General features: G+C 36.9%; 5 protein-coding genes and 1 pseudogene across 6 annotated transcripts; 3 read left to right on the top strand and 3 right to left on the bottom strand.

Annotated features, from left to right (window-relative positions):
* Positions 1-19,662: 19,662 nt before the first annotated feature.
* On the bottom strand, positions 19,663-21,746 carry LOC18015250 (annotated as a pseudogene).
* Positions 21,747-27,537: 5,791 nt separating this feature from the next.
* Positions 27,538-29,119, bottom strand: LOC112085316. The gene is made up of 4 exons (XM_024154522.1): positions 28,876-29,119; positions 28,463-28,668; positions 28,216-28,350; positions 27,538-27,726 (listed from the first exon to the last, which is right to left on the bottom strand). The coding sequence occupies exons 1-4, from the start codon at positions 29,117-29,119 to the stop codon at positions 27,538-27,540; spliced, it is 774 nt and encodes a 257-aa protein (XP_024010290.1).
* Positions 29,120-45,374: 16,255 nt separating this feature from the next.
* On the bottom strand, positions 45,375-46,881 carry LOC18015298 (histone-lysine N-methyltransferase 2E). Its single transcript, XM_006396968.2, has one exon. The coding sequence runs from the start codon at positions 46,582-46,584 to the stop codon at positions 45,826-45,828; it is 759 nt and encodes a 252-aa protein (XP_006397031.2). The 5' UTR covers positions 46,585-46,881; the 3' UTR covers positions 45,375-45,825.
* Positions 46,882-49,670: 2,789 nt separating this feature from the next.
* LOC18015297 (polyadenylate-binding protein-interacting protein 12) lies at positions 49,671-52,104 on the top strand. 2 transcript variants are annotated; one of them, XM_006396967.2, is made up of 9 exons: positions 49,671-50,151; positions 50,386-50,496; positions 50,588-50,632; positions 50,713-50,785; positions 50,878-50,990; positions 51,101-51,160; positions 51,237-51,353; positions 51,520-51,581; positions 51,674-52,104. In XM_006396967.2, the coding sequence occupies exons 1-9, from the start codon at positions 49,765-49,767 to the stop codon at positions 51,729-51,731; spliced, it is 1,026 nt and encodes a 341-aa protein (XP_006397030.1). In that variant the 5' UTR covers positions 49,671-49,764; the 3' UTR covers positions 51,732-52,104. The 2 variants fall into 2 exon arrangements, with proteins under 2 accessions (XP_006397030.1, XP_024010126.1); XM_024154358.1 differs by having other exon boundaries at positions 49,686-50,151; positions 50,389-50,496.
* Positions 52,105-53,107: 1,003 nt separating this feature from the next.
* On the top strand, positions 53,108-55,503 carry LOC18015285 (replication protein A 70 kDa DNA-binding subunit E). Its single transcript, XM_024154521.1, has 10 exons — positions 53,108-53,242; positions 53,371-53,638; positions 53,727-53,823; positions 53,923-54,132; positions 54,211-54,346; positions 54,510-54,622; positions 54,705-54,825; positions 54,905-55,081; positions 55,166-55,219; positions 55,309-55,503. The coding sequence occupies exons 1-10, from the start codon at positions 53,108-53,110 to the stop codon at positions 55,501-55,503; spliced, it is 1,506 nt and encodes a 501-aa protein (XP_024010289.1).
* Positions 55,504-58,690: 3,187 nt separating this feature from the next.
* On the top strand, positions 58,691-60,228 carry LOC112085315. Its single transcript, XM_024154520.1, has 2 exons — positions 58,691-59,540; positions 59,630-60,228. The coding sequence occupies exons 1-2, from the start codon at positions 58,691-58,693 to the stop codon at positions 60,226-60,228; spliced, it is 1,449 nt and encodes a 482-aa protein (XP_024010288.1).
* Positions 60,229-72,089: the final 11,861 nt, after the last annotated feature.

Genomic DNA, 72,089 nt, shown 5'->3' with positions numbered 1-72,089 from the left:
ATTGTTTTTAGACAGTGCAATAGCACTCTGCGAGTCACAAAACAACTCCACCTGCTCTTGCTTGTAACCAAAATCACCACACAAACCTCTAAGCCAAAGAGCTTCTTTAGTGGCTTCGTTTAAAGCAATGTACTCTGACTCCGTGGTTGATAATGCCACGACCTTTTGCAGACCTGATTTCCAACTAATGGCTGTGCCTCCAAGAGTGAAGACAAACCCGGTTATAGACCTCCTTCTTTCTAGATCCGAGGCATAATCAGCATCACAATAACCTTTTAACCTGAAATCATCACTCCTCCCAAACACAAGTTTAGTACTTGAGGTCCCTCTCAGATATCATAGCACCCACTTCACAGCTAGCCAGTGATCCTTTATCGGATTTGCCATGAACCTACTGATCATACCCACCGGATATGCAAGATCAGGCCTTGTCCCGATCATTGTGTACATGACACTTCCTACGGTGTTTGCATAAGGAATGTCCCTCATGTACTCAGACTGTGTCTCAAGCTCTTCTTCTGTGGTCGTCTTAAGCTTGAAATGAGCTCCGAGAGGATTCTTTACAGGCTTAGCTTGATCCATATGAAACAGCTTCAAGATCTTCTCAACATACCCTTTCTGAGACAATTCGATCCTCAACTCTGACCTGTTTCTTTTGATCTCCATACCCAAAATATTCTTGGCTGGCCCTAGATCTTTCATTTCAAAAGCATCACTCAACTGAGCCTTTAATGAACTGATCTCCTGCTTCTTTTTCGAAGCAACTAACATGTCGTCCACATAGAGCAACAAATATATGTATTCACCACCTGCAAGCTTCTTCACATACACACAACTATCGTGACCACTTCTTTTGAACTTAATCCCTTTCATAAACTGATTGAACTTTTGATTCCATTGTCTGAGGCTCTATTTCAGACCGTAGAGTGATTTCTTCAATAAGCACACCATATTCTCTTTACCCTTTTCAGAAAACCCCTCAGGTTGCCTCATGTATATGGTTTCATCAAGCTCGCCGTGCAGAAAAGCAGTTTTGACATCTAATTGCTCTAACTCCATGTCTTCGTGAGCAACGATCTCCAATAAGACTCTGATGGAGACATGCTTTACCACAGGTGCAAAGATTTCATTATAATCGATGCCCTCTCTCTGTGTAAAGCCTTTTGCCACTAGCCTGGCTTTAAACCGAGGCTCTTCAACACCGGGTATACCTTCTTTCCTTTTATACATCCATTTGCTACCAATGACTCGAGCTTTTGCAGGAAGCTCCACCACATCCCAAGTCCTGTTCTTTGCTAGGGATATCATCTCTTCATTCATAGCCTTATTCCACTTGTCCCAATACTTGTCCTTTGTAGCCTCAAAATAGTCCTTTGGTTCTGATGCCTCACCTTCATCTGTTGTCATAAACACGTATACCACCATTTGATTCTCTTTGTACCTCATGGGAACACGAATCTCCCTTCTGGCTCGGTCTCTAGCCAGTTGGTAGTCTTCAAGACTCGGAGGCATCTGAATAACCTCTCCATCTTCATTTACCTCAGGCTCACTGTCAGTATCTGTGGTTTCCTGACCAATGTCTTCTTGACTAGACGTGCCTGCAGACGTGTTCTTATCTGTATTCACCTCAAGCTCCACCCTCTTGTTGCCTTCCAAAACTTCCTTTTGTTCACGCACTGCATCTTTGTACAATACGTCCTCTTTGAATATCACATTTCTACTAATCACACACCTCTTCTCATCAATCAACCATACCTTGAACCCCTTAACTCCAGTCGGATATCCCACAAACACACCTTTCTTAGCCCGTGGATTTAACTTCCTTTCATCTACATGTATGTAGACGATACAGCCAAACCGCTTGAGATAATGATAGTGTTGCCTCGTGTTATACCAAACTTCATCTGGAATCCTGCAATCAATTGCCGTAGAAGGTGATTTATTGATCAGATGAACTGCTATTGAAGCGGCTTCAGCCCAAAAAACCTTAGGCAACCTTGACTCACTGAGCATACTTCTGACTTTGTCCATTATCGTTCTGTTCATTCTCTCTGCAACTCCATTCTGCTGTGGAGTATAAGCCACTGTCTTTTGCCAAAGAATACCATTCTCTTTACACATTGTTTCGAACTGAATGTTACAGAATTCAAGACCATTATCAGTCCTGAGTTTCTTAAGCTTCCTTTCTGTTTGATTTTCAACCATAACTCTCCATTCGTTGAACTTAAGAAACGCCTCATCCTTTGTCTTGAGAAACTGAACCCACACCTTCCGGCTGTGATCCTCAATGATGCTTAGAAAATACTGACAGCTCCCAAGTGACTTTGGTACATAGGATGAACCCCACAGATCCGAATGCACATAATCAAGTGGACTCTTAGAAGTATGTTTACCCGATTCAAACTTCAGACGATGTGCCTTTCCGAATACACAATCTTCACAGAAACTGAGCTGAGAAACCTTTTTGCCATCAAGCAAACCTCTCTTGACTAACAGATCCAAACCTTTTTGACTCATATGGCCAAGCTTACTATGCCATAAGTGAGTATCATCAGACTTGACTTCATTCGTATATGCAGAACCTCCCTGTGTTTTCCCTTTTTCACACAAGAAATATAGAGATTGATGCCTCTTTCCTTTCAGAACAACTCTACCATCTTTCTTGATCTTGAGATTTCCATTCTCTGAACTGTAAGAGCATCCTTGTTCCTCCAAAGTTCCCAGAGACATCAAATTTCTTTTCATCTCAGGTATAAACCTGACCTTGGTCAAGATGACTTGTGATCCGTCTTCATTTTCGATTCTTACAGAACCAATTCCTCTTACTTTTGACACGGTATCATTTGCCATTCTGACTTCACCAGACCTGCTCTCGTCCAAGTCTAAGAACCAATCACTTCTCCACGTCATGTGAAAGGAGCATCCTGAATCAATAACCCATCTAGACTCTAGATCATCAACAGTGATGTTCAGAAGTTCTTCAACAAACAACATATCAACTCGACTTCATCAGACTCATTTACCAGTGATGATTCACCTCGTTGTTGCTGATTCTTAACACCTTCTTTGGAGCGTTTTGGACACTGCAATTTAAAATGCCCGGTTTCCCCACAGGTCCAACAGGTTTTCTTGGTCTTCTCTTTGCCCTTTCCTTTCTTATTCTTCTGAGAAAGTTTTGTTTCTTATCATCTGACGTGGCCCACTTAGACATAGGTCTGTCCTTAACATAAAGGCTCTCTGCATCTCCCTTTGATTCTTTTGAGGTTGAGCTTGTTTCTTGCTCCTTTGACTTGATTGCAGAGATGACTTCTTTTAATGTCAAGGTAACCTTGCTGTACCTCAGAGTGTCCTTTAAACTCTCAAACATGGGAGGTAAAGACATCAACAGCATTATTGCTTGATCTTCATCCGAAATCACTACATCCGCGTTTTCTAGATCAGCAATAAGTCTCAAGAATTCATCTACATTCCTTTCTAGAGACAGACTTTGGTGCATCTTAAAACCGAATAACCTTTGTTTTAGATGAATTCGACTTGTAAGCGTCTTTGAGCTATAGAATTCATCAAGTTGATTCAACATACCGGCTGCTGATTGCTCCTTGATGACTTTCCGGAGGACAGTGTTTGTTAGACTCAACACAACAGTACTCCTCGCCTTCCTTTGCTTTTCTTCTAAAGCTTCTGCATCATCGCCTGATCGTGTGTGGTGTTGTGGGTGTCAAGTTTTACCCTAATTGAAATCACTAGCCGCAAGTGCACAGCTGATCGATTGTAGTACTTAGGGATCGAATCCACAGGGAAGGAGGATCTTTTCCTGCAAAAAGCCTTTGAAATAAGTTAAAGTAAGCAAGTCTAGAACAAAAACGGTTTAGTGGGGGTTTGGTAGTGTGTTTAAAATGTAAAAACGAAATATTAAAAGAGAATACGGGAATTAAATGGCGTAATAACTAAACTTAATGAAAATAAATAAAAATGATAAAAACGGATATTCTAATGCTTAAATGAAAATGAACTAAAAAGGAAAGACAATATTGAACTAAAGCTTGAAAGAAAATCGGTGTAAATCAATGGAGAAGAAAGCGTTGGGGTTCAGGGAAGTTTTCTCAGGTGTACGAACGATTCAAAACATTGCTAGAGAGTAAATTGATAAGATCTTAGCTTAAACTTTTCGAACTGGAGTCACGGACGTATGAATACGCCACTGTCGTGATCATAGACAACTATCTCTCTCAACCCTGACCAGTAGGTTTCCACTCTGGCCCTGGAAGAGAAGAGATGCATTATGTTTAAGACTCGTCCTAATTCACAAATGCCCATAGGTAGGTTTCCACTCCTATGTTTGTTTTGCTCTCCCAAACTAGATCTGATACCTGATGAACACTTTCGTGTCACCAAGCATTGATGTGTGACTTGATGTGTGTGTCGAGGGTTGTCAAGTTTTACCCTAATTGAAATCAATAGCCGCAAGTGCACAGCTGATCGATTGTAGTACTTAGGGATCGAATCCACAGAGAATGAGGATCTTTTCCTGCAAAAAGCCTTTGAAATAAGTTAAAGTAAGGAAGTCTAGAACAAAAACGGTCTAGAACAAAAACGGTTTAGTGGGGGTTTGGTAGTGTGTTTAAAATGTAAAAACGAAATATTAAAAGAGAATACGAGAATTAAATGGCGTAATAACTAAACTTAACGAAAATAACTAAAAATGATAAAAACGGATATTCAAATGCTTAAATGAAAATGAACTAAAAAGGAAAGACAATATTGAACTATATTAAAGAAAATCGGTGTAAATCAATGGAGAAGAAAGCGTTGGGGTTCAGGGAAGTTTTCTCAGGGGTACGAACGATTCAAAACATTGCTAGAGAGTAAATTGATAAGATCTTAGCTTAAACTTTTTGAACTGGAGTCACGGACGTATGAATACGCCATTGTCGTGATCATAGACAACTATCTCTCTCAACTCTGACCAGTAGGTTTCCACTCTGGCCCTGGAGGAGAAGAGATGCATTATGTTTAAGACTCGTCCTGATTCACAAATTGCCCATAGGTAGGTTTCCACTCCTATGTTTGTTTTGCTCTCCCAAACTAGATCTGATACCTGATGAACACTTTCGTGTCACCAAGCATTTGGATCAGATTGTAATTCATGACGCTACTCTCATGCAGTAAAAACGAATTCAGAAGAAAAAGTTCTAAGATTCGGCTCAAAAGCTCATGGAATCCTCATCGAACATATAAATCCCAATCAAAAATCCCTTAATCCCAACAATAAAACTACTCAGACATAATGAACGAAATCAAAGACATAATATTAAGAAGTAGAGTAGAAACCGAAATTGAAAAAGAAAGAACAAGGGTTCAAGAGAACAAATCTCTCTCTCCCTAAAAGCTAAAGCAAAAACAATAAGAATATGAAGTAAATAATTTGGTGGTGATTCGTTCTGATGATTTAGGGTTCCTAAGACATGTATATATAGTGCTCAAGACCTCTCTGGACGTCACTTAGGATTTCTTCAAATGTGGGCTTCAGAAATGGGCTTTTTGGGCTCGGAGGTTGATGGCCACGGTCGGGACAAGTGTGACCGCGGGGAATGAGTGGTTTGCCACGGTCGGGATGCTCCTGACCGCGGGAAATTGCTTGTTGGCCGCGGGTGGAAGTGCTTGCCGGCTGGTTTACGGGACATCTTGCTCTTCGCGTATCTTTTGATTGAACCGTTGGATTGCCAAGCTGTAAAGTGCACTGGAAAGCTGATACTTCCATCTTTAAGGTCTCCAAATTTGAGCTGGATCAGACGGTGAGAAGGCCTTCAATCAGGGGTGAACTTCTGACGGTTTGACTCTGAGCTAAAATCTGGTTTTCTATCCATTTTGTTAAGCTTTTCCCTAAGTTACCTGAAAAGAGTCTTGGAACTACAAATACTAGAAAAAAATAATAAAAGTACTTAAAAGCAATTAAAAACATAGAAAAAGTGTTTCAAAACGATCCATAAAAGTGGTCAAAATACGGTGTTATCAAGCATTTGGATCAGATTGTAGTTCATGACACTACTCTCATGCAGTAAAAACGAATTCAGAAGAAAAAGTTCTAAGATTCGGCTCAAAAGCTCATGGAATCCTCATCGAACATATAAATCCTCATCGAAAATCCCTTAATCCCAACAATAAAACTACTCAGACATAATGAACGAAATCAAAGACATAGTATTGAGAAGTAGAATAGAAACCGAAATTGAAAAAGAAAGAACAAGGGTTCAAGAGAACAAATCTCTCTCTCCCTAAAAGCTAAAGCAAAAACAATAAGAATATGAAGTAAATATTTCGGTGGTGATCGGTTCATCTCTATTTAGGGTTCTTAAGACATGTATTTATAGTGTTCAAGACCTCTCTAGACGTCACTTAGGGTTTCTCCAAATGTGGGCTTCAGAAATGGGCTTTTTCGGCTTGGAGGTTGATGGCCGTGGTCGGGAGTGCTCTGACCGCGGGGAATGAGTGATTTGCCGCGGTCGGGATGCTTCTGACCGCGGGAAATGGCCTGTTGGCCGCTGGTGGAAATGCTCGTCGGCTGGTTTACGGGACATCTTGCTCTTTGCGTATCTTTTGATTGAACCGTTGGATTGCCAAGCTGTAAAGTGCACTGGAAAGCTGATACTTCCATCTTTATGGTCTCCAAATTTGAGCTGGATCAGACGGTGAGAAGGCCTTCAATCAGGGGTGAACTTCTGACGGTTTGACTCTGAGCTGAAATCTGGTTTTCTATCCATTTTGTTAAGCTTTTCCCTAAGTTTCCTGAAAAGAGTCTTGAAACTACAAATACTAGAAAAATGTGATAAAAGTACTTAAAAGCAATTAAAAACATAGAAAAAGTATTTCAAAACGATCCATAAAAGTTGTCAAAATACGGTGTTATCAACTCCCCCAGACTTAAACCTTTGTTTGTCCTCAAACAAAGCAAAAGCCTAAACTGGTTAAGTGAAAACAAAAATAGGAAATGCACAAATCTCATAGACATGAACTCCTAAACTAGGACCAAAGATAGTGCATCAATCCACAACTTAGTCTAGAAAATTCTCACCAATGCACAAGAGATACTAGTCCATTTTTTCCGTCATGCAAAACTTAAACAATCTAAATCTTGATTCCAGTCAACTAGCTCTCTACATTCGTTAAGTTCAATAGTGAGTTCTCATTAAAGACATCATCTAGGGTAGACGGCGTTTGGCATTAAAGGGCTATTTAAGTGGTGGAGTTAAAGTGTTTTTGGGTTACCTGAAGATCTGGAGGATGCAAGATAATATGCAAAACAGCAAGAGAGATAAGGACATGTTGATGACCACAGTTTTCAATCACTTCTTCTTGCCAAATGTTGTTGCATGATCCTTCCTCCTTTGTTGTAAACAGTTGTTCCCCCAGACTTAGATTCTTTCCGGGAATCAGAAAACAATCTCCAAAACTCCATAAAATCAAACTCCAGTTGCCTTGGGACTTAAAATTTGACCTCTCTAGACTCTCTAAGGCTTTTATTTCCTTTCTTTTCTTATTTTCGGAATTTTTTTTTTTTGGAAAGGAAATGCCTTTTAAAGAGAGAGAGACACGAGGACGAGATTGTACCAAAATTTGAGATTTTTCTAAGGCAAACTGAGCTTCCTCTTGTGTTGAATCCTTCCAGGAATTTTTCCGGCAAATCGCAGGTCTCTGTCCTTGGTGACTGAAAACTGCGTCGTTCCTCTTTCTCTCCAACGTTTTTGCACTTATCTGCATATAAGACAATAGAAAACAAGAGTGCATGTGGTTTGAAAGAGGATTGGTTAAGGTGGGGAACTAGCTAAAGATGAACTAGCCATTCAGGATCAACAGAGAGTGGTAAAAGGATAAAGGAGTCCTGAATGTATGATTCGTTTCCCTGGTCTAATGTTTCAATGAGAAAATTAAGTCCAAATAAAACAGAGCTAGTGTATCCCTTCATCTAAATAGAAATCATTCAAATTCCTCTGGGGTACTTCGTTTCAAATGTGCTTAGCTACCGCCTAGTCTAGTCCTAAATCATGAATGAGCAAGTCACTAGGAACAGTCTAAAAGCACACAGTCAACTATCATTGATTCATGTTCACCATTCCCTTTTAAACACGTATTTTGTTTTGAAAACCGATTTTGAAAAACTTTAAGGAAAATGCAAAAAGTGTAGATAATGCAAGACTCATGAAAGAAAAGTGGCTAGAAAGGGATGAAATCCTCCCCCAGACTTAAATCACACTGTCCTCAGTGTGAAACAAGTCGAGATTGGATGAGAAAGATGCATAGATAATCGAATTAGTAAGGACAAAGAGAACTTACCTGGATCCGGGATGCTGGTGGAGATGAACCAGATTCATTCGAAGGAGTTTGGGAAGGTGATTAGGTGGTGATGAAGGTGGTGGAAGGTGATGAATGAGGTGGGGGTGGTTTGGGTCGGGTTTGGATGTCAACGACCCAAGTGTCGCGGTCAGGGGCTGCACGACCGCGGCAAACAAGCACTTGGCCGCGGTCATATTCACGCGACCGCGGTCGATGATAGGTTTCCCGCGGTCCGAACACTGCGACCGCGGGGGCTTATATCGCGGCCTCTTCCTACTTCTCCTTTGTTCCTGCTGGGCCGAGCAGTCAGGTACCATCCTTCTTTTTGATTTTTTCTGGTTTTTTTATTTTTTTGGCTTTTTTGTTTTATAAGAAACACCTGAAACTAAGAAAAAGAAAAAGATCAAAAGAAAAAGAAAGAAAAATTCTAAAGAAAACAATACCTAAATGGGTTGCCTCCCATTAAGCGCTTCTGTTTTAAGTCGTTTAGCTCGACTTTTGGTGTTGGACGTGACTTATTCCAATGAAGAAGACCTTGTCCTGAGACAAGTCTTTTTCGACATCTCCTTGCTTTGCTTAGCAGGTTCTTCGTCACTCCAAAGTTCTTCTTCAAACTCTTCTGCTGCAGAACGTTTTCCTGCTTTGCTGTTGTATGGAACAGCTTCTGTGAAGACATCTTTGTCGATATTAGCAAATGAAATCCTCCGGTTTGGCCAGTCCATTATAGCTCTGGAAGTCGCTAGAAAAGACCATCCGAGAATCACTGGATATGTTGCGTCTCTTGTCTCGACAATGTAGAAGTCGACAGGCACTATGCAATCTCCTATTCTTAAAGGAATTTCATGAGCTATTCCTTGAGGTGTTGCATTTGAATCATCAGCTAGACTAATCTTTGCTCTAGTCCTGCGCAGGTGTTTGATACCAAGTCTCAAAGCAATTGCCTTGGACATCATGTTAAGACAAGCTTCAGAATCACATAGCACGTTTTTAAACATTTCTCCTCTAATAGAACAAGAGATAAGAAACTGACCTACACCTTCTATTTTATGAAGTGTTCGAACAGGTTTACCTCTTCTAGCATGATTGAACAAGTCTTCTATCTCAGGGATTGATTCTTTGCTCTCACAGAAGTAGTGGCCTATCATAAAGTCCTTGCAAGCTCTGGCAAACGTGATTCCTTCAGGCAAATTTCGAACCACATCATTGAATTCATCGAGCTTTTCTTTGCTGATTTTGTTGGTGTAGTGGCTGAAGTCTTCCGGATTTTTGAGGTGAATCGCATAGACAGCTGCTTCTGGTGTTGTCATGTATCGAGCTCTCATAAAGTATCTATGGATATCCTCTTTAGACTCCTTGCAGTACCTGAAAAAGACTTGCAAACGACCAAGTTTCCAGATTTCATCAAAGCTTAAATGAGCAGGGAATGACCTGACTACGTTGTTGAACTCCATTAGTTTCTCTCTACTGATGTTGTTGGTGATCCATTGAATTTCTCCTGAGTCGTCTTCTGAGGAATATCCTGCGTTTGGATCCTCTACAAACAACCCATACTCTTCATCTTCAGAGTATTTCTCTCCATACTCATCTTCACAAGACAAAGCCAAGTTGCAAGGCCATGACTTGTCCTCTTCTTCAGATCTTTGGGTGCTTATGGAGCAAACCAGTTGTTGATGAAGTGATTTAGTCATCCCAGGAGGTGTACCAGACGTACAGATGCTTGTATGAGCTGAACGGGGCTGTTTTGGAACGTTTTTCCGATTGGCCTTGACTGCAGGTGACGTGACCGCGGGGAAGCGACCATGGGCCGCGGGCAGACCCATCACGACCGCGGGGGAGCGATTGTTGGCCGCGGTCGGAGCCAACGCGACCGCGGGGATTTGCCTCCGAGTTGCTCTGCTGCTGTTGCTTCCTCCTTTGCTTCCTGGATGGTCTCCTGGGTCTTCTGGCTTGATGTACTTCCTCTCTGGACTTGAGTCTTTAGTTTTGGTTGCTGGAATCTGATCTCCAAGTCCTTGCATGATCTCCTCAACCTTTTCTTCAACTTCATCAAGAGCATAGACTACTTTGTCCATGGTTGAGTCAAGCTCTTCGGTTTTGTTGATGACTTTGTAAACCTTCTCTGAAACTTCGACTGTAAAGTCATAAGACTCGTTCTTAGCTTCGTTTAGGGCTTTGTCCACGTCATCAAGTTTGAAATCCAGGTCCATGACTTTGTTTTTGGTGTTGCGAAGCTCATAGTTGTGCTTTGCTTGCTCTTCCTCCATGCTGTTGAACCTGTTAGCAATCATAGCTGCATCCTTGGTTGCACGTTCTTCTATTGAATTGACTTGTGAGGCTAGGTTATCGATTTTTTCATTGAAAAGTTTCGATATCCCATCAATCCTTTCGTTTAGAGCAGTTGTAGCGGTTGCTTGAGCTTCTATGAACTGTCTGATCATGCTTTCGAGCTGACTCAGTCTGTTACTGAGCTGGACGTTCTCATCTTGCTGAAGTACTTGGTGAGGTAGGCGATACATAGAGTATCTAGGGTTTGCCATCTGAGGTGCGTAGGGCCCCTTCTGGAACGTTCTGTAGTCTTCGGGTTGAGTTTTTTCGTAGAGATCGCGTAGATGCTTCTCTCTGCGTCTGGTGGCTTGAGGAGTGTTATAGAAACCTTCGTCATAGTGTATATTTCGATTTATAGGATCCATATCTTCTGAAATGGAAACAAAATAACCGAAAAATACAAAATTGCAGAAAAGGGGGTTCTAGAGTCGATTTACTAACCTTTCTCAGGGTTTTGCAGAAAAGAAAACGCGTGCCTTCCCCGGCAACGGCGCCAAAAACTTGATCGTGTGTGGTGTTGTGGGTGTCAAGTTTTACCCTAATTGAAATCAATAGCCGCAAGTGCACAGCTGATCGATTGTAGTACTTAGGGATCGAATCCACAGGGAATGAGGATCTTTTCCTGCAAAAAGCCTTTGAAATAAGTTAAAGTAAGGAAGTCTAGAACAAAAACGGTTTAGTGGGGGTTTGGTAGTGTGTTTAAAATGTAAAAACGAAATATTAAAAGAGAATACGGGAATTAAATGGCGTAATAACTAAACTTAACGAAAATAACTAAAAATGATAAAAACGGATATTCAAATGCTTAAATGAAAATGAACTAAAAAGGAAAGACAATATTGAACTAAAGCTTTAAAGAAAATCGGTGTAAATCAATGGAGAAGAAAGCGTTGGGGTTCAGGGAAGTTTTCTCAGGGGTATGAACGATTCAAAACATTGCTAGAGAGTAAATTGATAAGATCTTAGCTTAAACTTTTCGAACTGGAGTCACGGACGTATGAATATGCCACTGTCGTGATCATAGACAACTATCTCTCTCAACTCTGACCAGTAGGTTTCCACTCTGGCCCTGGAAGAGAAGAGATGCATTATGTTTAAGACTCGTCCTGATTCACAAATTGCCAATAGGTAGGTTTCCACTCCTATGTTTGTTTTGCTCTCCCAAACTAGATCTGATACCTGATGAACACTTTCGTGTCACCAAGCATCTGGATCAGATTGTAATTCATGACGCTACTCTCATGCAGTAAAAACGAATTCAGAAGAAAAAGTTCTAAGATTCGGCTCAAAAGCTCATGGAATCCTCATCGAACATATAAATCCCCATCGAAAATCCCTTAATCCCAACAATAAAACTACTCAAACATAATGAACGAAATCAAAGACATAATATTAAGAAGTAGAGTAGAAACCAAAATTGAAAAAGAAAGAACAAGGGTTCAAGAGAACAAATCTCTCTCTCCCTAAAAGCTAAAGCAAAAACAATAAGAATATGAAGTAAATATTTCGGTGGTGATTCGTTCTGATGATTTAGGGTTCCTAAGACATGTATATATAGTGCTCAAGACCTCTCTGGACGTCACTTAGGGTTTCTCCAAATGTGGACTTCAGAAATGGGCTTTTTGGGCTCGGAGGTTGATGGCCACGGTCGGGACAAGTGTGACCGCGGGGAATGAGTGGTTTGCCACGGTCGGGATGCTCCTGACCACGGGAAATTGCTTGTTGGCCGCGGGTGGAAGTGCTTGCCGGCTGGTTTACGGGACATCTTGCTCTTCGCGTATCTTTTGATTGAACCGTTGGATTGCCAAGCTGTAAAGTGCACTGGAAAGCTGATACTTCCATCTTTAAGGTCTCCAAATTTGAGCTGGATCAGACGGTGAGAAAGCCTTCAATCAGGGGTGAACTTCTGACGGTTTGACTCTGAGCTAAAATCTGGTTTTCTATCCATTTTGTTAAGCTTTTCCCTAAGTTACCTGAAAAGAGTCTTGGAACTACAAATACTAGAAAAACGTAATAAATGTACTTAAAAGCAATTAAAAACATAGAAAAAGTATTTCAAAACGATCCATAAAAGTGGTCAAAATACGGTGTTATCAAGCATCTGGATCAGATTGTAGTTCATGACGCTACTCTCATGCAGTAAAAACGAATTCAGAAGAAAAAGTTCTAAGATTCGGCTCAAAAGCTCATGGAATCCTCATCGAACATATAAATCCCCATCGAAAATCCCTTAATCCCAACAATAAAACTACTCAGACATAATGAACAAAATCAAAGACATAGTATTGAGAAGTAGAATAAAAACCAAAATTGAAAAAGAAAGAACAAGGGTTCAAGAGAACAAATCTCTCTCTCCCTAAAAGCTAAAGAAAAAACAATAAGAATATGAAGTAAATATTTCGGTGGTGATCGGTTCATCTCTATTTAGGGTTCTTAAGACATGTATTTATAGTGTTCAAGACCTCTCTAGACGTCACTTAGGGTTTCTCCAAATGTGGGCTTCAGAAATGGGCTTTTTCGGCTTGGAGGTTGATGGCCGTGGTCGGGAGTGCTCTGACCGCGGGGAATGAGTGATTTGCCGCGGTCGGGATGCTTCTGACCGCGGGAAATGGCCTGTTGGCCGCTGGTGGAAATGCTCGCCGGCTGGTTTACGGGACATCTTGCTCTTTGCGTATCTTTTGATTGAACCGTTGGATTGCCAAGCTGTAAAGTGCACTGGAAAGCTGATACTTCCATCTTTAAGGTCTCCAAATTTGAGCTGGATCAGACGGTGAGAAGGCCTTCAATAAGGGGTAAACTTCTGACGGTTTGACTCTGAGCTGAAATCTGGTTTTTTATCCATTTTGTTAAGCTTTTCCCTAAGTTTCCTGAAAAGAGTCTTGAAACTACAAATACTAGAAAAACGTGATAAAAGTACTTAAAAGAAATTAAAAACATAGAAAAAGTATTTCAAAACGATCCATAAAAATGGTCAAAATACGGTGTTATCATCGCCCTTCGAATATATCGATGAATCTCCATCTTTAGCTCCCTTCCCCTTCACTTTGGTTGGATCCATGATGTTTGGCTTGTAAAGACAGAGAAGCTCAAGGTGAGCTATCAATCTTTCTCGCCACATCAAGTAGTCACCGGATCCATCAAACTTCTCGACCTCGTATTTTGTTGACGACGTCATCGCGCCAGATCCCTGAGCTGCCGTGGAACCTGGCTCTGATACCACTTGTTGGTAAACCAGCTCCGATCAAGTTTCCGCAACCGCCGATTAACCTCCGATCACTAATCTTGTTTCTAACGAATGAACAATTGTGAATCAAACTTGCGGAAAAGAAAACGACACCAAGAATTTACGTGTTCGGCCTCCACCGTCGATTTGACGGCAGCCTACTCACGCCGGGATCACTTCCCGGAAATCCACTACACCGGAGAAGAAGATACAGAGTTTTCCCGAGAATCTCTCTCTCACAGTACAGATCGTTCTCTCTCACTCTAGAACTCTATACAAGATTGATTTTCTCTCTCTACTCGATACATATGAACAAAAACAGCTCACACATATATATCAGAAAGTTTCGTTCGTTGACCGTTAACAACCTGCAACTAACGGCTTTGACTTTCTTGAGCAGATGATGAAACAGAGTCAGCGACGTCATTTCCAAAACTCTATCTTGGAAGCCCAACACCGAAAACACCAAGGTCTTGACGACGGGACTGATGAGGCCAGCCACCATTCTTGGGAAACACCGTCCGGCCACACATCGAACCCCTCCTACTCATTGGGGTCCGATTTCAACAGCCACTAGTGATATATTCATAAATTGCATCATTTAATGTACATATTCTAGTCAAAATCATGTCTCATTTGCATGCATTTTAGGTCTTTAGGCATTGTTTTAGGACTTAGGAGATTGCATTAGGTCCAAGAGAGTTTTGCATGTTTTGGAGTGTTAAACAGGTGCTTTTGGAGCCAATTTGGAGTGGATGATGTGATTCAGATGAAGAAATGGAGTTGGAATGATCAAAAATGGTGAAAAGGAGCAATTTTGGGTTTCTCGGCAAAATGGTGTACTGAAGGTCGAAGGTTCTCGACCAAAATCCTTCCCGCGGGTAGCTTTCTCGGCCAATAACACGTACCGCGGTCAAGTCTCTCGGCCAAAATCTCCGGGTGCAGACACGTTTCCGAAATCGCCTGTCCGGGGAACCTTCCGGTCAGATTTAGCTGTCGGAGTCTTCATAAAGGTTGGAGATAATTGAGTCAAGAGTTCATAACAGTTGGAATCAAGGCATTTGGACCACAGAACTGAAAGATATGGTAATCGGAAGACGAACAGGTCTCGCATTCATTCCGGAGCAATCCGATACCCCTGAATGATCGCCTGTCCGGGGAGCCTTCCGGTCCGATTCAGACGGCGGGTGCTTCATAGAAGTTGGAGAGAATTGCATCACGGTCTCTTAGCAAGTAGAATCGTGGAATTCGGACGCGTGAGCAGAGAGATAAGCTTGTCGGAAGGAACCCCAGTCTCGCAGGTATTCCGGACCGAGCAGATCATCTTCTCTCTTAGTTTCTCTCTAGTTTTCTTTCCTTTTTAGTGTAAAAACGTTTTGGATTAAGAGAGATCTCAAGGATTTAATCAATCTAAGTCTGTTTGTCATCATCTCATCATTTCATTTCTGCTTCTAATCATGATTAACATCATCTCTTGCAAAAGATTAGATGTGTTCTTCATGATTAGTGAGTAGTCATCTTTTAAACTTCTAGGTGTGTAGATTAGGGTGCTTAGATGTTTGATTGGTGATGTTTAGGGTTTAGATTCTCATTCCATTTCCTTAGTTAGTTGCTCCTAATGCCAGATTTCCTTGGGAAAGTGAAATCTGGGTTCATAGGCATTTCATGCACCAAAAGTGTTTGATGAAATGCCTGAATGAGCTAACTTAAGGGTTTATGCCTTTTTCATCATGGGAATGATTTGTTAAATGCATGAATGACATATTAGAACTGTTTCTTAATGCTCATTGATTCATATTTCACAAATGATGATTTGGTTTGAAAGTGGATTAGTGTAGAGATTAATGCCTTCATGAGAGGATTAGTCTAGATTAGAGTTCTAAGTTGAAATGTTTGAGATCATGTGATTGCTTGTTATGTCTTTCTGTATAAGATTCAGTCTTCTTGGTTGAGAGATTGTTTGGTCACTTATTAGGCTTGATGCATTATGCTTGCTGATTGCTTGATTATATCTAATGGTTGTTAGACTTGATTAAGTGATTTGCAAAGGGATTATTGTCATGGGAATGAATTAATCTGATTAAGAAGCCTAGACTAAAGAGTAGCAAGTGTTGCATTATGTTCTTAGCATCATGATTCAATATCTAAAGCACCCTAATCAATGATCACATCTAGAGGTTTAGCTTTTATCATTTGCTTAATCACCATCATCTTGTTTTGTTTGCTTGCTTAGTTCATTAATCATAGCTTGTTTGTTTCTTGTTTTATGCTTTCTTGTTGCTGGTTTCACAAAACTCATCTTTGATTACTTGACTTAAGAACCTATCACATAAACTAGTGCCTAACTACCACACATATGGATTGACACCCCTTATACTACTTTGACAAGGGGATTGATAACCCATCTAAGGCTTTAAAAACCTTAGTTATCAACGACCGAATATTATGTCTGTGCATCCGATATTGAAAGTTAGGTCGAGTTCACTATATCCCGCAATGTGGAGAAGCTATCTATGACCTTTCGTGGTCCACACGCTTATCGTTTCCCAGATGGCTTCTATCGTATTTCCTCCTTTAGGGAACTATATGCATGCATGTTGGTATGATTCCCAGATGCACAGTGTCTTGGAAATCCCTGAGGAAGTTGGCATTGAGTTCTTGTTATCTTCATGATAAATCTATTGCTAAAATTCTCTCTGGTTGTTCAATTCTCGAAACCTTGAGATTGTTATGGTTTTGTAGTTTACTTGAGCCTCTTGTCTGAGTAGATCACCGAGTCTTAGAACATTGGAATTAATAGATCGCGGCTCTGGAACGTTTAGCTCTTATGAGGATCGAAGACTAATCGAGATTGTAGCGCCACACATCCATAATTTGATATTGTCAACCAAGGCACCATGTACTTTAGTGGATGTTTCCTCTTTGTCCGAAGCTAACTTTGACATTGAAATTATTGATGACCATGATTTTTCCTTGAACGCTTCTTTTATTCAAATCATGGTGCTAAAGATGTTAGCAAAATTGCAAAACGTAGAGAGGCTTACTCTTGGGCGAATTTTTCTTCAGGTATGTATATTCCCCATTTCTTGCATTCTCTAATTAAGGGCTAAAACTTTCTATGTCGCAGGCAGAGTCACTAATTTTTTTACGACGTTGAAAGCCAAATTATGCATATATAAGCACCTGTTTTAAAGCCAAGTTATGTTTAGACTTGCTAAACTATATGCATATATGCTAATTGTTCTTGTTTTTTTTTTTTGGTTCTCAGTGGAGATTCATTATTATGTTTCATTAGGCTGACATTTTCATCGTTTTGCTAGATTCTATCTCTCGCCGAGCTTTGTGAAGTTTCTTTCCCAAGGTCCAAACTTTGATTGTTGAAACTAAGCTTGTTCGATCTGTTATTCCTGGTATATCAGGGTTACTCCAAAATTCACCTGGATTAAAGAAGCTAATAGCAAACGTAACGTGCCAGTGTAACATAAAGGTATTTTTACCAGGACTAAACCTTTTTATATTTTATTTTCTCGTATATTGATAAGACTATGCAAACTTATAACTGAGTAGAAACATTCCACGAATCATGCATTTGTCGTCACACGCTTTGTTGGGCTAATCTATATATAGAATTAAACTTTTGTAAAATCACGTACAATTGTGTTAGTATGCTTTGGGATAACTTTCTATGCATGCTCTACAGGATAAATATTTGGACAGATATTTAGATTCACAAGGCTTGGATCCAGACCAATGTTGGAGATCAAAATATGAGGTGTTTCCTGTCTGTTATGACTTTCGTTGGACTTCGTATTGTATCGATAAGGATTGGCACCCTTCATTGAAATGGTGCTGAGAAACCAAAGGAAACTTGAGACGTTGGTTGTAGGGTTGCAATATATCATCCCCTCTGATGATGCAATTATGTTTGAAGAGTTGCTTCAGATGCCTCCTACACTTTCTAACAACAATAATGTCTCCATTGTGCTCAAACGCTACAATTAGTGTTTTTTATTTAGTAGTCTTAATCTTATACAACTACAATAAAACATTTGTTGAAGTTTATGGATTTAGTGATGATTTGTATTATTGTTGCTGTCGAATTACAGTATTTTGTATCACTCGGTTAAAAGATGCAAACACGAAGAACCGATCTGCAGTTTCTGGATGTGAACTGTTTGCGATCTGAGCCACTTCTTGCACTTTTAGATGATTCTTTTACTTATAGAGATTTTGAAAAGTTTCTCCAAAATGTTAAATGCGCTGTATAAACGTTTCGAAGACTCTTTTGTTGCGGTTTAATTCATAATATAAACCTCGCCGAAATTGTACAAAAGCATGAGATAGCTTCTCAAGACTCTTGTGTTGCAGTTTTTGGAATATCCAGCAAAGTCACTGAAGCGCTCTCTCCAGTCAAATCCGTTACAGGTTTGGTAATGAGGGTCATACTACAAGAAATAGCACAATCTCGCAAGATAGAAACCATGATCCCTGATCGTTAAAACCTTTAGTTTCTCTATTATCTAGCTATGAAGCTTGGTAATGCATATCTTGACGTTGAGAGATTAAGATCTTCAACACTAGGCTTCTTCATCAAGGCCTAAGATTGTGGTATCGATCTAAATATCAATAACAAACGAGACTGTCACTAAGTGAGCATATAAGAAAACTCCATGAACTTTACTCCCATCTTAAAACTTACCTTCAAAAGCAAGAGACTTGAATATGAGACTACCTTTATTGCAACAGCATTTTTACAGGATCATTCGCAAGGAATTGTGCGTTAGAACATTATATAAGACTAGAGTTAAGCTAGAAGAAAAAATTATCAATATATTCTCAAAGAGACCATCTAGTTTCTTTAACGCAAAGAAAAAGAAGATTCTTTTCTTTGAAAAAGAACGTTAAAGGAGTCTTTAAAAAAAAAACAAGGATTTGGTCCATCCGTTTAAACTATGATTGTACAACAAAACCGAACCTTTTGGATATTTTGATTCACATCAAATTGTTCAAGGTTCGAGTAGAAGCTCAAGTCAAAAAATATTCTCAGGGAATATACTTTTTTTCAATGGATACAACTCTACTTGACTGCAAAGACAAATGTTATCATGTACCCTTGTGGTTAGATTTGAATATATGGGTAAGAATCTAAACTAGTGAAAAGTTAGAAGCCAGGAAAAGATGAAAGAAAAAGATATAAGAAAGTAAAAAAAAAAACCCTAATTCACAACCCAAATTAAAATAATATAGAAGAAAAAACCATCAAACAAAGGAAAGAGAGAGCGACCTCGAGATATCTTAATGAAGAACAACCAGAGTCTAATTTTTTTGTCCTCTCCTATCTTTTTCTCACTTTTGTCTCTTCAATAAAAGAAAAAAGTTTGATTTCTTGGGTTGTTTGGCCTAATTTGGAAGCCCAAATATCTGAACAAAAAGTCTAATCCAAAATGCCAACCAGTTTTATTTATCAATGCCTTAAAAAGATTTTAAAAAAACATCCAAAAAGCAAAAAAAAAAATACTAAAACACAAAGGAAATGATATAAAAAAAAAAGTTCAAATCATCACTCAAAAGATCCACCATATTTGACAATCATAGAGACAAATCTTGTAGTGGTTTACAACTTTATTTGATCAATGATGCCTTATTAAAAAATATTCAAAAATAACCAAAAAATACCCCACAAGATCCACAACATCCAAAAAGAAAAAAAAAAAAAAGTAAAATGATAAGAAAATACAAGGAAAATGATTATTTTAAAAAAATAAAAAATAAAAGGTCCAAAATCAGCCAAAAGAACCACGACATTTTTTGGAATCACAAAGACAAATCTTGCTGCCTTTAGAAACCTTAGTCCCATCTTCTTCTTCAACCTCTTGAGACATTCCATAATCGTACCTCAATTCAGTCAACGGAGGAATATGCCTCATAGCGAAAAAGGCAATACGAATACACGGCTCACGATTCTCTTCACTCTCAATAGGCTGCCACATCACATTTGGGGAGCAGCTATGGTTCATGAACCGACTCACATTCCCATCCCTTCTTGCACTGATCAAAAATTGCGACTTGATGTTATAAACCTCAGAGACTTGTTCCCAACAATCTTCTCCCACAAGTTCTGGTTCGCAGTTCCACCTGAACGGGTTGAAAAAACGAGAAGTGTCGAACACGTACTCATCGTCCTCTTCTACTTCTTCTATGATCTTATGTATACCACCGAACCCGCAGATGAAAGTTCCAGCTCGGATCAGCTCCAATGAACGTAATCCCCAGCCACACTTCTCCGTCTTAAACACTTCGACCCGGATTTTCAAATAATTCTGAGTTATCCTTAGTTATTTGGTCAAGGTATGGTGATTCCCCACCATTTTTCATGATGCAATAGCACTTTGGATCTTTATGGATGGAACATAGTCGGTCATAGCAATCGCTGCATCTGATAGATCTATGATGCAGATCAAGCGTCCTACTCATGAAAAGCTGACTGTTTCCGTAGCTGAAATATTCGGGTCTCTCCTTGTTGTTTTCATCGATTTCATTCACTAGCGGAACTGGTGATGATGCCTCGCGTCCTTGAGAAATATCTGCAAGTATTAAACCCTTTCTTGAATTATCCGAGCCACAATTCCTCCATCGTTCTGCTGACTTCCAGTTCGCGTAGCCAAAAGGTTGACCTGGTTTTCTCACCAATTTGAATTTGTACTCTTCGAAACCGGATTTTCCTATCGCTGTCCAGTAATCAGACACAATGTGGAGCCCGTCATAAATATAAATTTTTTTATTCTTGTCGTTGGGGTCTTCTTCACCTCTGATCACTCTAACCTCATTCCCTTTATTTTTACTTGCTTCCAATGCAAGGTTTCCTCTTACAAGTTTCTGATCAATAGCCTGCCCATTCTTATCTGTTCCACCATGTCCAGTATATACCAAAGATTCAATTTCCTCTGTTTCATCACTGTAGTGTCCTGATGTTACGACACTCGTAGCTGAGGGCCTTCTGTTGCGCCGTCTTTAACCGTCAGGTAGTCGATGCCAGCGACCATCTTCATGTGAAGCCCAACTAGACACATCTCACCCCAGAAGTAGAATATATCGCCTACTTCAACTCCAGGAACCGGGCCGATTCTTTTCCTTGTATTAGTCCTAACGCCCAAGTTCCTACAATTGGTAAGTGCTGTTGTAAGCACGCTTTTTCCGCAGTTTAGTTGGCATAATCGGCGTCTAAGCGATTCAAACCGCAGCAGAACTAAATAAGCCACCTCTTGGTTTCCATTTTCTCTCTCTGCTTCCGTTATCCCCGAGTTAAAATTCGGGTTTGATATAACCACTCTGCTATTGGCAGCATAAGTTTTCTGCTTCTTCAGACTTCCCTTCACATTTTTCGAACCCTTTGGTCGGCCACGTCCTTTTTTGATAACACCGATACTAGGACCAGCATCAGAAGGCAAAAAACCTTGTTGGAGTCATTAGATGGTGTAATGGTTTGAAGTGGCATGACCATCACAGGAAGAGGTGTTGCTGTATTCTGGGTTTCATCGCTGACATTACCAGATTCTGAGAATGGTATATCCATTAGAAGAGGTGTGTTCATCAGAGGAACATGTGCTGTTGCATTCTGGGTTTCATCAGTCACACCACCAAATTCCGGAAATGGTATATCTGTTAGAAATGATGAATTCATTGGAGGGAAAGGTATTGTTGTGTTATGTGCTTCACCACTGACACCACCAGATTCTGTAAATGGTATGTCCATTAAAAATGGTGTGTCCATCAGAGGTGTTCGTGATGATGTGCCTTCAATCTGATTGTGATCATCGTCGAAACTTTTGAGCAGTTCAGCCTCAATTGGATACCACGACTTATCCATTGCAACTAAAAAAAAGTCATGTCAAAACAATGATGAAGAGTTAGTTACCATCAAACTAGCATGAAGTTGATGAGAAGAAAAATAGATATGAGAAACTAAATATATGCAATGAATAATCATAATAAAAGGCATCAAGTAGAGGAAATCTTTTCAAAACCAAACGATAAAAATGAAATGTAGACGGATTTTTAAATTCATGAAAACCTATATACAGTGATATGTAGAATATACATAACAACTTTATTCGTTTTCTATGTTGTACAAGCAATCAATTTCTATTTGCTTAAACTCTAGGGTTAAAAAAACAAACCTCTAGGGTTGCCAGATAAAGAATGCTTGTTAACCTTCTTCTACTCTATTATGACAAATGCACCAAATTGATAAAAAAAAAAACCCCCACTAGTTATAAAATTACGTCCCTATAGCCAAACATGAACTATCTAAAACCACCAACAAATCTCTTTTTTTTTCTTCTGTTAAGAATAAAAATATAGTAGTTCAAAAAGTTTGGGTTTTGTGCATGGTTTCTATGGACATCATGAAAACTCTGTAGAGAATTTCTATTAGTTTTCAATATTTTTTTTTTGCAAATTTTAAACCGAGAGACGACATATGGCGTTTGGTGAGAAGCCCTAGTATAAATAACAACAATGATCAAATGACAAAAAAATTTTTGCTGTTTAAAACATAAACTATTTATTATCGCTTCAAGAAAATGATCTTCATCATAATTTGATAACTGCTTCAAGAAAATGATTATCAAATCTAAGTATATAATTAGAAATATAAAATCACAACACAAACAACAACAAGATTTTAAGTTAGAAAAAATAAAAGAAGCCTCGTTTTATAGTTAGATTCTCTTCATCATACATTGATACCTACTTAGAGAAAGGATTATAAAAACTGAATAGCATTCCAAATATATAAAATCACAACAAAAGAATATATATATATGTATATATATATATATATATTAAATCTTAATTAACTTTGAAAACATATAGAAGATTAGAAATGTTCAATCTACTTTTTGTCAATATTTAACATTATAATGTATAACAATATGTTCAGATTTGAATTCTAATAATCAGTATTGTACTAAGGATCCATGCCTTTTTGAAAGAAAAAAAATCAAAATAAATAAAAACATAATTAAAAATAACGCTCCAAAAACAAAGATAAACTTTTAATCAAAGATTATTGGATCAAACTTTTCAAAGAAAAATAAAACTAATAAAACAGATCTGAAAACATATTATTCAATCATACTTTTAAAATTCAGATAAATAAAATTTAATCTCAATTCTAACAATAAAAGCACATGCATGAGACAATTATAAACAAAAAAAAAACAAGAATGAAAGAAAGCATACTTATTGGCAACACAGATTCATGGAATATATATATTATAAAGAAGCAACAGAAAATTGAGAATACCTTAAGAACGAGAAATGAAAATACGAATAGGAAGTGATTGGAGTAATAATATAGAACGATCTTTTAGTATTTGGTAGTGAGTTAAAAAAAAAAGACAAAGAGAAGAATTCTATTTAAAATGTATTTTATAAGCATCATGTGTTGTTCTTTACATAAAAAAATAGGCTGTTAGATCAAGTGAAACTAATTTTTACCGTCCAAATTTTAATAATAAAAAACTCTAGATTTTTTTTTATCTATTCAATGTATCTAGATAAGACAGTGATACTATCCTTTAATATTTTACCAATTTTGTATAAAATATTAATAAACAGAAATAGAAAAAAATCTTTGTCTTCCAAATCTAGATTATATTTTCTGCATATCTATAATTAATTCAACTTTTCTGAAAATTTGAATGTGTTGAAATTAAAATTTACCAAAAATATCAAATAATATGAGTTGTATATTTGTACGTATATTCTTATCTTCCAGATATTTTCTTTATAAAGATTATATAAACAATCTTTTCTATTTTTTTTTAATATGAGTTGAAAAGCATTCCTTATATGGTTGTCTCATAGTTATACCAGAATTACAATAGATTGTATTTTCATTAAAATTTAGATACAACTAAAACGAGAATGAAGCACAAAAAAAAAGGAAGTCGATAGAACAAATTACGGTTGAGTAGAGATTATCTTCTATTGAAAATTCTTCCTTTACAAGCTCACAAAGCCACTCATTTTTTTGCGTTTGTGTCACACCATTACGATTTGTGATTGTAAATGATCTTTGAGTATAAAAGAGTACTCGTTGCAGCTCTTTCTCATAGTCATGGGTTTGTTCTTAAGCATACATTCCAGTCTAATATACTATAGTCCATATAATTTTGATTCACCAAAATATTTTCATGATCTTCTTTCCTTGAGCATTTTTTACTTTAGGAAACATAATAGACAAACCCTATACATTTTTCCACCTACATGTCAGTGTCTTGGTTTTAGTGAATAGGTATTTGTTTTTTAAATCTCAGAATACAACTATATACATTGAAATCTAACAAAATAGATATAGCATAAAACGTATTATCCAACTTGTACAGCAGTTATAAGTGAAAGTTCTTCATCTGCTTTTTAGCAGACTTTGGATCTGCATATATGTAACACATAATATGAATTCTGACCCTCAGTAACAAAGTATCATTGTATTATAAATACTTAAGTCAACTAAATTAATTGATTTGATCATCTTAAATTTCAATGAAGTAAAGTAAAATGAGCAGAGATATCTACAAAGCATCAATGTATAATAAATACTTATCATATGCGAGCTAACTACATAAATTGATTTGACCATCTTGAAAATCAATGAACTAAAGCAGAATGAGCCGGGACTAAACATATTAACAAATATGTTATATGAATTAAGAAAATATCAAACAGAATTAACTCCTTTGGGTTTAGTGCCTACACTATTGTTACAAAACAAAAAAAAAAGAATCAGTGCCTATACTTGTTTTTAAGCAAAAATTATTAAATCAAATAATAAGCCCTTCTGTTTGATGAATAATTTTTGCTTCGAAGCTACTGTATAGGAGCCCGCTGATTCAATCAAATAATAAACCCTAAAAAAAATTAAAAAAAAATATGATAAAAGAAAAAATACTATGAATCTCACCATCATTTTCAACATTTGAAATTGCAGTTACAGTTACATTTCTACTAACGGGAATCAATCAACGTTTCCCCCCAACCCTATTTTATACCTACCATCTTCTCTTATGGAGAAGCTCTCTAATCACCAACGTAAACAGTCTAATTTTGCTAAAAAGTTTTCTGTTTTATTAAGTTTACTTAATTGTTAGCTCCTGTATTGGCGAGATATTGGAAGCAATATGTGGAGGCACAGATGGCTGTAAACAATGATAATGCTACAAAACAGATATTTAGCTGTTGTTTGTCGACCTGCCTTCAAGTTTCCTCTTTGGCATGAGATGCTTTCCTTTTTTCATTCGTTGATAAGAGTTAATACATGATCTTTCCATATCACTGTTTCATATGCTTAGTTACAACTGCAAGTCTTTCCATCTCCTTGAATATAATTCAAACATCCTATTCTCGTAGGCAATGTTACATTCGGTTCATCAGAAAGGTCTACCACAAAAAAGGAGCAGAGGGTCAAGAGGAGACCACAAAGGCTTTTGAGTTTATGCTTAATTATATTGATATCGCTTCTCTTCAGAAGTTTTGGCTCTATTGTGTTCTTTTTTTCCCTTTTTTTCTTTTCATTTTAGTCTTGTGTACATGTCCCATAAATAGATGGAAATATTTCGCTAATAGTTATGTGTAGTAAAAGATATGAGTTGTTCGATTTAATTCGAAATATAGTTGCTAACAATAAAAAAAAATTGCAAATTACTAGAGCTTGTCTGCGTTCTAACTTTAGTCACGTCTGTCTCTGGTAGTTCTTCGTCTTGACAGATTGTATTTGTAATACTGTTGTAATCTAGTTTATATTATCCATCTCATGATCTTCACGTTAAACAGGTATAACGGATATGCGTGTGTACTTCGACTATTTAGATGGAAGCACTTCGTGTTTCAAACTGTGGTTTTCACATGGCTTGAAAATAATGGAAAACTCTATCCAATCCTCTAGCTCTATTCAAACTTCTTGTAGTTTCTTATAACTGGCGTTGAAATGAAAATGGTGTTTCAAAAAAAAAAAAAACTGGCGTTGAAATGAGTAATGCGTTGTTGAATCATTGTTGAGTCAAACTGTCATTTTGTAGTTTCTTATACTGTTGATTCCCTTGTTCGTTTTCACATGTCATGACATTTCTTCATTGTGACAATGGAATGGTTTTTTATTTATCTCCCTATGCACAGTTATCACATATATTTATACTACAGTACAAGTCCATGATGGGATTCTCTTTGGCTGATAGTGTGTCAGTCCTAGGAGAAATGTTAAAAAGGGTATTGTTATCCTCAGCAATAGCAAGCACCTTCTTATACTTTGCATCTATAACACATAAGATAACCAGGGGTAAACTTTTGTTTTACAAATTCTGTATGGTTTCTTGAACTTCTTTCGCTATGTTTGGTTGGTGGATGATCTAATATATCCTGTGAACAGGCCAAAGGACTTGTAAATGAGTATCAACCAAAATTTAACAGTGCCAGAGCCATATATAGGGTGTGCAAGAAGTACACTGAAGACATTGATTGGAATATGCTTGCTATACCATTATGCTGAGTGGCACATAAAATCTGGTTCCATGGATGTTGCAATCAAAATATTTCAGCGAGGTCTTAAATTCGTTCCTGGTAAAAATCTAATATATCCTTTCTTTCATTATGTCTATGAATTAGTTGCTTTATATAGTGTTTCGAACCTTTTATATTTCTCTAAATGTCTACATTGTCCACTCTCTAATATCAGCTTCGGAAATGTTTAAATATGCGTATGCTGAGTTGGAGGAATCTCGTGGAGCAATTCAGGTTTTTATTCTTGCTGCTTGCTTCTCCTTATTGAGCTGTTTCTTTTGTTCCCATTCTCGTTATTATTTGTATGCTTTTGCAGTCAGCAAAGAAATTATATGAAAGTGTTTTGGGGGTTAGCACAAACTCTTGGGCACATATTCAAGCAAGAACAAGCAAAGTTCAGAACTTAGGACTGCTAAGATTGGCATAAAAAGCACATCTCCTCTTCTTTTCATAGTCACATGCTTCTCAACTGATATTTGTTTCTTGTCTCCATTTGTTTCCTACCAATAATTTTTTTCACTTCTGGATTGTTTTCTTTTTTTCACTGGAAACACTCATATGTATTTTTATATGCTTTCGCACTTCCTTCGTTTTCTCCGGAGGTACAATACTTTTTATTGATTCTCATAAGGGTGGTACCCGAATAAGAAGGCAACACATCTTTTACGTTGCCTATAGGGTAAGAAAACAAATGATCTCGTGGTAGGGTTGTGTATTATGAACTGATGTAAAGTCTCTTCAGTATCTTCATCCATAGGGTCACTGATATCACCGGTCCTAATTTCTCCGGCCATGATTTCACGGAGATGAATTTGCAGTCGTTGCTTGCTGTTTGCGGCTTTCTCTCCTCTATTTTGTTCTTTTTCTTTGTAAATCCTAGATAATAATAACATATACGGCTTCCATTTTTCATATTACCTTATATCGTAATGGTTTGTTTGTTTTTTTTTTTTTTAATAAGCATTTGAATTTCATTATAAAAATACGAATGGTTTGTAAATATTACAAAAGGGTTAGAACGAATAGGAAAATCCTTGCCAAAAAATAATAAAAAACAAGGAGAATCCTAAGAAAGAACTACGAACGAAGTTGAGGCAAAATTAAGAGAAGGTGAGCCATATTTGCATAAGGTCACCAAACGCTTTCCTTTTCCTTTTGGCTAGAATCGCGTCACGGATAAGTCTGTCAATGAACTTGAAAATTGCTTGTAGTGTGGAGGAGATGTTGTCGTTGATTCTCTTGTTGCGTTCTCTCCAGATGCCATAAATGGTAGCATGAGCCACAAGACGCTGCAAGGTCCGGGGAGCAGTGTTATCTTTTAATCCAAGCCAACAAGAGAAGGCAGTCCATGTATGAAAAGCAAAGGGTCAATAGCCTAACCTTTTGATGACAAGATCCCAAATCAGTTCGCTAACTTCACACCTAAGGAATAAATGATCTCAGTTCTCTTCAAATAAATGGCAAAGGCAACAGACTGGATTTATTTGCATTCCTCAGCTTGCTAAGCGAGCTCTTGTTGGAAGACAGTCCTGGTGAGTTACCCACATATGAAAAGCATGTCTTGAAATTGCTCCCTTGAACCACACATTTGAAGTCCATGACTAAGGAGGTGCTCAAGGTCGTAGGACTTCCCATGTGTGTTTGGCGGAGAAATATTGCAGGTCCAACCCGTTAGCATGCCAAACGTAAGAGTCAGCCGTGGTATATATAGATGGGATAGGCAATGTGGTCAGGTGGATTTGAAGCGATTGTGCAGTGGCTGATCTGGCTCCACGAACAAGCCAGCCAGACGAGTTGCAGGCTTGAGATACGGAGGCCTGAAGAGGAATAACAAGTTCTCTAGGACCTCCTGTCCCAAATAGATCAATGAGAGGACCAAGAGGGGTCCAATGGTCCCACCAGAAGCTTACAAGCTGCCAATGGCCAAAGACCCAACAATGATTTCCAGGTCCAAGAAGAATGCTTATTCTCATCTAAGCTCCAAAAAATTTTGCCTTTGATTCTGTAAGACTTGATCCATTTAACCCAAAGAGAAGAGCTATTAGAAAATAGAAACCAGATGAGTCTAAGGCATAATGTTTTGTTCCAAATCTGAAAGTTCCTCAAACCCAATCCACCTTCCTCCTTAGGCAGACACACATTGTACCAAGAGACTTTAGCAACAGATTTCTTAGATATATCGCCACTCCATAGAAACCTAGAGCACATACTTTCAATCTTCTTGAGGCACCCTTTTGGTAGAATGAAAGCAGATATCCAAAAGTTAACAGTACCATAAATGACAGAGGCTATAAGTTGTTTCCTGCCAGAAAAAGAGAGAGCCCGGGAGCTCCAAGAGACAAATCTGTTGGAAATCTTTTCGAGAAGGGGTCTATAGTCGGACAGTCTTAGCTTCCGGTGCATCAGTGGAAGACCCAAGTAGCGAATAGGCATCTAACCATAGCTAAAACCCAGACTGGAGAGTTCAGCGGTTTCGATCTGATTCATACCCCCTTTGAAGAGCTCAGTTTTGCTGTGGTTCATGGAGAGACCAGACCATTGCGAGAATGACTCCAAAGTTGCAGCAATGCTTTCTAAAGAATGTTTTCCTCCATCAAAGAACACCATGATATCATCAGCGAAAGCTAGATGAGTGACATTGGAATTGGTAGTGTTCGGGTGGAAGCCAATATCTCTAGACATGTATTTTTTGTTTAGCATCTGCGAGAAGACCTCCATAGCAAGCACAAAGAGGTTTGTTTTTTTGTCTCCAATGCATTATAATTCCTCTTTTTTTTTCTTGCGTAGGTTTGATAATTTTCCTTTTACTATTTACACCCTAAAATTTTAATTATTTCAAAGTAAAGTAGAAACCCTAGCCACCATAGAAATCAAACGAGCAATGGGTTGTTCTTCAATGGATTTCATCAAATATATGCCAGATGAGATCCTCCACAATATCCTCTCCTTTCTTCCCATCGATCTCGCCATCAGAACTTCTGTCTTGTCCAGAAGATAGAGGCATGTATGGTGCAAGACACCTTGTATAGACTTTATTAAGGCAAAGACTCTGGAGCAACTGATGGGCTTGCGGGCCTAGGATTGTTTTTAACAAGCCCGTTGGTCCTCCAATAGTTTTAAATTTATAAAACCCTAGTGTCTGCAAGTGCACAGATGTACGTTGTAGGAGTTAGGGTGTCGATCCACAGGGAGGATGTCTAATCTTCGAGAAACATCAAACTGGGAAGTAAGCAAAGTCATAAACCAATAAAAGTTTTGGGGTTTTTGGTTAAGATCATAAACTAAACCTAATCTAATATTCACAAGAAATAAAATGCAATGCAGGATGAATTGTTAAAAGAACATCTAAAGCATATCGACCCAAACTAAAGACTCTTAAACTCATAGGTGGCCATTTAGACTTCTCCGGTTTACTCTAATCGATGTATGATGACATTTCCAATCAGCTTCCAGGCGAGTTATCTTCATCTGTTTCTGTGAATCTGCATAGAACTAGAATAGACATATGTATGATAAACCAACTCTCGTCACTTAATCAACTAATCACTTAGATCGAGCAATTAACTCTCGCTCTCATGTTAAACTTAAAATCATGCATTAGACATTGAATTCGTCTGCTCACATCTTCTCTATAGGTAGCTTTCGACTCCTATAGCGACTATGTTCTTCTGAAGCTAGGTACGAATGATCTGATACAGCACTCTCGTGGCTCTGATCGATCCTAGACTCAGAGAATAGGTCATGAATCTACTCTCATGCTTACGAACAACTTAGAAGAGATGAGATCCAGAATATGGTCTATAACAATAAAAATCCTAATCGATATATGTGCTTGTCGATATCTTCAAAAAACTTGACTCTCTGGGACTAATCCACATGATGCAATGAATGATAAAAGACATAGAAGATGCAAAAGAATGAAACTGAAAAGCTAATAACATAAAAAAAAAAGGAGAAAGAACAATGGATCTGGGGAAGAATCCCCATCTCCATCGCCTAACCCTAGAAAAACAGAGTTCGGTGGCTTAAAATCTTATTACATGAGCACACACCCGTTTAGGGCTGCTAAACAATGTATTTGTAGGTCCTAAGGTCTTCCAGGTCTCATTTAGGACTTCTCTAAAGAGGAATGGCGAAGTGGGCTTTGATGTTGGGTCTTGTGGCTCTTCCTAAGATCCACTGGAGGTGAGAGTCTTCCAGGGCAGGTAAAACATGTGTTTACCGCGAGTGAGAGTCTTCTGGGACTGGTGAACTGGGTCAACTTGTTTTCCATGTATCTTTTGATTGCACCATTGGATCTTTGTGATGTAAAGTGCTATGGAAAGCTGGTTATCTCCTCTTATCTTTTTCCCAATTTGAGTTGGATCAGACGGTGGGAAGGCCTCTATTTGTTACCAAACTTCTGACGGTCTGACTCTGAGCTGAAAAAGTGGATTTCTTCCATTTTGCCATCATTTTCCTTAAGTTTCCTGAAAAGAGCCTTGAAACTACAAATACATGGAAATCAGTTCCTAAAACTAAGTAAAACCTTTGGAAAAGCATTTGAAATCAATGGTGAAAATAGGTCAAAGTCGGGTGTTATCAGCAACAAGAAGGTTTACAAAACGACATCACAGCAGCTAAACTCAGCAAAGCAGACGTGAGCTTGTGTGATCCGATGAAGCCCATAGATAAATCGACGAAGCCCACAAAAAAATTCATAATCAACCAACAACGGTCATCTTCACTCTGCGAGAAAAACAGAGGATTTGCAGAGAAAATAACGACGAGCTGCGTATCACACCAGGACGAAATAGCAATCCATAAAAGATTTGATTCCCTTGAAAATGTTGACTGATCCTAGGACTGATGTGTGTCAACTAGAAAGATCTAGATGGAGCCTAGGGTTTAGGATTGATTTGTTATAAATGTAGCTCGATGAGCAGCGTTGTAACTTAAGATTTTCAAAATCAATAAGAAAACTTCATTGTTTACAAAGGTCTTTCCTTTCTTTCATGGTATCAGAAGCCATTGCGATTCATGGAACCATGGCACATACAGTTTCACGCTCGGCGACTCTATCAGTCTCAGAACCTCCACCAGTTCCCAGAGCCACTCTCCCGACGAGTTCCACCGCCTCACTCTCAACGATTCATGGAGTCATGTCCTGTTCCACCGCGCCGTCCGCAGTTTCAACACCGTTCTCCATACCAAACTCGGCCCCAGCTCCAGTGGCGCCTTCGGACTTTTCTCCTCGAGCTTCATCGAGCTCGTTTCGAGCTCCGCCGGATGGAGAACGCGTTCAGACACAACCGAATGTTTCGTCTCCGGCACCTTCACGAAATCGACAGTTCCATCAATCGGTGACGTCACCGTCTCTGATGTTGGTCTCGTCACCACTAAATCGATCGCATTGTGTCACTCTTCGCTTGACAGCCTCTAACTACTTGCTCTGGAAGACTCAGTTCGAGCATTGGCTGTCAAGTCAGAAGCTGGTGAGCCACGTCACAGGTAGCACACCTCGTCCACATGCGTCCCTGGTGTTCCGCGTTGGTGATACGTTTACGGAGGTTCCAAATCCAGATCTGTTCACATGGCTGCAAAACGATCAACACGTCCTTGCCTGGTTGTTTGGGTTCATGTCCGAGGATGCTCTTCGTTCTGTCTATGGAATTCAAACTGCGCAGGAGTTTTGGATGGCCCTCGCCAAGAAGTACAACTGTGTCTCACCCTCTCGCCGGTTTAACCTGCAACGCCAGCTTCAAACGGTTTCAAAGCAAGGCAAATCTATGGGAGATTACCTGAATGAGATTAAAACCATTTGTTACCGGTGAAGCCTCTCGAATGGTCTGTCAAATCTGTGGAAAACAAGGTCATCTTGCAATCAAGTGCTGACATCGTTTCAACAACGCTTATCAGTCAGATGATGCTCACACTGCTTTGGCTGCAATGCGAATCACTGATGTCACTGAGATTTCAGGGCTTGAATGGTATCCAGATACAGGCGCATCAGCTCATGTCACCAGCTCCCCTCACAACCTGCAGTCTTCTCAGCCGTATCATGGCATTGATACTGTAATGATTGGCAGTGGCGAGTTCTTACCCATCACACACACTGGATCGTCTTCTCTGCCTTCAACCTCAGGTAAGATTCCTCTCAAAGATGTGCTTGTTTGTCCTTCCATCACTAAGTCTCTCTTATTTGTATCTAAAATCACAAAAGATTACCCGTGTTCTTTTGAGTTTGACTGTAATGGGGTGCTTGTTAAGGACACGAGAACAAAGAAGCTTTTTACTCTGGGAAGCAACACTGAATGACTCTATCGGTTAAAAGATCCACCTGCTCAAGCTCTCTTCTCTTCTAGGCAGCATTCAGCACCGGAAGATGTTTGGAATCGAAGACTTGGGCATCCAAATAAGTAGATTCTGCATTTTCTATCTTCTAGTAAACTTATCTCCCTAAGCAAGAGTACCAACAAGACTTGTGAAGCTTGTAAACTTGGGAAAAGCAGTAGATTACCCTTTTTAGCTTCTTCTTTTTCTGCTTCAATGCCTCTTGAAAGAGTGCACTCTGATCTTTGGGGTCCTGCACCAATTGTTTCGAGTCAAGGCTTCAAATATTATGTAATATCTGTTGATCATTGGTCTCCCATCTGTTGGCTGTATCCTCTGAACAAATCTGATTTTTATCCCACATTCTGTGTCTTTCAAAAGTTAGTAGAGAACCAATTCAACTGCAAAATCGGTACATTTCAGTGTGATGGTGGTGGGGAATTTACAAGCACTAAGTTTCTCTCCCATTTAAAGCAATCCGGTATTAAACAACACATCTCTTGTCCTCATACACCGCAGCAGAACGGGCTGGCTGAACGAAAACACAGGCACATCACAGAGTTAGGTCTCTCAATGCTATTTGCAAGCAAAACACCTCTTTGATATTGGGTTGAGGCGTTTTTTACAGCAAGCTTCTTGAGCAACCTCCTACCTACTTCAACTTTGCCTTCCAACATCAGTCCGTTTGAGAAATTGTTGGTAAGAAACCAGAATATACTTCTCTACGTGTCTTTGGCTGCTCCTGCTATCTGATGTTGCGTGATTATGGTCATCACAAGTTTGATCCTAAAAGCCTGAAATGCGTATTCCTCGGCTATAATGAGAAGTAAAAGGGCTACAGGTGCCTCTTGCCTTCTACAGGACGTGTCTACATAAGCCGGCATGTTCTATTTGATGAACATGAGTATCCCTTTGAGTCAACTTATCACCATCTTCATCCGAAACCTGCAACTCCTCTACTTTCAGCTTGGCAACAAAGTTTTTGTTATTCAAAGCATGTTCCTTCCGGTTCTCCAACTCCTACGCCAGCTGAGTGTTCAGAGTTACCACCAGTATTTGCAGATGCAGACTTCCCTTCCCTCACAGCTATTACACAGTTCACACTATCCACCTCGTGTCAGGACAGACACTCCGGTTTCCTCTCCAAGTGAGCCTTCTGTTTCAACTCCAATCTCTTGTTCGTCTCCTGCAGTTAACTCTTCTGCTTCTCCTTCAACTATTTCTTCTCATGCCTCAACCATATCATTGCCGGGTCACAAGATCATCACAAGAGCAAAACGAGGTATCTTTAAACCAAATCCGAGATATGCTCTTCTCTCTCATAAGGTATCATATCCGGAGCCTAGGTCTGTAACCGAGGCCTTGAATCATCCAGGTTGGACGACTGCAATGAATGAAGAGATGGAGAACTGCAGAATTACAATACCTGGTCTCTTGTCCCATATCAACCAGGGATGCACGTCTTAGGCAGCAAGTGGGTGTTTAGAACTAAACTCAATGCCGATGGATCACTAGACAAGCTCAAAGCTAGACTTGTAGCTCAGGCTATCGACAAAAAGAAGGTGTTGGCTACTTAGAAAAGTATAGTCCAGTGGTAAGAACCGCTACTGTCCGATCAGTTCTTTATGTGGCAACTATTATGGATTGGGAGATCAAGTAACTAGACGTTAAAAACGCCTTTCTTCATGGCGATCTTACAGAGACAGTATAAATGGGTCAATCTGCAGGTTTCAAAGATAAAGCTCAGCCTGATTATGTCTGCAAACTACACAAATCCCTCTATGGTTTAAAACAATCACCTAGAGCATGGTTTGATAAGTTTAGCTCTTACCTTCTTGAGTTTGGTTTCACCTGCAGCAAGAAGGATCCCTCACTGTTCATCTATACAAAAGGAAAGGATGTCATCTTGCTCCTCCTCTATGTTGACGACATGATCATCACAGGTAACAACTCTAATGTTCTTACCAATCTCATCCTTTCCCTTAACAAACATTTTCGAATGAAAGACATGGGTAAAATGCACTACTTCCTTGGAACTCAAGCTCATTTCCATCCAGAGGCGCTTTTCTTGTCGCAACAAAAGTATGCAGAAGACCTCCTCATTGCTGCTTCAATGAGTGATTGCGCTCTTATGCCAACACCACTTCCACTGCAACCAGACAGAGTTGCAGCTCAAAAGGATCTCTTCCCTACTCCAACATACTTTCGTTGCCTTGCCGGAAAGTTACAATATCTGACTTTAACAAGGCCGGATATTCAGTACGCGGTTAACTACGTCTGTCAGAAGATGCATTCCCCAAAAAATTCCGATTTCTCCCTTCTTAAGCGGATTCTACGCTATGTCAAAGGTACTATAACTATGGGCATCAATCTCTCAAAGGATTCAGACTGTACTCTTAAAGCTTATTCAGACAGTGACTGGGCTGGTTGTAAAGTCACTCGTCGCTCAACTGGAGGATTCTGCACTTTCTTAGGCAAAAACATTATATCTTGGCCAACTAAGAAGCAACCAACAGTGTCTAAAAGCTCGACCGAAGCAGAGTACAGAACTATGTCTGAGACGGCGTCTGAAATCACTTGGCTGAGCTCCTTGCTTCGAGAGATTGGTGTCTCTCTTCCTACTACACCAGGGCTTAACTGTGATAACTTATCCGCAGTAATGCTCTCAGCAAATCCAACTTTTCATTCACGAACAAAGCACTTTGAGCTCGACCATCATTACTCTTGGCTCACTCATGGTTAAACATATACCTGTTTGTGACCAATTGGCTGACATTTTTACCAAATCTTTGCCATGTGCTGCCTTCTGTACATTACGGAGCAAACTTGGTGTAGTTTTGCCACCAACACCAAGTTTGAGAGGGGCTAATAAGGCAAAGACTCCAGAGCAACAGGAAGGTTTACAAAACGACATCACAGCAGCTAAACTCAGCAAAGCAGACGTGGGCTCGTGTGATCCGATGAAGTCCATAGATGAATCGACGAAGCCCACAGACAAGTCCAAAATCACCCAACAACGGTCATCTTCACTCTGCGACAAAAACAGAGGATTTGCAGAGAAAAGGACGACGAGCTGCGTATCACACCAAGAAGAAATAGAAATCCATAACAGATTTGATTCCCTTGAAAATGTTGACTGATTCTAGGACTGACGTGTGTCATCTAGAAAGATCTAGAAGGAGCCTAGGGTTTAGGATTGCTTTGCTATGAATGTAGCTCGATGAGCAGCGTTGTAAACTAAGCTTTTCAAAATCAATATGAAAACTTCATTGTTTACAAATGTCTTTCCTTTCTTTCAGACTTTGCTAACGTTTTTTTAAGAGTGATGGCTCGAAAGATAAACCAAACCCTAAGCTCCTACAGGGCTCCTAAAATCATGAAAATCATGATCCTCAATCTTCATACGACCGAATATTATGTCTGTGCATCCAATATTGAAAGCTGGGTCGAGTTTGCTATGTCCTGCATGTGGAGAAGCTATCTATGACCTTTCGTTGTCCACACGCTTATCGGTTCCCAGATAGCTTCTATCGTAGTTCCTCCTTTAGGGAACTACGCATGCATGTTGATATGATTCCCAGATGCACAGTGTCTTGGAAATCCCTGAAGAATTTGACATTGTGTTCTTGTTGTCTTCATGATGAATCTATTGAAAAACTTCTCTCTGGTTGTCCAATTCTCAAAACCTTGAGATTGTTATGGTTTCGTGGTTTACTTGAGCCTCTTGATCTAAGTAGATCACCCAGTCTTAGAACATTGGAATTAATAGATCGCGGCTCAGGAACGTTTAGGTCTTATGAGGATCAAAGACTAATCGAGATTGTAGCGCCACACATCCATAATTTGATATTGTCAACCATGGCACCATGTAGTTTAGTGGATGTCTCCTCTTTGTCTGAAGCTAACTTTGACATTGACATTATTGATGACCATGATTTTTCCTTGAACGCTGCTTTTATTCAAATCATTTATGTTAGCAAAATTGCAAAACGTAGAGAGGCTTACTCTTTGGCGAATATTTCTTCAGGTACCTATGTTCACCATTTCTTGCATTCTCTAATTAAGGGCTAAAACTTTCTATGTCCCAGGCAGAGTCACTGATTTTTTTACGAACATTTAAAGCCAAACTATGCATATATAAGCACCTGTTTAAAGCCAAGTTATGTTTAGACTTGCTAAACTATATGCATATATGCAATTAGTTCTTGTTTTTTTTTGTTCTCAGTGGAGATTCATTATTATAATTCATTAAGCTGATATTTTCATCGTTTTGCTAGATTCTATCTCTCACCGAGCTTTGTGAAGTTCCTTTCCCAACGCTCAAGGTCCAAACTTTGATTGTTGAAACTAAGCTTGTTCGATCTGTTATTCCTAGTATAGCAAGGTTACTCCAAAATTCACCTGGATTAAAGAAGCTAATAGCAAACGTAATGTGCCAGTGTAACATAAAGGTATCTTTACCAGAACTAAACCTTTTTATATTTTATTTTCTCGTATATTGATAAGACCATGCAAACTTATAACTGAGTAGAAACATTCCAAGAATCATGCATTTGTCTTCACACGCTTTGTTGGGCTAATCTATATATAGAATTAAAATTTTGTAAAATAACGTACAATTGTGTTAGTATGCTTTGGGATAACTTTCTATGCATGCTCTACAGGGTAAATATTTGGACAGATATTTAGATTCACAAGGCTTGGATCCAGATCAATGTTGGAGATCAAAATTTGAGGTGTTTCCTATCTGTTATGACTTTCGATGGACGTCGTATTGTATCGATAAGGATGGTGTGTGGAAAATATTGGCTCCCTTCATGGAAATGGTGCTGGGAAAGGAAAGGACATTTGAGACGTTGGTTGTAGGGTTGCAATATATCATCCCCTCTGATGATGCAAATATGTTTGAAGAGTTGCTTCAGAAGCCTCCTACACTTTCTAACAACAATAATGTCTCTATTGTGCTCAAACGCTATAATTAGTGTTTTTTATTTAGTGTTAATCTTATACAACTACAATAAAATATTTGTTGAAATTTATGGTTTTAGTGAGATTTGTATTATTGTTTCTGTTGAATTACAGTATTTTGTATCACTCAGGTTAAAAGATACACGAAGAACCGATCTGCATTTTCGGGATGTGTGAACCGTTTGCGATCTGAGCCACTTCTTGCACTTTTAGATGATTCTTTTACTTATAGAGATTTTGAAAAGTTTCTCCAAAATGTTAAATGCGCTGTATAAACGTTTAGAAGACTCTTTTGTTGCGATTTAATTCATAATATAAACCTCACCAAAATTGTACAAAAGCATGAGATAGCTTCTCAAGACTCTTGTGTTGCAGTTTTGGAATATCCAGCAAAGTCACTGAAGCGCTCTCTCCAGTCAACTCCGTTACAAGTTTGGTAATGAGGGTCATACTACAAGAGATAGCACAATCTCGCAAGATAGAAACCATGATCCGTGATTGTTAAAACCTTTAGTTTTTCTATTATCTAGCTATGAAGCTTGGTAATGCATATCTTGACGTTGAGAGATTAAGATCTTAAACACTAGGCTTCTTCATCAAGGCCTAAGATTATTGTATCGATCTAAATATCAATAACAAATGAGACTGTCACTAAGTGAGCATATAAGAAAACTCCATGAACTTTAATCCCACCTTAAAACCTTAAAAAGCAAGAGACTTGAATATGAGACCACCTTTATTGCAACATGTTGACATTCTTCACTCTCTCTATCTCACATCGCTCTTTCTCTCTCTTTCAGGTTTCAGGTTTGCTTAACCTTTACCTCTTTCATTGTCTCTTGTTCTCACTCAGGTTTGTTTCTCCTTCTCTCTCTCCTTCTCTCTAACTCTTGCTCTGTTTCACTCTTTGTTGTTGTTTAGTTTTTCAAGTGGAAACATGAAGAAGCTTAGAGAGAAAAACATTAAGCACTACATTTTGTTATTGGATCAATCGATACTTCTCTCCTTCTCATTTACAACATACTTATACTTATAGTCATTGCACTCATTGCACTCATACCTAAGAGCAGCTCCAACAGAGTCTCAAGAGAGCATCGTCCGTGGGTCCGAGGGGTCGTTTTGCAATTTTTTAAAATTCAAAGCCCCTTTTTCTTGAAGGATCGTCTCTTGCAGACAAGCCCGATGAGCCCGTGTTTTTTTAGTATGTTTGGTGATGTGTCAAGCCATAATTCGTTGTGGTATTTTTCATACACTCTAATTTTATTTGGGTCCTCTTTCATTTTTTTCGCGAGACAACAACACTTCATTTTCTATTCTCTTCACCGACGACTGCAATCTCTGGCGAAATCGATCGGTTCACCGGTGCGTACCTCTCCGACAAATCGGTTCACTGTCTCCGCCGCGACGAGCAAGATAATCGTTTGATTGTGTTTTTTCTCTTCGGTAGAATCTTATTTGTATGAAATTAGGGTTTGTAGCAAATTGTGGAAAATATAGGGTTGTTCGGTTTCATAAAAATTGGGGGTTTAGGGTTCCAATTACAATGTTTTGGTGACTGAAGCGGCGAGCTTAAGAATCGTTTACTCCATCTGTTGAAATCGATTCTAGGGTTTAATCGATTTGGGGAAAACTTGGTGATATGTAATTTTTAAAAAATTGGGGTTTTCGATTCAATAAGTGTGTGAAGCTTAATCATTGACATTGACGACTAATCGTTTTCACAAAAATGAAATTGTTGTAAGTCTTTTTATGTCTTTTCGAATTGCGGGTTTGAGTAATCGTGTTTATGATTTGATTGGGGTTCACTAAGGAACTGTTTAATTGTTAGTTTGGTTTATATTGCAGCTTCTGTTTTTGGTACCGTGTATGTTCAAGTACCGAGTATGAACCTTAAACTGAATTAGTTTGGTTTGTATTGAACATTTATGATACATCATTCTTTGATTTGACTTTGTATTGTTTATGCGAGTTTGTTGATGTATTGTTTGTACGTGTATGTATAGTTGATGTATTGTTGATAATCTATGTTGATAAGGTTCACGTTCTCTTCTTATATGTCTACAAGATGCCCATAAGCTACAGTGATCCCTCTTCTGATGAGGAAGTAATGGAGGACTTAAGTTGCACATACGCAGATGCCAACTATGGCATCCCGGAGAGGTGCTTTTGTGGTCGACAGATCAAGCTTGAAGGCATGTCTGCTGAGGCTGTACGGACTGCTGGCCGCCAATACTACAGCTGTCATGCGTGATTAGAAGAGGTAAGACAAAATTTCGACTTTCTTGCACCGTTTGTAGTCCAAACACAAAACATGATTGATTTATGTTTTTTTATTTATGGCTAGGGGACTGGAGAGCATATTTTCAAGTTATGGGACAAAGCAGTGACCGAGCAAATCGGCATTCTGGACAGAAGGACTAAAGCCCAAAGGACCAACATGGAAAGACTTGAGAGAGGTCCGGATGCGAGCATCGGTGAAGTGAAGGAGGATCTAAGAGTGATGCAAGGGGAAGTTACGAGGTTGAAGGAGGCAATGAGTAACCAAGGTGACAGCTATATGTTATTAGGTTTTCTTTGTGTTGTTGCGTGTATTTCCTACATGTTTAAGTAGGTGTTTAGTTGCTAAGTGTTATGCGGCTATTTCCTTGTAACTTTGAACCTTTGTGTTATCTTTGTGTTATGCTAGAACATTAACTTGGTATTAGTTTGGTTGTTGTTTCGGTTATGGCATTTGGTTAGTGATTGCGTATAGCTATTTGCAATTGTTCAGTTATTGCTTGGTATGGTTATTCCCTTGTTTGGTTATGGTGATATCAGGTGAGATGCTGCGTGCGGAGAATCAGGAAGCAAGGTAATGATGCTTTCTATTCATTGTTAAGTAGTTCAATATTTATTATTTTTGCATTGAATGTCATTGTTTGCTAACATTTATGTCATATTTTTCTGAGGTTACCAATAAACCGGCTATCCATAGGTGATACTTGAAGGCGGAGATGGACTGTTTTACACATCATCGCTGGCAAGGTAAGTGAAAAGTGGATTTTGTTTATTGCATTATGGTTTGTTAGGTAAAGAGTAATGGTAGTTAACGTTAGGTTTACTGAGTGGCTAGAGAAATAGTTAAAGCCTTTCTTTTCAACGATCATTTCAGTTTGGTTGAACATTTAATGCTAAAAAAGCTTTTACAATTAACCTCGTATTATAAAACCGTAGCACCAATTCTTTAAACAATAAAAATTCTTAATACTCTTCTCCAGAATCAGCAAACTCTAAACATTCTCCGAATCCATATGGCCTCTCAGAACCCATTTGGTAATCCTCAGGGGTTTGTAAACCTCTTAACAAGCCAAGAAGAATATATTTTTCCTTTTTCCCCGAACATAGAGATAGGATCATCCCAACTCCCTATGTTTAGTACTCAGTACTCGGATGACCCACCGGTTGCAGTTGAAGATTGCAAAGTGCAGAGGCAGTGGACCCCAGTAGAAGACCTCGTGCTCATCTCTTCTTGGTTGAACACCAGCAAAGATCCAGTGGTGGCTAATGAGCAAAGAGCTGGTGCATTCTGGTCGCGCATCACGTCTTATTTCAACTCTAGTCGGAAGTTGGCTGACTATCCAGATAGAGATTCCAATCACTGCAAGCAAAGGTGGAGTAGACTCAACGACCAAGTGTGCAAGTTCGTTGGCTGCTACGAGGCTGCCGTTAAAGAGAAAAGATCCAGCCAAAACGACAATGACTTAATGAAAGCTGCACACCAGATCTTCCTCAACGATCACGGCTTTAAGTTTGGTCTTGAGCATGCTTGGAGGGAACTTCGGTATGATCAAAAGTGGACTTCAGCCACCACTGTAAGAGATGCTGAAAGGGTTAAGCATAGAAAGTGCGAAGAAGGTGCTGCTCAGACACCAAACTCAACGCCGGAAAGCTGTGGAGAGGAAACATCAGGAGGTGGAGAGAAAACTCAACGACCGCCTGGTGTGAAAGCTGCAAAAGCTGCAGCTAAGAGCAAAAGAACAGTCCAACTTGAGCGGCTGCTATAGATAATGAAAGGCCTTGTCGGACTTACAGGGTATGTGGGAGATTAAGAAAGTGGACTTGGAAAGGAAAGATAAGATCTCAAAGCAAAACTTGCTTGAGAAACTCCTTATCAAATCGGAGCCACTTTCTGCTACTGAACTTGAGTTGAAGGACAAACTCATTGCTGCCATTTTGGAATAACGTGAGTTTTAAGTCATTGCTAACCCTGAACTTTGTTTTGTTGATGTTTGTTTGTTGAACGTTAATTAAATGAAGTTCGTTTAGTGTATTAAAGGTTCGTGTACTTGCATTGCCTTTCATTTGTATTCGTTGGATAACATTGCATTTTATTTGTATTATTTGGATAACATTGTCTATTCCTTGTTTTGCAGTTCCTAAACAAACTTGAAGACTAGGCGGATAAGGAATCAAGGCTCCATGTGCTTATCTAGCCCGTGATTTGTTTGCAAGTTAGGATGGGGTCCTCTTTGTTTTGTAACTTTGTGTTGTACGCCACATGTTCTCTTACATGTATGCAGATATTGATTGTAAACCATAAGCTTTATTTCGTGTTTGTAACCACATATTTCTCTGTCTTTGTAAACCACATGACTTGATTTGCATCTTTCTATATAATGTTATATCGTTGCTCACTTATCTTTGCACTCTTCTATCGTTTCAAAATCACTCTCCTTTCTCTTTGTTTCATATCCATTTTGTTATTTGCATCAAAATCACTCTCCTTTCTCTCACGAGTTATTCATATCCATTTTGTTATTTCCTTATCAAAAATAAAAAATCTACATAAACTATCTTTGTATTTACAAAACCAAACTCAAATTCTCCATCTCCTTTCTCTTTATTTCTAGCCACACATGGCATCTTCTTCTAACAATTTTTCCACTGCTTTTCTTGATGACACTTTTGATGAAACTTTTGATGAAATATTTGATCATCATTTTGACAATGCTTTGAACACTTTCCTTGAGCATCAATCAGCACCCAAACCAAAGAAGAAGAAAAGAGCATATATTGAAAGACAACGCGAACAAAACCATATCCGTCTATGGAACGACTACTTCAGCGAATATGCTACTTACCCTCATCATTTGTTTCGCCGCCGTTTTAAAATGAACAAGACATTGTTCATGTGTATTGTTGATTGACTCTCAGAAGAAGTTCCTTTTTTCAACAAAGGAGAGATGCTGTCGGAAGGCTTAGTCTATCTGGACTACAAAAATGTACAGCCGCAATCTGTATGATGGCATACGGTAGTCCCGATGATGCAGTTGACGAATACCTCCGGCTCGGTGAAAGTACAGCAATCTCATGCTTGGAAAATTTCACCCAAGGAATAATATATGTGTTCGGGGATGAATACCTAAGAAGACCCACACAAGAAAATCTTCAACGGCTACTTCATGTTGGAGAGATACGCGGATTTCCCGGGATGATTGGCAGCATCAATTGTATGTATTGGAAGTGGAAAAATTGCCCCACTGCTTGGAAAGGGCAATATACGCGGGGTTCAGGAAAACCGACAATTATCTTAGAGGTCGTAGCATCATACAATCTTTGGTTTTGGCATGCCTTTTTTGGACCTCCAGGTACTTTAAATGATATCAATGTCCTTGATCGCTCACCTGTTTTTGATAACATATTACAAGGTAAAGCTCCAAAAATCAGGTTCTCTGTCAACGGACACAACTATCGTCTAGCATATTACGTCACAAACGGTATATATCCAAAATGGGTAACATTTTTCAAATCTATTCCTCTTCCCCAAGGTGATAAAGATTCTTTATTTGCTAAATGCCAAGAATCTGTACGAAAAGATGTCGAAAGAGCTTTCAGAGTCTTGCAAGCCCAATTTGCTATTGTCAAAAATCCAGCACTTATGTGGGATAAAGAAAAGATATGAAAAGTTATGAGAGCATGTATCATATTACACAATATGATAGTAGAAGACGAACAAGCTACCAACACTCAATACAATCTATCTGAATTCGAACAAGGTGAAGGAAACAGAACTTCACAAGTAGATATGGGTTATTCAACACATATGGCATCAAATATGGGCAATATGATCGGCATTCGAAATGAAGTTCGAGATAGCGAAATTCACCAACAATTGAAGGATGATTTAGTGGAACATATTTGGCATAAATTTGGGGAACACCACTTTAGAATAAAATTTGTATGTTTTATTAAAATTTATAAAATATGTACTTCAATAAATCATGTCTTTCCATATTACTTATGTTTTATGTAATATAGTTTAACAAATATTATTTTTGAAATTTTCAAAATTTCAAAAAAAATAATAATATTATTATTATTTTATTCATATGATACCTTAAAACGGGTATCAGGGTTGGAGGGGTTTAGATGGTGGAGTCCTTCAGAATTGAAAAAAAAATTACAAAAAAAAATTCGAAGATACCCAAAGAAGGTCTCAGGGTTGGAGCTGCTCTAAAAGCATGATTATTGCTAAATACTCTTATGTATTTTTTAGCATTATTTAAGAATTGTTTTGGGCTAAGAAATATTTGTAAGAAACCCATTATTTTTGAAGGTCCATTGCTAACTACCCTTTTGGGTTTCTTAAAAAAAAAATATTAATTAAAATAAAGATAATTATTTAATTATACATTTTTACACAAAAACAACACGAACAACACAAACTTACATTTGATTATAGACTTTGAAAACGGCGGAGAAGGCGACGGCGAAGCTGATTGCTCGTCGCCGGAGAAGGCGACGGAGATGAGAAAAGAAAAATCGCTTCGGCGATATGGTCAAGGAGAAGAAAATGTTTAGCCGACCTAAAAACCAAATTTTGCTCGACTCAACTTTGGCCCCAATAATTTTTTCTCTCACATTTTCTTTTCCACTCGTGTTTTGACACCTGTCTCACAAGAGACGTCCTTTAAGTCGCAGAATAAGAGATGTTCCTTGTATTTTATGGGCTTTTTCTATTTCTTTTAATTGTCAAAATGCCTAAGAGACCCATGTAAGGGACTGCAATAATCTTGGTCTAATGATCTCTAGACATAACAACTTCTACTACACCATACTCCTAGTTTTCTAGACTGATTTAACAAGCAAACTCTTCTTTAAACATCAACCATTCTACCTGCTCTTAACTACTAATTTATTTAACTAGACTTAGTTATTCCTTAACTGACTTGGTTTATTCTCTTGGGCTGATACAGATAAGCGTAGGCCCACTTGCACTTGTGGCCTAGTGAGATGTAAGGCCCAATCTTCTTTCTACGACAATCTGTGCTTCTTCTTTCTTTTCTTTTTCACCGATATCTGCTTTCTCTTCTATTCAATCAAGGATTTCAACTTCAACACAACACCATTTTTACAGGATCATTCGCAAGGAATTGTGTGTTAGAACATTGTATAAGTCTAGAGTTAGACTAGAAGAAAACAATATCAATATATTCTCAAAGAGACCATCTAGTTTCTTTAACGCAAATAAAAAGAAGATTATTTTCTTCGAAAAAGAACGTTAAAGGAGTCTTTAAAAAAAATCAAGGATTTGGTCGATCCGTTTAAACTGTGATTATACAACAAAACAGAGACCTTTTGGATCTTTTGATTACACATCAAATTGTTCAAGGTTCGAGTAGTAGCTCAAGTCAAAAAACATTCTCAGCTTGACTGCAAAGACAAATGTTATCATGTACCCTTGTGGTTAGAATTGAATATATGCGTAAGATTCTAAACTAGAGAAAAGTTAGAAGCCTAAGCATTGAAAGGTACCCTCATTGTGTTTATCTTTGAGCCTTGAGGACACAAGCAGAGCTCTTAAGCACCATTGGAAACTATAGACGACTTCTTCTTTCATGCTCCTGAGGAAATTGCTGTTCCTTGGAGCAATCAACTGAAATATTATCTATCAATGGATTCTTCGAATTTAGTTTCCTTGGACCTTCTCACGCTTTACCCTCCCAACGTCTTTAAATAGCCCTTGTGGATCTTTACCCTCATGAGGTTCTTGATTGCTAGTTTTAAATCGAAATGCTAATGATTTGGAAGAAAATTGAGAACAAAAGAAAAACTTGACCCATTCCAAATCAAAGCCTTTTAATAGCATTGTAAGGGCCAAAAACTGTGTGGCCATTCTTATCATCTCCTTTCTCTTTGTCTCCAACTTTAACCTTCTTCTTTAAACGATCTTCAGAATCATCTTTTCTACCCTTATGTGCACTCAAAGAACAGAGCAATCTCTTCTCTCTGTTAATCTCAATTCCTCTAGAAACCAAACTTCTTCTACTGTCTTTAGCACCAAGCTTCTCAACCACAACATCGGCTACATCGTTTTCTTTCGACATAGATAACAAAACTTCAGCACAAGCATCTTCTTGAACGTCAATCTCACTTGCATTCTCCTTCTGATCATCCCAACACGGAAACTCGCTATACTGAAACCTAAACTTCTTAGGCACATAACCACTAGACTTCCAAAGCTGACGAGAGAAAACCGACGAAAACCGTTCAAACACAGCCAAATCTCCACCTGGAACTCCTTGTACATGAACCCTTTCTTCAATGGGAATCTCTGTACATGCCCTGAAACCTCGGTTCATGTGAACAGTCTGATTTCGAGCAGAGAGATTCTCCATTTTTAATAACATAGCAGCAGAATCACTGTGTTTGATCTTGCACTTGTGACAAGCGAATAGATCATTTCCTTTAACGTAACGAGAGCACCTTGTGTGTACCCAAACACCACATTCATCACAATTCACCATCTCTTTACCATCGTCGAAATTCACACCACAGACACAATCCACGGTCCAAGATCCATCGACCCAATCCTCGAGCGGTTTCATAATCGCAAATCACAAAATCGGTTACAAGAAAAATAGAGGAAACCCAAATGCACAATTTTCCGATCAGTTCACCAATTTACCCAGAATCGCTCTAAAGTTCGAAGCTTTACAAACCCAAATTCGTATCTTCTAAACGTGGAGAAACGAAAACCACTAGGGATAACTGAAATCGCATTCTGTATTCATGACTCAAAGCTTAAGGGCTCAACAATGAAGATAGCAGTACTCGAGATTGCAAATGGAGAATCAATCTCGACATGTATCGATGAATCTCGACTCCGATTTTTTGAATGGAGCTTCTTGAAGATGAGAAAGGAGGAGGATTCTTCAAACGAAGATGATAGATTTCCACTAATTACGTTCATCGATACTTTATGGGCTTAGTGAAATTATGGGCCGGGCTTACAAGATGGATTTTGCTTTCTTCTGTTCTTTTTCTGCTTTCTTGCTCTTTTTCTACGAAATTTGTTTTCTATCTTAAATTAAGTGTAAGGAGATCTTGGGGGAAAAATGTAAAGAGTGTAAAGATTAAGGAAATCAATCATCTTATTATGTAACGTTTACCTAGAATTATAAAATCTGATACTTAAAACAAAACAAAAAAAAATTAAGTAATTTGCAATTTAAAATTCGCCACTCTCTTTTTTTCTTAATAGACTGAGTATATTAAGAAAGAAAATATTTCGGAACTTTCGAAGGAGAAAAGTACCACCATTAAATGAGATTTGGTGAAGCAAAAAAAAAAAAAGAGAGAGATTTGGTATTTCGGTGGTTGCTAGGGAAACAAAAATGTAAACTACGATTCGATTTCCGAAAAATAATACTACAAGACAAGAGTTTGGTAGCTATTGGGTGGATAGAATAATATAATTAGGCAGCACAATTTTAAAATGTACCATGGTAAAGGAATATTCTAAAAACAGAGCACAGACAGTCAGACACAACACACAAGTTCACGGGTTTTCAGCATTTTGGTATATAAATTTTGATTAGTATAAGAAACTAACGAGTTTTGATAAAATAATAATCTACTGTTTTAAAAGATCATTATGTAAATGTATGATCTCATTAAATCATAAATTAATTAACTATATCATCAACTCACATATATATATAGCTAAGATAATTTAGTATAGTTTGATATTCTATTACATGGTCTACATTTGCATGCATGAAACATGTGTACAAACACAAAACAATGGATGGTTTTGATCTCCGCATGCCAGGTGAATTTAACTCAGCATTAATAAAACAACTTTGAAGATTCATAAATCATAGGTTTATGAAGTGTTCCTAAATGATTTAACCCTTACTAAACAATTAAGACATTTCCTTTATCTAATATTTTTGTACTTTTGGAAGTAAAACTTGTTTCATGGTGTATTTTAGGGTACCTCTCTATCATTCACACCAAACTATACACCTTTTTGTACGAAATTAAACCATAATTTTGGGAAAACTAAACTTCAAATTAAGTAGGATGACATATGAAATAGCCAATTGATCGGCGATGCTATATAGAATCTCTCTTTTATTCTTATAGTTCCGAGAAAAGATTAAAGTGAGCTTTGGCGTATCTTTATAGCTGTAACGAATCACTAAAGTAGGTGGTGAAGCTGGTAACTCTGCCTTCCACCACCGTACAGATGCGTTGGTTATTTTGGTTAAGCTACAGAGTAAATTTATATTATTTACTTGCTGTTAGAAAGGTGAATAATCAAAGAGTCATGGGTTTATCAGAAGTTGGATAATTCCGAAACATGTAGTGTCATTGTCAATGGCTTCTTTTTTGTCGGCAAGTAATGTTGTGGTTTAACCCATGTTTATCCGTTTAGACAATTCTACTTTTTACGCTTTGTTTCTTTTTTTAAAAAAATTACACTTTCTTGCTCCTTGGATTTCAGAAAAGTACACAAAGGGTTTGAAAAAAAATATATTGATAATAATACAGATAGTTAACGTTGTGCGATTGTGGAATAGTAATTTCCAAATATCTGAAGATAATATATATAGAAACCAATTTCGGGGAATAGATGTACGTAGTCAACGAAAATGCAAAAAATAAAAGAAAAGAAAGTCTTTACTAATATTGAAAAAGAACAATTATACAATCGGTTAAGCATAAATGTGCGGTTAAAAGTTATCAATTAGGTTGATTAAAAGTATATAAAATTGTAACTAAAAAACAAAAGGAAAAAAAATCATTCAATCATAAAACCGTAGAACTACTGGTTGAGGGAATAAAACTACGTACAAAATACTTTGAAAATATATCAAAAAGCTATGTCACGCATATGTAAACGTTAATTAGAAAAGTTTATTAAATTTTTAATTTATAACAAAACAATGAAAATGAATTAATTTAAAAACTAGACCTTAAATAATATTTAAATTTATACCTTTTAAGGAAAACAGATACACTATTGAAAACAGTTTATATTCTCATCTATAGTAATGTGACTAATTGTTAAAGCCTATTGACTATTGAATACGAAAATATTTTATACACGAAAAACTGTATGTGCATTCATTTTTGTGCCATGTGTTATTTTACTCTTTGATCTGCTATATCATTACGTTAATCCCAACCTCCAACTATTGATTTGATTTGTTTACATGAGTGCAACCTTATAGATTACTTATATATCATATCATCTTCAAATGCAACTAAAGTCTGGTTCTTTTTATGTCATAAATTTATTATACTCTGTATTTGGTTTTAGTGACGTAAATATAATGATGACAAATAAATTAGTACATATTTTAATTATTTTTCCTATAATATAGAGTTGTAGATTCTACGATTTTGTCTGAAAATAGCAGAAAAAGAGAGAGAGGGACACTAAAAGCGTGATCTTTTTTCGATCGCTTTACCTTTTTCACCACGGTAAAAACAAAAATCAAATTTGGGATTTAATCTTCTGCTTAATCCTGTTCATTTTCCCAACGAACCTCGCTAATCTTTCTCATAGAAACAAAATTAATTACCACTAATCCTCTGGTTTATTACTCTTTTGTCCTCTTCCTTCTTCTCTCTCTTGGTGGCTCCTTCTTATAGAACCCTTTATGCTACTGTTCCCTTTTCGTTTTGTTCCTTCAATTCGTGTTACTTGATCGTGAGTTCCCCGAAAAATCCGATTTTTGTTTCTGGGTATTTTGCGATTTACCGAATCTTTGATCATGGCGGTCGTTGAGAGCGTTGGAGCTGATACGGAAGCTAGTATGATCTCGCCGTCGCCGCCGTCTTCCGTCACCAGTCAAGAATCAGGAGGCTCTTCTAACAACGATCACGGTGAAAATGGAACTCACGGTGAGATCGGATCACACCTGGCGAGATCCGACGATGGAGAGAGCTTCAAGCGTGAGATGAGAGAGCTCCACGAGCTTTTGTCAAAGCTTAATCCCATGGCTGAAGAGTTTGTTCCTCCTTCACTGAATAAGCAAGCGGCTAACGGTTTTAACGGCGTTAACGGTGGTTTCTTCCCCGTCGGTTTCTCTTTATTTCGTGAAAATGGCTTTGGTGCTGCTGGATATTTCCCCGGCAACGAGGACGGCGGTTTTCGACGGGTAAGACACGTCTCTTGTCTCTTGTGATTGTTCGTAGGTTGTTTGTTTAAACTTGGTCCATTGTGTCTTCTTTTCTTGTGTCTTCTTTGTTCTTTTCTAAGTTTAAATTTCTCACCTTTTGTCTCTTGCGATTAAATCTTAGTATGTTCTTGTTTTGGCTGCTCTGCTTCATGAAAATCTTCTGCAAAATGATTTGATTTGAGTTTTTTTTTTGTTTTCTGTTATTTGAAACAGAAGAAGTCGTTCGGACCACAAGGGAAAAGGAAGATGAATCCGCGGACAAGTATGGCTCAGCGTGAAGAGATCATTCGAAGAACTGTCTATGTGTCTGATATTGACCAACAGGTTTCAAAAAGCTTCCACCTTTTTTTTCTTCAATGGTTCTTCTCGGTTTTACTATATTCTTACCTATACACTATCATATTTTTTGGGTCAGGTCACTGAGGAGCAGCTTGCTGGTTTGTTTATCGGCTTTGGACAGGTTTATATAAGTAACTTCTTCAAGGTTCATCTTTGTTCGGTGGTGTTTTTTTTCTGTGTGTTGACTGTTTTGTTATTTAGGTTGTTGACTGTCGCATCTGCGGTGACCCCAACTCAGTACTTCGGTTTGCTTTCATCGAGTTCACCGATGAAGGTATTATCATTAGTTTCATTATGTAGTCTGTGTTTGGAAAATGCCTGTAAATGGTTGATTAAATGGTTTTTGGACAATTTGGGAACTTGTAGTGGGTGCAAAAGCTGCGTTGAATTTGTCCGGGACGATGCTGGGATTTTATCCTGTGAAAGTTATGCCGTCTAAAACAGCTATTGCGCCGGTTAACCCGACATTTTTGCCAAGGGTGAGAATTTTTCTTGGATTTTCATCACATTTTGTGAAAGTAAAGTTATGACTCTCTAGACTTCAAGAGTCAAGACGTTGACTTCTTGTCCTTTTTTGTTGGTTTGCTAGACTGAAGATGAGCGTGAGATGTGTGCGAGAACTATCTACTGCACTAATATCGACAAGAAGGTGAGGTTTCCTTTGCTCAAGCTATTCTGAAACTCAAAAAGTAAACTAACTTTGATTAGTTTTCACCATTCAACAGGTCACTCAATCAGAGATAAAGCTCTTTTTCGAGGCTGTGTGTGGAGAAGTGTACCGTCTCAGGCTGCTCGGAGATTATCATCATCCAACTAGAATCGGTTTCGTTGAGTTTGTCATGGTAAGTATTGATTTCATTGATGAGTCTACTTGATACAATTCAAGAATATCTTGCTGAGACTGTATTTTGGACCTGATCTTTATTAAAACTTGTTAAAAAAGCACATCTATTTAACGGTTGTATTAAAGAATTGAGATTCAAAGTATTGATCTTTACTCTTCCGCAGGCTGAAAGCGCAATAGCTGCTCTCAACTGCAGTGGCGTTCTTCTTGGTTCTTTACCGATAAGGTCCAAGAACAAACCAACTCTTAACACACTCTTTCTAACTCTTGTTATTCAATCTTAACATTATTGTATTTTTGATGGGTTTGGATTTGCAGGGTGAGTCCCTCAAAGACACCTGTTCGTTCCCGTGCTCTCCCGCGACAAATGCATTGACAGTAGAGTTGCTACAAGTTTATATATATATAAATCTCTGCTCTTCACAGACATGTAAAGATGTTTGTCTGAAAACTCTTGGTCTTTTGTTTCCTCGTATGTAATGCTTGGAGGCTTGATGAAGCTTCTGTTGCCTTTTGCTTTTGGAATCTTTTGGGTAAATCTCTTAGGGAGTTCTTTTTTCGGTTTTTTTTTTCTTTTAGAGAAAAAGGTTACTACAGAGCAGAAGAGAAAAACTGTGAGAGAGGCTTTTGAAGATTCTCTGTTTAATGGGCGTTTTTTTGGTTATTTATATTCCTACCTCTGGAGTTAGTACAAACTTGTTTTGGTTCGTAAATGTTTTTACCTTTTATATTTACGCCCCTCTATCAAATCTTGCTTGTTTATGTCTGATTGGATCGTGTCTAGTATTAGTCTGTGTTCCTACTTTTTACCTTTTAGTAGAACAAGTCAAATCCTGTTATCATATTATAAACTATAATTATTTTGACAATTTTTAATTTAACAACAATATTAGTAAAGTAACTAGATAATTTTTTTAATGGAAAACTAGATAATATTTTAGTAGTACAGATGCTTTTGTTTTCTTTTATTCAACGAGCAAAGGTTAGTCAAATGTTGAATTGGTCAATCTCCAATATATTAAAGTGGAAGCACTATTGGATATTTGGCAGCTCTAGGATTAAAGTTGGTATTTAACTACATTATTAATTCGTTTAATTTTAATTCTTCTACTATCTCTATAGCCAAACAGACCGTTATTTCTTAAATCACATTTAACTGCAATAAATTTTTCAAACACGTTTTCTTCATATATTTTAAAATATTTTCGAATATTCAACATTAAATTCTTTCGTTCCTATAATTTCTAAAGATTAATATATTCCTAGAGGAAATTCCTAAACAACTAATAGCAATATTTTAAAATTCAAACGGATTAAGTAAGTTTCTATATTTTGGCATATTCTACATTGAATTCTTTGGTTCCTATATTTTCGAAACGTAATATTTTCCTAGATACATGTTTTCAAACTTTATTTATAATAATTAAAACTTTCAACAGATTAAGTAAGTATCTATATATTTACGCATTTCTAAATTTTAAAATCTCAACCTAAAGCTTCTGCAATTTCAAAACAACTAATATACATCCATATTGGTTACTCAAATTGCGGAAGATATATATTTATTCCTAAACGAAAATAACCGCGATCCTTGGATTATATTAACAAGAAGAAAATTCTAAATTTGAAATATTTAACCTAGCTCTACCATGTTCTCTCAATACCGTATATATATAGGTATACGTTTCTCCAATAGTTCATCCTCCCTCACCTTTCAATAAATTTCTGAATATCAAATTTATTTTTGCTATTATGTCTTCTTTCACCGATCTCTATTCCGTGAAGCCCTTCAAAACTCAATGGAGAGTTTACGTGAAGATATTGAAGGTCTGGAAACAATATTTGAATGGTATAAAGACGTTGGAAATGGTTGTTGTTGATGAGAAGGTATACTATCTATGTTACTTTTGAGGTTTTGTACTAATCTATATATTTCACGACTGTTTTCATTTATTTTCATTTTTATTCAAACCTATGTATCTTTAAAGTATGCATATTCTTTTATATATACACAGAATCAAACCATGCATGTAACTTTGAAGAAGGAGTTCATCAAGAAAAATGAAAATCTGTTAGAGGAAGGTGCCTCTAGAATTATCACAAATTTTCAAGTGGCTCATAACGGTGGTAAGTTCAGGACCAGCCCTCACGTTTACAAAATCCTTTTCGCATCAACTACATCTGTCAAACCGGCAGAAGAAATGGATCCAAGAATCTTAGGTTTCAAGTTTGTCAAGTTTAGTGATATTCACGAAGGCAAAATGAATCCAGATTTCTTGATAGGCAAGTTTGTTTAATTACTAAATTATTTATTTGATATATAGTTTGTTTGCGTAATTATAAAGTACTAATATAATTTCTTTTATTTTAGATGCTATTGGACAAATTGTGAGTATTGGGGATGTGGAGATCTTGAATGTTGGAAAGAGACAGACAAAGAGGCTTTCTATGGAGATCCGTGATACAGAGTTAGCATTTACCTTACTAATCTAACACTAATGCTCTATATATTGGAGATTTGTGCATATTATCCTTTTCCTCAATTTCCTTTATCGTTTTCAATGTAGAAATGTTCGACTTAATTGTGTTCTTTGGGGACAATTCGCTGAAAATCTTGAAAGTGTGGCTCAACATGCTAATGATGCTGTGATTGTTGCTGTTTTGCGGTTTGGAAAGTTAAAACTTTATCAAGGTGTTTGGAGTGTTGGCAATTGCTACAACTGTTCAATGGTTATTACTGATCCAGTCTTCCCAGAGAGTTTGGCTTTTAAAGAGAGGTAAAACTAATTATATTCATAATTTTATTTATTTATCAAGTTTTATATTCTAAATATTATGTAATCTAATTTACACAGATTGCCAAAAGATGGTTTAACCCTGACCTATACTCATCCAAATCAGTTGACTATTGTCAATTCTGTATCAGTAAGGGACGATTTCTTCTTGCATAGTCCTCGAAGGACTATTAGCGAAATTATTGCTGCTTCTGAGGTAATTATATATTATGTCAGTTCAATTTTTATAACATATATTTGATTCTAATATCATTATTAATTTTCAAGGTTGTCAAATGTGTTACAATATGGCCACAATTATGTCTATTGACACTGAGTTTGGTTGGTATTACATGTCATGCGGAGCCTGTTCTAAAAAGGTTCTCCCTCATGATATGGATTACTTAAAAGAACTGTATCCTGGGAAAACATTTAAGAAACAATTGTGGCAGTGCAAAAAATGCAATGAGGATGTTGAGAATGTTTATCCATCGTAAGTCTGTTATTGTATTTGTGTTATAGTAAAGTTTTAACCTTTTATTAATTTTAACTTATACTATTTCAAATTATGATAGGTTTATGTTGACTTTCCGTGTCATGGATAATACTAGAGAAACTAAATTCCTTTTATTTGACCAAGAGGCAAAAGAAGTTGTAAACCAAACTGCTGCTCAGTTAACTCAGTCTGTTAATGAGGTTCATATTTATACTGCATTTGTCCATGACAGTATTTTATTTGATCTATTTAAAATTTATTAAATTCCTATTTGTTTAGATTCAGGATCCTGATATCTTGCCCTTAACTTTGAGCAATATTTGTGGTAAAACGTTTCTATTCAAGATTGCAATTGCAAGCTCAAATGTGGTTTTCAATAGTGACACATACAAGGTCATCAGTATAATTACACAAAGTGATGTGGTTAAGGAGTTTTCTGAAATCTCTACTCCTCAGGTACAGTTATAACATTTTGATTACACTTATTCTGTATAAACTAATTCTTTATTGCTTACCATACATTACTTTCACATTTCATAGAGCACTCCAAGTATCAAGATAGAGGAAAAAGCTCACAATGCTCTTGATGAAAAGGTATATTTATTTATTCTGATTTATTACATTCATGTTTACTATTATAAACAAATTGCTTTCATTCTTACAGATTATTTAATATGTTATAGGTTCCTTTAATGATTATGGATGATGATGATGCTGAAATTACACCTACTTCTAAACGCAAAAGCAATGAAAAGTTGGAAGTGATTAAGGATACTGATGAGTATTCAGCTGCAAAGAAGAAGTGTAAGGATGAGAAAACTGTTCAGACTAATCAAAGTACTCTACCGCTTAAGACCGTGAAAACAGAGAAGCCATGATTTAAGAACCGAAATCAGTTATTGGAACTACTTTGTGATGCGTTTATCCGTCTGTAGTATTGTTTCATTTATCGTTATTTTTTATTGAACTTTGCTTCTTCATTTAAATTTTGTAATCGGATGGTTATTTTTTAAGAATATTTTGATTTCGTTCATTACTGTTAGTATTTTGTTAATGTATGAAGTCTTTTAATAATTTTATAATTTTTCTTTGAACATTGTATGATCATCATTCAAATGATATCATCACTTATATATTAAATACTATACAAACATCATTAGCTTATAATCAAATTCTAATGTAGTCTATATTATTTATTTCTAAATGGAAATTTGATTTATTTGTAACAAATTATATATACTTATACGAATATATACATCCAAAAATACCAATAACTACTAACCGAAAACAAAGTCATCAATTATCACGTATATGGATAATATATTAAAACTTATGTCTTTTAACAGTATTACTTACTTTACTTAACTATATTTATCCTTTTAAGTTTGGCAATTTGTAACTAAATTGATTCTTTCTCTAAATTTATTATCTATATTTATGGATTTAGATATATGAATTTTAAATGTAGAATATTTGCTCTCCTAATCATAAGGGATCACATTTAATTTGAATGTTATAACAAATAACTATTAATTCATATAAATTGATTCTTTCTCTATATTTATTATCTATAATTGTGGATTTAGATATATGAATTTAAATGTAGAATATTTGTTTTCCTATTCATAAGGGATCACCTTTAATTTGAATTTTATAACAAACAACTACTATTTTATATAAATAAACTTTTCCGCTTCATCGCGTTCTTCGTGTTAACATTTACATCTATTTGAATGTATGTTCACCTTCTTATGCAATGCATAGTTCAAAGAAAAATCGGCATGTAAACGAAAATTATGAGAACCAAACTACTAAAAAACAGAAGATCGCATCTACCAGTCAATCACAATCAGCAAAACCTATTTCTGGTGCTTTTGATATGATTTTTAGAGATTTAAGCAATTAAAATGATTTTGTGAGGAGTTCAAGTCGGATTACATCAGACATATCTACTTCATGTGAGTTTTTATTTATTTTTTGCTTTAATCTTAATTTTGTATACTTCACATTCTTTTAATAGTGTGTTGTTTTATTTATTTAATTACATAAATGAAATTCTTACAGATTTCAGCAATCCTGGTTGTTTAGGAATACAGTCAAACACACCTCAAAATCAACAGTGTATGTGAACTATGTTATATTTTATAAATCGTTTTATGAATTATCTTATATATTTTATGTGTGTTCTTCACTTTTCCTTCATGTAGCATTACCAAGTTCAGAAAAAGAAAACAGGCCACCTGTAAAGAGACCTTTGCAATGCTCACCATCTTCTGAAGAAACGGGTTACCTATATATCAACTACCATTTTTAATTCTTGCTTTTACATATATTAAACAAATTTGTTAATATATTTAATAATAACATATATATTTGTTTTCAGGCCTTAGGTTTGGTCGAATTTTATCTGAAACTCAATTGTCACGGCCTAAATTTGCAAAACGTAATACAACAATTCCTGATCTAAACCTAGCAAGCAATGATATTCATGGTACTGGTATCCAATCATCAAGTGATACTAATAGACAAGAAACCACTACCTCTAATATTACATATGCGACACCCCCATCGGTTGTTAGCAAAGCTCGAAGAATTCCTAATTCACGGAGGCTAGATTCTGGTATTCCTAAATCTGTACCTTTACAGCCAAGTAAGAATAATTTCATTAACTAATAGTATAATGAATTTATAAATTTAATCTATTTAAATTATTAACTCATTGTTTGTTTTTGAATTGTATTATCAGATAGGATCCTTACATCAATTGTTAGTAACATATCTGAATTGGCAACCTCGAATCAAACGTATGTGACGCCACCATCTGTTGGTAGTAAGTCTCGATCAAATCCTTCTTCACAACCGCTTCATTCTGATCTTCCTAAACCAGTACATATCGGTCCCAGTAAGTTTTCTGATCTGTATTAATATCTAAATTATGTATATTAATTAAAATTTAACATTTGTTTTAATTTAAAATGTATTGTTATGTGTTTTCACCAGAAAATACAAACAGGAATGCAACAAGCTCACACACTGTTGAAGGAATAGAGAAGTCATGTATCCTTATCCTATTCAAATTATAAGTTTTTTAACTTAGTTTTAAATTATCTTATCGTTGAATTCATATTAGTGTTACCTTAACTCTCAATCTAAGTCATTATGTGGTGGAACTCTTCTGTTGATAAAATCATTGATACACAAAGAAAAAATCAACTATCTAAATCTTTGTTCGAGACACAGCGAAAGGCTAGACATAACAGGACACGTTTAATGAAAGGGATTAAGTTTAACGAAAGGCCTAATGGAACTGATACTATAGCAGATGATTATGATCATGAACGTAAACCTGTTATATTGGGAAATGGTTATATCTCTAACATTACACTTCTATATATCCTTTTTCAGTTAGATTCTTATCAGGACTAAATTTTTAATTATGTCGAATGTTGTATTACCTCAGGATATTATGATGATGGAGATCCGATGTATGAATGCATACACTGCAAAGCAAAGATGTGGTTTAATGAACGAATTCAGAAAAAGAAGAAGAGTGCAACATATAAATTTACTATATGTTGTTTGCAGGGTAAAGTGAAGCTACCCTTACTTAACCAACCTCCTCCATTTTTGATATATCTCTTCTCGAGTGATGATGAAATTTGTCGCCATTTTCGTGAGAATATCAGAGCTTATAACATGATGTTTTCATTTACATCTATTGGTGGAAAGATAAATTACGATATAAACAAGGGTCGTGGTCCACCCGTATTCCAACTACATGGTGAAAATTATCACTTAATTGGTTCTTTGATTCCTAAGAGGAAAGAGAAACCAAAGTTCTGTCAGTTGTATATCCATGATACAGCTAATGAGATAACTAACAGAGAGAATTCAATCAGGTATACACTTTACGCACTATTTTAATATCCATTAACATTATTTTTCTTCCTACAATATATTTAATTATGCACTTTCTACTATTTCAGCAAGAATGTCTCTAACTCGACCAAATTAAGGCCAGCATTAATTGAATGTCTCATGAAGATGTTAAACTTTTGTAATCCAATGGTGAAAGCTTTCCGTTCTTACAAAGACAGATACAATATTCAACAACCAGAAGACAACTTCAAGTTAGTTCTCATTGCTAACAGGAATAAAGATGCTAGAACACATAACATGCCAACATCAGCAGAAGTTGCAGCATTGATTCCGGGAGATTTTCAAGAAGGAATGGATTTACGAGATATTGTATTAGAGACTACACACGGAAACCTCAGAAGAATTAGTGAACTCTATGTGGGTTATCTAGCTCTTCAGTATCCATTATTATTTCCATATGGTGAGGATGGATTCACCGTTGGAATTGAAGACGGTTTTGATGACGTCAACAAACGGAAACGGAAAACTATAAGCATGCGAGAATTCTATGCTTATAGGATTCAAGATAGGTTAATGGAATCTCAGTCTGTAATTCGGTCTAAACGATTGTATCAACAGTTTCTGGTTGATGTGTTTACTATGATAGAGTCTAGCCGACTTCGATATTTCAGGAAAAATCAGAAGAAGCTTCGTTCAGACAAGTATGTGAATCTGGTTGAGGCTGAAAAGGAAGGAAACTCTGATTTATCCAACAGAGGTAAGAGAATTTTGATACCTGCATCATTTACCGGTGGTTCACGCTATATGAACAATAACTATTTGGATGCAATGGCAATCTGTAAGCACTTTGGATTTCCTGATCTTTTTATAACTTTCACCTGCAATCCAAACTGGCCTGAGATAATTAGATATACAAAGAAGCGAAAGTTGAATCCTGAAGATAGACCAGATATCTTCTGTAGGATATTCAAAATTAAGCTAGACAGCCTCATGAGTGATCTCACTGAAAAGAACATTTTTGGAAAAAGTGTTTGTGGTATGTTAAATTTATATTTGTAATATTTGTATTTATACTATGATTTATATTGTTATGGTAATTCTGATTGGTTTGTTTTATATTAACAGGTATGTATACTATTGAATTCCAAAAAAGAGGATTTCCACATGCACATATTCTACTATGGATGGCTGAAAAAAACAAATTGTCTACTGCTGAATCTATTGATAAGGTTATTTCTGCTGAGATTCCTGACAAAGATACTGATCCTTCTTTGTATGAAGTAGTGAAGCAAAACATGATACATGGACCTTGCGGAGTGATTAACAAAAGTAGTCCATGTATGGTCAATGGGAAGTGTTCTAAGCTATTTCTAAAGAAATATTGTGAAAGAACTACCATTGACAACAGAGGCTTTCCACATTATATGAGAAGGAAGACTGGCGCATTTGTTGAGAAGAATGGTCTAAAAATTGACAACAGTTTTGTTGTGCCTTATAATAGAGAGCTATCATTGCGATATAGAGCTCACATCAATGTGGAATGGTGTACTCAGGCAAGGTCAATCAAATACCTGTTCAAATATATCAACAAAGGACCTGATCGTGTTCTAGCTACAATTGAAAATGATTTAAATCAAGGCGCAGATTCTGATGCATGCGCCAATGTAGATGAAAACGGCGAGGATAATACAGATGAAATTAAGGAGTTCTTCGATTGCAGGTAGTATTTAATTTGATAGAGATTGTAGGCATGTTTTATAAGTTGCATTAGTTTTGATTACATACTAAATCTCTACTGTTCTATTGTTATGTAGATATGTTTCTTCATGTGAAGCTACATGGCGTTTGCTAGCATTTCTAATCCATTTTAGGACAACTCCAGTGGAGAAACTCTATTTTCATCTAGAAAACGAGCAATCAGTACTTTTTGACGATGATGATCCAGTTGAAACTGTTCTAAATCGCAGGTCAGTACAGAGCTCAATGTTATTAGCATTTTTTGAAGCTTGCAATAAGTATCCAGAAGCTGAAAACCTAACATATGCTGAGTTTCCTACAATGTTTGTTTATGATCGTACAAATATTGAATGGAAACCAAAGCAAAAGAAAAATCGGTTAGCTGTTGGTAGAATAACCTATGTACCTCTTAAATGTGGCCAATTGTACTATCTTCGTGTTCTACTCAACCGACACAAATGTCCTAAGGGGTTTGATGATTTGAAGACAGTTGATGGTGTTTTACATCCTACATACAAAGATGCATGTTATGCATTGGGTTTACTAGATGATGATAGAGAATATATAGATGGGATTAATGAAGCAAGCATGTGGGGTTCTGGTGACTTCCTTCGAAAGCTGTTCTGGGTTATGCTATTGACTGATAGCCTAATTAATCCATTTGGAGTTTGGGAAGAAACTTGGAATTTGCTATCTGATGATATTCTTTACAGAAGAAGATCTATTGAAAACAATCCAGGTATTTCATTAATTTTTAAAAAACTGTCTATAACGATATATGTTATGTGATTTCTAACAAAATTCATTACTAACAAAAAATAAGAGGAAAGGCGATTTCTAAGGCGATTGCCTTATCCCCATTCCGACGAGAAACCGTCGATCGATTAACAGTCATTTCCTTTTTCGGGATTGGCCGGAGACCCTTTTCAGGCAGTTTCCCCCTTTCCTCGGACATCTCCGTAGTGGGCAATGCTTGCTACGATGAAATCGTGGGACAAAGTAACCGTTTTGGAGGAGTGGAGATATGCAAGGAAATCATGGGCAGACACTGCCGATTCAAATCAATATATACCCATTGTTCAGGTACGAATCATAACACTCAAACTCTCTTTTTCGATTCATCAATTTTTCTCAATCTCAAAACCACAAAAAGAAGAATGGCTGAAAATTTACGAAGAGCGATCCAAGATATCAATTTGGGTGCACATGATGAACCGGTGGCACTCCCAACTTCAGTGTGTCGGGAAGCAGTTCGTGTGAATCAATTTTCTCTGATGGGCCGTCCATTAATTCCACGGAGACAGAACATTCGCGCTATGGTGGCTTCTTTCCCTCGTATGTGGGGTCTGTCTGGAATCATTTCTGGAAGATTGATTGAGCGTCATCGCTATCAATTTGTCTTTCCTTCCGAAGAGTTAATGCAATCAATCCTGCAACGAGGTCCGTGGGCTTTTAATGAAAGAATGACGGTTCTACGACGATGGAGCCCGGAGATGACGGAGATGGATCTGAATGTGATACCATTCTGGATCCAGATAAGAGGGATTCCACTGCAGTACTTAACCCAAGAGATCATCAACCATATCGCTGGAGTTATGGTGGGTGGAATGGAGCATGTTCTGGAGACTGACTTTGATCCGGATATGATGAACGCAGTGGAATTTGTAAGGGTGAAAGTTAACTGGAATGTGGATCTGCCACTCAAGTTTCAGAGAAACTTCCAGTTTTCACCGGGAGTTAACACTTTGTTGAAGTTCAGATATGAGAGGCTCCGAGGTTTCTGTGAAGTCTGTGGAATGCTGACCCATGATACAGGCGCCTGTGTGCATCAGATCCCACCCAATCATCCTCAGGACGATGATGATGACCAAGAGGGAGAGCATGGAGATGCAGGACATGAAGAAGAAGGGGGTTACGGTGTGGATAATATGGAACATGAGGGTATGGAGGACAATACGGAAGATCTGAACCAAGAAGAAGAGCATGAAATGGAGGAAGTCAATCATCAAAGTGCCAATGGGGAGGAGGCTAATGAAGAATTCCTTCCATTCTCGGATGAGAATTTTTGCACTACAATGGAGGCTTTTGTTCGGGAGCGTACGGTGTTCATTGGCCCAGATGCTGAGAGAAGAAAGAATGCATTCATAGAGAATCTGCTTAATGATTGTTTGACAAACTCGGGTGACAATGAAAACCAAAGAGACAGAGAGGAGAATATCGGTAAGGGAAAGAGAGTGGAGGGTGCAGATGGCTCTCTAGAAGGGGGTCTTCAAACAGAATTTACATCACCAACAGCAAACTTGGCCCAGTATGGATCCTTTTTGGGAGACCCGAGTGCTTGTTCTGGTATGTCTGCATCGGGTGGAGTTCAACAAGGTAACGATTTTTCACCCCCTCATCGTGTGATATCTGCTGATATTGCTGACATGGTTGGTTCACGAAAGAGAATGCGTGAGACAGATGATGATAATGAACCTGAAATGGTGGATAAGATGATGACCGGACCAGTTAAGATGGTTTGTGGCCCAGGGGCCTTGCAGAAGTTGCAGATGGATTATGCTGAATCTCTTGAAGATGAAGACTTTCCTAACAACTTACCTGGAGGCGCGGTGGGCCCTGAACCACCAATATCTCGATGAGAGCTCAGGTGTGGAACTGTCGGGGCTTAGGACAGCGCCTCACAGTTCGACGTCTACAAGAGATGCATAGATTGTATCTCCCAGACTTGCTGTTCTTAGTAGAAACTAAGCAAAAGAATGACTATGTAAGGGATATTGGGGTACTCTTAGGGTATGAGGATATGTGTATTGTTTCTCCTCAAGGTTTAAGTGGGGGTTTGGCCGTGTTCTTGAAAAAACATGTTATGGTTCAGTGTATTTCTTCTGATGAAAGACTTGTAGACCTATCAATTGAATTTAAATCTTTTAAGTTCTACATGTCTTGTGTTTATGGAAACCCAATTCCGAGTCAAAGACATCATCTTTGGGAACGACTTCAAAGATTGGCAACCACTAGGCTTGGACCATGGTTAATGTGCGGTGATTTTAATGAGATTGCAAAAGCATCAGAAAAGAAAGGAGGTAGAACCAGAGGTGCGAGTAGTTTTAGAGATTTTACTACAATGCTTCATGTTTGTGGAATGAAGGATCTCCAATCTAAAGGGAACCCATTTAGTTGGGTAGGTCGTCGGAGAAAAGAGATTGTGGAGTGTTGTTTGGACAGAGTTTTTGTCAATACAGAGTGGCTAGCCCAATATCCAGCTTCGGAGAATGAATTTCAGATCATAGACCTATGATTATTAATATTGAGTATCAGGCTACTCAACGGAGAGGACAATTTAGGTATGATCGTAGATTGTACTATTATGAAGATTTTGTCAACATGGTAAGGAAAACTTGGAGAAATCAAGACAAAGAAGCTTATTCATTACTGTCTCGACTCAAAGAGTGTAGAAGAGAAATGACTCGATGGAAGAAAAGAAATAGAACAAATTCATCTGAACTGATTGAAACTCTCCGAGGTAAGATTGAGAATTCATTACGAGATCATACAGTCCCAATAGAAGTGATTCATGACATGAAAAAGGATCTGAATAAAGCGTATAGGGAAGAGGAGGAATATTGGCGTTTAAAAAGCAGAAGAACATGGTTACAGAAGGGTGATAGGAATACTAAATATTTCCACGGTGCTACTAAGGCTAGAAGGGCAAAAACAGTGATTAAGCAGATTAAAGATAAGTATGGAGTTGTCCATAAACGCGATGAGGCCATTGCAAAGGTAGCTGAAGACTACTTCACTGATATGTACACATCTGGTACTATTCGAGCATTAGATCATATTTTTCATGGAATTGAAAAAAGGGTCACAGACGCTATGAATCACAGGCTGACTTGTGAAATATCAGATGTTGAGATAGAGAAAGCAGTTTTCTCAATAGGTCCAGACAAAGCACCAGGCTCCGATGGGTTTACAGCAGCTTTTTATCAACGATTTTGGGATGACATTAAAGGAGATGTCATTTCCATGGTTCGCAGTTTCTTTGAAACTTCAAAGTTGGATCCTCACATTAACCACACAAATATTTGTCTCATTCCAAAAACTACGGACACAGAGGTTATGAGCTCTTATAGGCCAATTAGTCTGTGCACTATCAATTATAAGATCATTGCAAAAGTGATGGTATTCAGATTGAAGGAATGCCTAGGAGATATCATCTCACCTTCACAAACGGCCTTTGTCCCAGGGAGGAATATATCTGACAATATTTTGGTAGCACACGAGTTAATCCATTCTTTGAAAACAAGGAACGGTTGCTCAGAAGACTTCATAGCTATTAAAACCGATATAAGCAAAGCTTATGATCGAGTGGAATGGAGTTTTTTAGAGAGAGTTATGCACCAGATGGGTTTTGATGTCAGATGGATCAGATGGACAATGCAATGTGTAACTACAGTGTCATATTCGGTGTTAATTAATGGAGCAGTTTATGGCAATATCATTCCTACCAGAGGAATACGACAAGGTGATTCACTATCTCCATATCTTTTCTTGATATGTGCTGAAGTTCTTAGTCAAATGCTTGTTAATGCAGAAAGAAACCAGTTATATACAGGAATGAGGATATCAAAACAAGGCCCTGCAATTACTCATCTCCTGTTTGCAGATGATTCACTTTTCTTTTGTAAAGCAGAATATAAGGATTGTGAAGAAATGGCCCGGATCTTAGACGAGTATGAAGGTATATCAGGCCAGAAAGTTAATTTTACAAAGTCGTCAATTATGTTTTGTCCAAGGATTCCACAGGAACAAAGAGATAACATTCACAAAATTCTCGGGATAGAACAGATAGGAGGAGAAGGGAAATATTTCGGGGTTCCAGAGCTAATGGGAAGGAGTAAGACCGAAACTTTTGGATATGTCGTGCAGAAGATTAAAGATGCTATAAGTGGTTGGTATAATCAATTTCTTTCTCCTGCTGGAAAAGAAACACTTATCAAATCAGTACTACAGGCAAAACCAGTTTACACGATGAATTGTTTTTTACTCCCTAAAACCTTATGTGATGAGATTAACAGTGTTATTTCTGAGTTTTGGTGGGGAGTCGATCAGGGGAAGAGGAAGATTTCATGGATTTCTTGGCGACGTTTATCCTTACATAAACGAGATGGAGGTATGGGGTTCAGTGATCTGCATTCATTTAATCTAGCTTTGCTAGCCAAACAAGCCTGGAGAATTTATGAAAACCCATTATCCTTACTGGCGAAGATATACAAAGGTCGTTATCATGACAATTCGACGTTCTTACAGTCGAGTTGCGGAGGACAACCTTCGTATGGATGGAAATCAATCCAAGCAGGTAAAGAACTGCTTATTCAAGGTCTACGATATCAGTTAGGGGATGGGAAATCAGTAAGTATTTGGGATGATTTTTGGTTGGACACAAAGCCTTTAAGACTAGTGCAGAAAAATGAATATTCTTTATTGCAATCGGATCTCACAGTTAATGATTTATGGTACAATGATGCTAAAGAATGGAATATAAGCGTTCTCGAAAAATTACTGGTACCAGAAGACATGGAGATTGCTAGGAAGATGTATATTCCTAAGTATACGATCAGGGATCGAATGATATGGCAATATACTAAAGATGCAAAGTATACGGTAAAGTCAGGTTACTGGTTGGCATCTACGATAGCAATGGAGGAAGAACAGATCGAAGCTCCCATGGGCGACATAGCCATTAAGCAAAAGGTATGGGATTTAAATATCTTACCTAAAATTAAGCATTTTCTATGGCGGGTTGTATCTGGTGCAGTACCCACAGCGGCAAGATTAGCATCAAGAGGAATCAATATAGATCCCATTTGTCAACGATGTTGTATTATGGAGGAGACCATCAATCATGTACTTTTTAAGTGTCAACATGCCAAGGCGATTTGGAGATGCTCAAATATTTTAGTGTTTGAAGGGGCTGATCAAAGTCTTGAAGATAACGTCAGGTCAATGTTTCATATTTATGAAACTAACCATCCCCTAGAGTTTCAAATTCTCCCTTTCTGGATCTGCTGGATTATTTGGAAGCGAAGAAATGACTTTATTTTCAATAAAAAGGATGAACACCCTAATATTGATGCAAATAAAGGAAAAGATGGTGTTTTAGAATGGATAGAGAGTTTGCAGGATAATGACAAAGAACGGATGAATATAAGGCAACGGATAATGGAAAGAAGTCAGCAATGGAAACCACCACCAAGCGGCTGGTTAAAATGTAATTTCGATGGAAGCTTCAGATCAAATACAGAAAAATCAGGTATTGGCTGGATTATTAGAGATCATATGGGGGCTCATGTTTGCTCAGGTAATACTACGATACAAAATGCTTTCTCTCCTCTGCAAGTTGAGGCAATGGCGTTTTTATATGTTTTGATGATGATTTGGGTTAAAGGATTGAGACAGGTTTGGTTTGAATGTGACAACAGTTATCTGGTATCGTTAATTAACAATCAAGCAGATAACAATGAGATTGGTACTATGCTACAGGATATCAGATTCTGGTTACAGAAGCTGCCGGAATGCTCAATAAACTATATTAACCGGGAATGCAATATGGCTGCTGATAAGTTATCTAAGAAGGCTTATGAATCTAATGTATTATCTTCTACTTATGTATTACTGCCTTCTTGGCTTGTAAAATATTTGTATACTCCTTTTGCTTAATTTAATAAAGTTGATATAAAAAAAAAACGATATATGTTATGTATACAATAATACTTTATGTTAATATGAAGTATTGGATTTCAATACATATGATGTGATCATTTCGCAGAACTTGACCTCTCTGATGAACAGCTCAAAAATTACACATTGGATGCAATTGAGACTATACTGCGAAGCAATGGTTGTTCTCTTTCAAATTATGATGGAATGCCTTTGCCGGATGGTGATTACAACACAGCTGGTATCAATAGGTTAATATACGATGAAAGAAACTATGATAGAGAAGAAATGAAGGCTATCGTAGAAAACATGCTTCCTGGTTTAACTGACGAGCAGATGAATATCTACAAAGAGATCATGGAAGCTGTCACAGAAGATAAAGGAAGAATATTTTTCTTATATGGGTTTGGTGGTACTGGAAAAACTCATTTATGGAAACTACTATCCGCTGCTGTTCGTGCTAGAGGTGAAATCGTTTTGAATGTTGCAAGTAGTGGAATAGCATCTTTGTTATTGCCTGGTGGTAGAACCGCACATTCCCGTTTTGGTATACCAATAAACCCAGATGATGACACTACTTGCAATATTCAACCTGGAACAGACTTAGGAAATTTGGTTGCTGAGTCATCTCTTATCATATGGGACGAGGCACCTATGATGAGTAGATATTGTTTTGAAAGTTTGGATCGTACTATGCGTGACATTATTAAGCGTCATAAGGAGAAACCATTTGGAGGAAAAGTTGTTGTGTTTGGTGGTGATTTTAGACAAATTTTGCCAGTTATCAGCAATTTGGTCTATTATTTGATAATTATTATATATTCCCCCTAATACATTCACTTATTTTGTATTGGTTACTCAATTTGGATGTATGATTTTTTTCAGACAGCTCATATGTTACTTTGATATATATCGTCGTATAATTTGTTTATATAGTCGTAGGTTACTTATTTACGTTATATGTAATTGAGTTTTTGACAGACTAATATCCTGATCACTTCATATCAGCCGCATATGTAAACAAACATAAATTATTCAAAGTTAGTCAAGTCCATTATTTATACATTAATTAGAAACGGTTTATATTATGTTTATTAATTAATATGAATAATTAAAAATATTTTTGAATTATATTTATGGTTATTTTAGATTCCAATATATATTGCACGAAGATATCGACTATGTATATCCCGAATATATCTCTATTAGTTAGTTTCCCTTATACATATTATATATTATTTACTTCAATACCCTATCAAAGAAGTTATCCCTTATATAAATACTCTGTTGTGTAAAATTTGTCAGCCATTTGCAAGAACTTCGATATATAATACCGTCATGATTTCTACTTACGATTCTATATCTGATTTAAATCCGTCTACTACTGATTGGAAAATTAGGGTTAAAATTACTAAGAAGTGGAAACAATATACTCCACATCGAGAAACTACTCTTAATATGAAACTATATGACGAAGAGGTAAAGTGTAGAATTCATTACATTCAATTTCTGTTTTTTACATAATGAATACTTTGAAAAGCCTGTACTTTTCTTTATTTTACAGGGTCATACAATTTGTGCTACAGTTTACAGAAAATACATGCAATTCTTTGAGAATAGTATTGTAGAAAACTCATGGTTTGTAATTGAAGAGTTCACTCTTATTCCCGTTAATGCTGAATACATTAACACAACATCCCTTTTCAATATTCAGTTCATAATTTCTACAACTATCACTCCTATCAGATATGTCGAAGGTATTTAAATTATATTTATTTAATACTATTGTTTCATACCATGCATGCTACTGAAATATCAGAACTCTATTGATGCAGTTTGTAAAACCAGTCTCCAAGGAATTAGATGTATCTACCATTAGTAATGATGGTAAGTATTGTGTGTATTCAGTTATTATAATAGAAATTTTTATATTTTTCGAACTCAGTATTTTTTTGCTTACTCACTATTGTTTTTTTATTTGACAGCATTTATAATAACTGCAAGTGGTTATAATCGAGCACAGGCACAAATCAACCTATTATTTCTCATAATCACTTTTAAATTTTTTACACTATTATATTGTTCTTTATTAAAATTCCAATTTGTGAGGAGGATAATAAATTAAGTTTTGTTTGACATAAGTACCTTTTCTGTTTTTAATATTACGCATGTTTTATAATAATCTCCAAACTATGCAATTACCAAAATATAGACATTTCGATAATCAGATTTACATTATTCAAGCGTAATATATATATTCTTTATATAATCGGTGATGCTTTTTCCTTTTGTAACACTGTAACACTTATGTACATATTTGATCAATATCAAATATTCCATGCTGCTTTATAATTGATTTGAAAATACAATGACACAAAACTGTTTTCCTTTTATGTTTTCAATACATATATTGAGTGGCTGTGTAAGTTCCTTTTTCGATATGATAAAATATACTGTTTATATCGATGACATATTTGGATGTTTTGAATAAAATAATATATCTTAAATTTGAATAGAAATCTGAAGACATTATTGTTTCGTAGATAAGAGAGATCTCATTACCCATTTTTTCAAACTTTTAGTTACTATTTTCTAGAACCAAAAAAGCTCTCTCGCATATACTTCAATGGAAGACTATGACCTAATTTCAGATCTCCATTGTGACCAAACAAATTGGACTATAAGATGCAAAGTTTTGAAGAAATGGCATGTCAAATATCCAAGAGAATGTCCATCTTTACAGTTTCTGTTGATGGATGAAGAGGTATTTAGTTTGTATTTATTCACTTATCTTTTAAACTTTATGTTATACTATATTTAACAAGGTTTTTGTATTATATAAATTACTAATACATACAGGGTGAAACTATTCAAGCTTATCTCTATATTACCGATTTAATTAAATCATTCGACAAGACAATTGAAGAGGGTGAATGGAAATGTTTTTCTGAATTCGTGGTCTTTGATGATACATTGGATGAACCAAATTCTCCTATTGGTAGTTGTATCCGGTTTATAAATAACACAGAAGTAGAAGACATAGATCCTCTCGGTGTTGAAATTGTACAAGATTTTGTTTCATTTTCTGATGTGCATGGTGATAAAACAGAGCCTGGTCTTCCTATCGGTATATTTATGCCTTTACTTAGTAATCTTATTTTAGACTAAAGTTTCATTTATTTATAAAGTTCAATTGATTGGAATGTGTTGTTTGCACTTTAAAAATTTTATTTTTCAGATATTCACGGTTTTGTTATCAGTATTGATCCTCTGGTCACTGTAAATGATGATTCCTACCCTGAGAGACATGATAAGAAGACTACCAGTATATCATTCACTTTGAAGGATTACAAGTAAACTCAATTTGTTCTTTTTCATTTTTACCATTTTCTCTATCTGTTTAAATATTCTGTTTATTTGTTCATATTAAAATTTGAAATTTCTATGTAGGGGGTTATTGTTATCGTGTGTTGCATTAGGACCACTTGCACTTGATTTTAATGACAAGATTTTCAGTGAGGAACAATTACCATTTGATGTTATGTTAACCGACTGGTCTGTTAAACAAGGAGAAGGTTAGTTTTTGTATATCAATAATATTGATTAATTAATTAATGTTGAATAGTTTTGTATATGAAAATAACAAATCTATTATTTTCCTAGATGGATACTATCTTCGGTCTAGAGGAGGGATTTCTAGAATCGAGTTTCATCCTGACTGTCCCAAAGCTAAAACTTTGGTTAAAAAGTAAATTGTTATAGGCAGTCACATTATAATTTAATAAAATATGTAGCTTTTTGAATTACTGCTTACATGAATTTATTTATCTGCAGGTTTTGGAATAACCAAAATAAACCTACCAATGTCATTGATTTGGGTAGTAACGATGATGAGGCAAGTCCATCTTCCGTGAAGAGTAGAGACTGATTGAATTCAAAATTTATTATCTTTGTATAATTCTATACTTTTGAATTATGGTATTGGTTTCTATGTTTTTATCTACAATGAATATTATGTGTTGTTTTAAATATTGGATATTCTTACTTTTTATGACTTTACTATGAGATATGTAGTAACCATATTTAATCTATTATGTTTAAAATGTGTGATTTTTTATTACTACATGTTTTCAAATATGATATTGAATCTTAAATATACTGGTTTAACGTTCAGTTAAACTTACTATAGAGTCGTAATTGCATATGTATTCGTATTATAATGTTTGGAAAAATCAAGAACGCAAAATCACGCTTAGAAAAATTCAAGTCAAAGCTTCTATTTAAAAATTTAGTAACAACTACTTTAATATCGTTTGGTAGTTGGTTTGTTGCTGAATACTTAAATTTATGACCTGTGCATGCAAAGTTAAGATATTGAATTGATTTGATCGATATCTGATTGCAGCTTTTATTAAGTGCTATTTTCATACATATATATTTTTGCATGTATATATTTAGATTGAGGAAACTTTACAAACATAAAGATCACTTTTCAAAGTTCATATCTATATATACTTATACAGTAATTACATCTGCCTTTTAAAATTTTAATATATTAATTACTAATACTATAGTATATGGTTTATAAGTATTGTAGGAAATAAAAATATTCGCCACATTTATAAATTTATATCCCTTGGATTCGCAACATATAGTTTATGAAGTGTACAAACATGAATAAATATGGTAGTTGAAAGTTTGCATAAATATTCATGTGATTTGATAGGAGTATACTTATATCTTTACATCTGTAACTTCCTTTTTATGCACTCGGAATATAAACAGAGACATCTACTGACATCTTACACCGATTGAAATATATTCGGTGAACTTATTCCTTTTTTAACAAATTAAATGAACCATTTTTGTATTTACTACACTTAAATGTTTACAAACAATCGCGACTTTAGAGTAGTTAACCGTCTATGTCTTATATATATATAAAGAAGTATTTTCTTCCATAACTCCATACTTCACAAAGAGAAAACCTAGAAATTAAACATCAATATCTCTGAGTAAAAAAGATGGCCGAATATGAAATGGTTAGTGATTTAACACCATGGGAGGAATACAAGCAAACCATCAAAGTGAAAGTTCTCAAGCGTTGGGAGACTGTTGATTCAAACGGGAA

The sequence above is a fragment of the Eutrema salsugineum genome, unplaced genomic scaffold (assembly GCF_000478725.1).
Source record: "Eutrema salsugineum unplaced genomic scaffold, Eutsalg1_0 scaffold_3, whole genome shotgun sequence".
Classification (NCBI taxonomy): Eukaryota; Viridiplantae; Streptophyta; class Magnoliopsida; order Brassicales; family Brassicaceae; genus Eutrema; species Eutrema salsugineum.
This window is presented reverse-complemented; position numbering and strand designations above follow the sequence as displayed.

Bases quoted from the DNA above. Each gene is read 5' to 3' on its own strand.
- LOC112085316 (XM_024154522.1), bottom strand. From the start codon at position 29,119: ATGTCTAGAGATATTGGCTTCCACCCGAACACTACCAATTCCAATGTC. The intron at 28,351-28,462 runs GTTAAATGGATC...GGCCATTGGCAG, and splicing joins CTAATAGCTCTTCTCTTTGG to CTTGTAAGCTTCTGGTGGGA. The intron at 27,727-28,215 runs GTTCGTGGAGCC...CGGACCTTGCAG, and splicing joins GCAACTCGTCTGGCTGGCTT to CGTCTTGTGGCTCATGCTAC.
- LOC18015298 (XM_006396968.2), bottom strand. From the start codon at position 46,584: ATGAAACCGCTCGAGGATTGGGTCGATGGATCTTGGACCGTGGATTGT.
- LOC18015297 (XM_006396967.2), top strand. From the start codon at position 49,765: ATGGCGGTCGTTGAGAGCGTTGGAGCTGATACGGAAGCTAGTATGATC. The intron at 50,633-50,712 runs GTTTATATAAGT...TTTGTTATTTAG, and splicing joins TGTTTATCGGCTTTGGACAG to GTTGTTGACTGTCGCATCTG. The intron at 51,354-51,519 runs GTAAGTATTGAT...ACTCTTCCGCAG, and splicing joins GTTTCGTTGAGTTTGTCATG to GCTGAAAGCGCAATAGCTGC.
- LOC18015285 (XM_024154521.1), top strand. From the start codon at position 53,108: ATGTCTTCTTTCACCGATCTCTATTCCGTGAAGCCCTTCAAAACTCAA. The intron at 54,623-54,704 runs GTAAGTCTGTTA...AAATTATGATAG, and splicing joins GTTGAGAATGTTTATCCATC to GTTTATGTTGACTTTCCGTG. The intron at 54,826-54,904 runs GTTCATATTTAT...CTATTTGTTTAG, and splicing joins TAACTCAGTCTGTTAATGAG to ATTCAGGATCCTGATATCTT.
- LOC112085315 (XM_024154520.1), top strand. From the start codon at position 58,691: ATGGTGAAAGCTTTCCGTTCTTACAAAGACAGATACAATATTCAACAA. The intron at 59,541-59,629 runs GTATGTTAAATT...TTATATTAACAG, and splicing joins TTTTGGAAAAAGTGTTTGTG to GTATGTATACTATTGAATTC.